The following is a 52,571-nucleotide window of genomic DNA, read 5'->3' on the forward strand; positions in this document are numbered from 1 at the left end:
TGACGACTCCATCCTCTGTGACATGAGGGTGCGTGCACTTGTACGCGTGTCTGTATACATGTTTGTGTGTGTGTGTGCGTGGGGGGGATTCTGTGTTTTTAAAGGAGAGATCCGACCTTTGACCTCCTCTCTAAAAAAAAGAAAAGCGCCAACTTATCTCGTCTGAGATCTCACAACAAATTGAATGAAAAACACGAGCAGAACTTCAGTTCAGCTGTTGATGTTCTTTTAGCTTCGTTTGGTGTTTTATAGTTTATCTAAATCATTAGGCTAAACTTCTTTCCCGTTTTTACTGTGGGGACTATTAACGTTGAGTTTTAAAAGATCCCTTCCTGTCCTCTTCATCGCTGGCTTTACTCTTTACGCCGGGTTCGCCAGGAACAAAAGTTTTCACGGCAGAAAATAAAACTAAAGTAAATTTTCCCTAAATAATATTAATTATCATTTTCTGTAAAATTTTTGTGAGTGTTAACAGACTCGTCTTTCTTTTTTTATTTTTTTTATTCTAAGTTTATAAAAGTTAACAGAATGCATCGCTCGTCTAAAACTTGGCGAAGAGCACAAACATCCGGACTGAAAACAATTACAATGCAAGGATGTTTGACTGAAACACAATAATCAACGTGACACACTTTCATTGAATAATTAACTTTTTCGCTTGTATTTACAGGCGAGACGTTTCAATTATTTAGCATAGACATGTAGGGGAGACGCCCATGGTGTGATTCTGTGGGGAGTTTGCATGTTCGCTCCAAAAACATGCAGCAACAACCTGTATGGACGGACGGAGGGATGGATGATGAAATCATACAAATAAACATACTAGGGTAAAAACTATTTTGTTAAACACAAACTTCTAGTAGTCTGAAAACTCATCAATCAGAGCCTGATATTTGTACTGCAATAAGATTTTGTCTTTTGGCAAAACAATGTTTGACTGCAAAATGACACGTAACAACGAAACACCGATTCCGTGACGGCCGTTTGTCTCTCAGTATACAATGGAGCCATGTTCTGTTGCTTCTGGTGAAGACAGCCGCCTTTGTTGCACCTGAACATTTAGAACAGAAGAGATCGTCCTGACTGTGCAGAAACAACAGACCACTGTCTATCTGTTGTGAGCAGAGTGTAATAGCAGCCGGCATGGTGTGATGAGGATTTATGCACAGTGAGTTCTGAAAGTCCGACACGATTACAAATCCAACAATATGTGGAGTGTTTTCTGGAGGGAGTTCCAAAACGACTGTGAGTCACTGTTTTAACATCAGACTTTAACTTAAGGTTAATTTGGGACGTCATGTTAAGATCTTATTTTGTTATTAAGTCCAGTACATGTGGCGGCTGTATTTTCTGGACTACACGTCACACTTTCTTTTAGATTGTGCGGCAGGTCAGGCAGCTTATATCAATAGCCATCCATCCGGTATAGTGTTTAATCCTGCGCTGGAGCCAATCCCAGCTTACTATGGGTCAGGGCAGGATACACCTGGACAGGTCGTCTGTCCATCGCAGAGCAAACACACACACACACACACACACACACTCACATTCACATTTTCAGGATCACAGATTAACCTCACATGCGTGTTTTCGGACTGTTGGAGGATCCAGAGGGAACATGCATACTCCGGCTGGTATTTTTAACCCGCGGCCACTTATGTGTTAAAATGTGGTCGTACATACCACCTGGTGTTTGTACTGCACCAGCGAAAAAACCTCCACTGCTCCCATATTGACTGACGAGCTGCCGGCCAAGGATTATCGACGGCGCCGCCACGACTGGGCAGAGTGAGATAAATGCAACTTCTACAACAGAGTGACTTACAGGCCAGAAAACACGGTGGTTAAAAAGTAATTTATGCGCGGGCACAAGACGGCGGTCTGTCCGATGCTCCTGTTTGTTGTACCCGTTGGGATTCTGGTCCCTGTTACCAGCCTTGAATTCTGCCCAGAATATTAAGTGGGAACACCTGTGTGGCAGAGCAGGACCTTTAAGTTTGAGTCCAACATAATGACTCAAACGCAGCGTCCTCTGTGGTTCGTCTCTCCACGCGTGTTGCATCAGCGGCTAATTAAGAGTCTGACTCTTCCTCCCGTGAGACTCTCAGATCCCCCCATCCCCTGCATTTACAAATCTAAAACAGCATAAATAAGAGCAGAGAAGCCGAGTCCATGTTTACTTTAGTGATTCAGAAGAGCGTCCTGGTGTTTTTTCGGCTGACGAGGCGCCGCGGTCAGGTTGATTAAAGTCAAACACTGTGTGGGCGTGTCACCCATCGTTGTGAGTTCGATTGTTGTGTCGTTATAGTAGTAATCGTCTTATTAGGAAGAGTGATGCTGAATCCATTTCATACCTTATATGTTAATATTATGATGTGGCCAGCTAAATTTCTAAATAGCTATTTTACACTTATAAAAGAGTGGCGATACGAACCCTCAAAATATTTAATAATTGCATTTAAATACGAGTTATGTGTATTTTTGAACGAGTGTGAGTACGGCCCCGATAATGAATAAATACACTTTTGTTATGGAAATCTTGTTTTTTTGTCCCGTAAAGAACGACGTGCAGGTTCACGGGCTGTTTCAAGGATGACCTGCGTCAACACTTTTAGAACCTCCGTGCCACTTTTTGTAACCTTCAGTGTCTGGAGTGCAGGAAGCACGTGGATCTACTCAAAAACAACTCGGCCTTTACGAGGGCGTCTCTCCGACTTTACCGTTAGACGAACTCCTGGACACACGCTAAAGGTTGAACCGTGACATTGTACGAATGATGTAGTAAAATTCTCTTGAACTTTTTAAATACTCTCAGTGGGATTCCTGTGTACTCTTGAGGTTTTACTAGGAAATTCTCCTGACGACTTTTCTTTCATGATTAAAATTCTGTCATTTTCGTCACCATAATTCACAGCTCAGACGATCTTTTGCCAAAAGCATATTCGTGGTATATTGTGCAGCCTTAGCCAAAATATAAAATACATTTTGATAAAAGGTGTACAATTCCTGCAATCAATCAGTTTTATAATTATTTATAAACAAGATAAATGTCATATTGGAGAGTTGCACTGGACTCTATATTTACTATTTGATCACCTGATCTGTGTTTACTGCTGACTTCTCATTGTCAACATGAACAACAAAACTACCAAATGAAAACACTTACCTCAAAAAGAAAGAATAAAGCGCCACATTAAATTACAGAAGAGTTTTTCACCCTGCTTTGGTACCTTTAGGATTTGTTTTTAATTTCCGTGTTGATGCTCACCTGCTGTTCAGCTCTGACAGATTGTGGCGTCATTAATCCAAAGGCCGTACGGGGCTGGAGCGTAAAATTGTTTACACACATTCAGACACGTTTCCCATTTCAAATTAATGTTTAAGTTGTGTTTTATTGAAAATCTGAGCTTTTTAACATCTTTTTTTTTTAATGTGGATTTGTCATGTTTGTATCCTTTTTTATATAATCGTGTTCATTTCACCGTGCACATTCTTTTTCAGTTTCTATATTAAATACCCTATAAAGGAGCATAGAAAACATGTTGTAAATGTCCACATGCCTCAGAGTTGTGATCAAGATAAGAGCGGTCACACTGGTAATGCACACGGGTTCAGCTGACATGTTATTTTCAATCTTTCCATTAAAGCTGAGGCTGGACAGATTCTCTGAATCGCTGGTGATCACTTAGTTCAAAATGAAAATTTTAATAAAACAGATTTATATGAGCACAATAAAAGGTGAACCGTCTAAATGTCCAAAGTTCACAGAGACGAGATGAGAGGATAAAATGTATTAGAGCGTATTAAAACCTAAACAATGTAAATATAGAAGCGGCATTAAATATTAATTCTCACGTTAACTCAAATGTGTGTGTATGTCCGTGGTTTCGTTGCTCTCCTGTGCAACCATCAAATGCAACTTCAGGCAATACCCTACAAACACACACACACGCGCACGCATGCACGCGCACACACACACACACACACACACACATACACACACACACTCACACACACGCACACACACACACTCACCCATCCGCCTCCGACTGAAACAAACAAAACAAACAAACACACACTCCCTCCATCACCATCCGGCTGCTTTCTGCCGTAACGAGGTGCAATCAACACGCAACGCTGACCAACACACACACACACACACACACACACACACACACACACACACACACACACACACACACACACACACACACACACACACACACACACACACACACACACACAGGCTGGTTGAAGGATGAAGTCAGCCTCTGATTGCAGAAGAGTTACAGAGTGTTGACTTGTGTGTGTGTGTGTGTGCGTGTGCGTGTGCGTGTGTGTGTGTGTGTGTGTGTGTGTGTGTGTGTGTGTGTGTGTGTGTGTGTGTGTGTGTGTGTGTGTGTGTGTGTGTGTGTGTTGACCTCATACTGCCATGATGTCACATCTATTACAGTTGCATTAACAGCAGCAGCAGCAGCAGCAGCAGCAGGCTTCACTTTTCCACACTGCAAACTTTAAAAACATTTATACAAAAAAAAAGAACTGAACAGTAATCAAAGACTTTCCTTCGCAGTATTTTTGATCTTTTTTTCCTCCTATTTTAACAAAATATCCTGTTCAATACCAAATAATGTCACTTTGTAAAGGCTTACATAGACGTGATGCCGACTGTGAACGAGCTGGAAACACCGAGGAAAGCATTCACGTTGGACTTCTGAAAGCACAAAACAAATTAGGGGTACAACGACGACAAACCCATTAATCAATAACCCCCTCAAAACTACCACACACCCCCAGAGTGCTATCTGAGGATATTTCAGTACCTTACATCTCAAAGAACTCTACTTTTTGTTTGTTTGTTATTGAAGCATTTGCTTTGCTTTTCCTTTCATTTATGTTTTATGTTTTCAAACTGGATTTCTCTAAAATCTCAATGCTGTTGTCCTGTTAACTTGCAATAGTACTACCATTAATACGTCTTGTTAAAAGTGTTTTTAAAACATTTTTTGTGTCTGAATGCCTCTGCAGGTTTTTCCGTTTATTTACAGAGTTTGTAAGGGCGATGAATCATCCTGGTGGATTAATTGCAAGGAAATGACGCTGAGCAGCCAGGCTGGCAAGATAAACCAGCAGCAGCAAGAACTATTAGAGTGAAGGGAATAGAAAGAAATGCAGAAGTCACATAACATGGACACTTTCCTATATAAAAGGGGAAACATTATGAGCTCCGTTGGCAGGTTTTTTATAACACGAATCCTAATCACTTCATTGTGTGGATAAAGAGACATTACTGCTGTCAACTTTTAATGAAAATCTGAATATTCAGTTAAATGAACAAAAGAGAAAATAATTTTAAGTACAGTTTTATGTGTATGGTGAACATATTTAACATTGCAAAACTGACTGAAGCATCTGCAGGATTTTTCCACTCGACGCAGATGACGGTGATCTTTACAGTATTTTGGTATCGTCTAATTTTGACTTTTCGCTTTGGATTGCATTTTGAAAATCACCATAAACTCGAATATCTGTAGATTACTTTTAACTTTAGTTGAATGATCTTGCTGTTCTGATTTGAGGCGATATAATACCTACAATGCTTTTTTGTTAAGGAGAATATATACAGCAGAAAAACAAAACTCACGTGGATTAATATGTTCAGTCGTGAATTTAATCCAGTGCATGTGTTGATCCATATGCATGATAACAGCATTGCTTTGTATTTATGTTGACTGTTTATTTGCTGGTATTTAAAAGCTCCAAACGCAAATGAAGCACTTCCCAAGTTGGACTGCAATAATTTCATTTACTTACACCGTTATAGTAAAATAAATTATTAAAACAAAGTAAAGTCTGTGTCCTTTGCTAACATCCGTGCATTTTAGAGCAACTTGAGTACTGAAGTAATTCTGAGAAAAATCATTTCAACTAAGAATGTTATTTTTTTTTTTTATATATACTTTTTTTTTTTTTTTAACTAAACCTGTTTGATGGTTTTAATTCAGTGAGACTTGGACAACAAATTTATTTTTTTTTTTAATGCACACATGTGTCAAAGTGTAATGGAGACATATGGAAATAAAATCTGTATTGATGAGGGTTCATCCTCCCAAACTTTGAGAACCCATGATTTAACTTTTGGTTGAAACACTGAAAAGGTTGTCTTAATACATATATTTCATATAGCAGATTAGAAAAGTGAAAGTCAGCTGACGTCTACGTACACTTGTGAGTTTGAGGATATTTTTAACAGCTAAACCTTTTATTGTCAGGTACGATCAAGTAACGGGTCTCATCTTTGTAATTTACAAGCTCTTCTGACTCACCCTGTCGTGCTACTGCAGGTTAAACTCATTCTCCCCTTCTGTGCTTCATCCCCTGCCTTCTCCTATCACTTCCAGCCACTGGAGGTCACCACAAATCAAACCCTCTGGCTTTAGTAGTTCAGTTCGGGCCTTGTCGTCGACATCTAAATCTGCCTCTCCCGCTGCGGGACATATAAATACCGACATTTAAATTCAACCGTCAACATTTGAATATGCCGTGTAGTTTCTGTCACGCTGAGCAACGGGAGGGGGGGGGGATGTTGAGACAGAGCAAACTGAGGACAAAAGCTGCAATTTGATTGGCTGTTGCAGTGAATATGTTCCAAACCCGGCTGCGTGTCGGAGCCGATTGTTCACATAAACACACTGAATGTTTCAAAGAGATGTTTCTGTAACAAAAGCAGCCAGGTTGTGTGTGTGTGTGTGTGTGTGTGTGTGTGTGTGTGTGTGTGTGTGTGTGTGTGTGTGTGTGTGTGTGTGTGTGTGTGTGTGTGTGTGTGTGTGTGTGTGTGTGTGTCACTGAGATCTGTGAAGAATGTCAGTATGATGCAAGGCACACACAATCGCCAAAGTGGTGATGGATCAGTGGAGGATTCCTGATTCTGACACTCAGACAGTGAAGAGCCTCAGTCAGATCACACAGACTGTTAACTGAGTCAAAACACTGCTTCTCAGAGTCCGCCGTGTTGTCAGGCTCCAGCTGCTTTATTTTTCATCAACTCTGATCCGCTGTTCAGAACAGGGAAGGCAACTGTGTGATTATTTGTTCATAGTCACTGTTTGTTTCGGTCACCAGATGTGGAGCACAACAGCTTTTGTGCCACAAGAGGGCGACAAACTCCGCCAGCTTACCTGGACTGTGTCCTCTCTCACAGGTATGTTTGTGGACCCATTTTTTTTAATATCACGATCTGAATACGTATCAAAAGATTACCGGCATGGCCAGAAAACATATTGGCCTTCGTGAAAATGAAGCTATTTGCTTCGTCACTGCTCTGAAGTCAACGTTAGAAACTTTCCAAACTTGTGATCGTCACAAGTGCTAAAAAATCTTTTTTTCATGTTTTGTGCCAAAAAAGCTGCAGGGATGAATGTGTGAGATTTATTTATAGTGATCATGCGAATTGTTGGATGAAGTTTTTTTTTTAGCGCTTATTTGTTTTAATGATTAACCTCACATGAGTCCACTGTGATGTAAAGGTTATGTAGATGTAGAGCTGGTTTATATTGTTTGCAGATTTGGCCTCTGTAATGTGTCATATTTGTAGTATGACAAACTGATTCCTGCACTACCTGGTTTTGAGAAGAACTAAAAAATAAATAATTAATTAATAGGAACCTGGAAAGTGTTTTAAAGTTCAAATGTAACACTAGAGTGAAATTACTTTATTTTTATCACTGTAAAAATATGAACACAACCAAATTACACTCAATTATGCTCATTAAACATTAAAAGAAAACTTCTCAGAGCTTCACATTTAAACATAAAACAGGAAAATTATTCTGACAAAGCAACAAAAAATTAAAATTTCCACGTTGATGGTTGAATGAAGCAGACGGAGAGAAGTGTGGAGTTTGTATGTTCTCTGTGTGTGTGTGTGTGTGTGTGTGTGTGTGTGTGTGTGTGTGTGTGTGTGTGTGTGTGTGTGTGTGTGTGTGTGTGTGTGTGTGTGTGTGTGTGTGTGTGTGTGTGTGTGTGTGAGTCTGTGACCAGACCTCCTGTCACATCGTAAAGCAGCATCTTCCTGATTAGTGCTGGTTGTCCACACACACACACACACACACACACACACACACACACACACACACACACACACACACACACACACACACACACACACACACACACACACACACACACACACAGAGCACTGAGGGTCAGTATTGAAAACTTTACGCTACAAACTGGAAAGACAAATCTACTTTGAGATCTTCAAAAATCAAGTCTCTGATATTCTGTTAGAAATGACTAAAAGAGAAAACACAACACACCGTGTCTCTGAAAGTAGCTGCTTTTAGTGAAGGTCCAAGATGTCCTCTGGCAGAATACTGATTATTTGATTGACGGTATTAACCACAGGATCTTGAGACTGTCTAAATTATAGAATTCAGATCAGAGATTCAGTCAACTACTTTTATCGAGACACCCTGAAGATAACGAAGTCACAGGGAGTGGAAATAAAACTGAACAGAGAATGTGAGTCAGCTTCTAGTCAATCTATTGTTTTTACACACCAACGTCAATGTGCGAGGAATCTGTCCTACTTACCCAGAAACAGAAAGAAACGGCACATCGATCACGGTGTCTGGAAATATCAACAGAGGTCCACGGGGATTCAAATGCATTTTTTTTTCTAAATTTGTGAATAACTAAGTCCTCAGATTGAAGTTGGGAAATAAAACAAATCTCCCTTTTGACTGTTACTTCCATAATAAATAAATAAATAAACCTAGAATTAATCTATAATGATTCATGAGCACACTGCAGGTTTTTTTTCTTCACGCTCAAGATAAAGAAAAAGAATGTCGGCATGCAACATTATGCTTTAACATGTATGTAAAACTGCCACGCAGGCACGGGAAGAACATGCAAACTGCACCCAGAAAAGGCCCGGCTTGTATTTGAACTGTTGCGAGCAGGTGAGAGCACCAACCACTGCTCCGCCCAGCACCGAAACGTTTCAGAATCAATCATTCCTCGCGACATTTTAAGAGAAAATTCAGCCTCCTGTCGGTTAAACACCGACCGCTGAAGCAGCAAAAACAAAATACTCTGCAGTGACCGCTCGTACGTCACATACGTCCAAGAATTCCAGATATCTCAATGACATGTTAATGGAGCGGGTCACATTTTTCACATTTTGGCAGCGGTGGAGGAATGCAGTAATGCTGCGCATTCAGCCGAGCATTAAACACACGGACACAGAGAAGAAAACCCTCAGTGGAACCTGGAGGTACATTCAACACCGGGACTATTAAAACACACATTTATCGGTTTAATCCTGTCAAAACCGTGAGTTTGGCTGGAAACAACGAGTGCTTCCGAATAGTCCCAAATAGATATTGTTTAGTGCGCATGTGTGTGTGTGTGGTTTCATCGCAGCAACAAACAACAACACCAACCGACAACAGCACCCACTAGTGGCCCTGAGGGAAAACTACATCACTTTCAGCGATTCTCAGAACGTTGTTGTGTAAACAGGGCCGAGAACTTCTCAAACCTTCAGCAATCATGGATTGGAGTTTTATATTAGTTACACGATTATCTGTTTAGACACAGTTACCCAAATATATTTTATGTCGGAGATATTGACGATCATTTTGCAGGTTCAGGCGACTCACAGCCGTAATGTTCACTCTGCTCAGTTCCAGCAACATTCATACATGAGACATCCAGGATTTTTATGAAGAATATGCATTCAAAGATTCCAATACAACTCTTCATTTGAGAAGTTGTGCTTTTAATCCCAACCTTCCACGGGACTTTCTCTCTTTGTCGGAATTTTCTAGTTCTCGCTTGATGACCTTTCATGAGAAACGTGAGTCTGACATGACCTTAGCTTGTCTTCCTCTTTGGCTGCGAGTCTCTAACCACCAGCTGTTCTTCTTTCATTACTCGGTAACTAGTTTCCACATGGTTCTCGTTAGGTAACACACGCACACACGCACACACGCACACACACACACACACACACACACACACACACACACACACACACACACACGCACACACACACACACACACACACACACACACACACACACACACACACACACGCACACGTGCCAAGCGAAATGGCAGGAGACTGAATAAAGCAGAAAAGCTCAAATAAAAAATTCTTTTTTTATTGTCAATCAAAGGATTTTTGTTTTTCTCATATATTTTTTTCGTCTATATTTTTTTTTAATTTGTAAGAAATTGAAAAGTATTCTGGTGGAAGTTGCCGGTTTGATGAGTCGAAAGGTTTCTGTAAACACGCACAAACAACAAACACAAGAGCCGTTGAGGAAACCCTTCAGCTTCGCCCGTCGTCGGTTCACAAGTTCGGTCGGGTCCCAGTCGGTTTTAGGTCCTGATCAATCAAACCCACATGAGGCTCATTTGTAGCAGCTGACCAGCAGCAGAGGAACATGTGAGGTATCTTAGCGATCATGAGACTGAACCGGGAGTTTTAATTAAAACTGTACTGACCAGCGAAGTGCCGCTTGTTAAACTTCAACGTCTCGGAGTCTGGTTTAAGTTCACATATTTGATAAGTCGCTAGAGAAGCCTTGTCTAGTTAAGTATTTCTCACATCGTGTGCTTAATGTGAAGACCGTTAACTATTTACGAGTCATTTTATCGTATGTACGGCTACTAACTAGTAGTCTGGTGCATAACCTCTATTCATACCCTGCAAATCAACTTTTTTTTTATTAAAGCTTAAATTTTCGCACCGCTTTATCAAACAAGTAGCAGCATGTTGGTGAAACACAAAATCTAATTAATCAAAACAAGATTTCTAACAGGATTTCACATCTTATTATTCAAACTTTGTTCAACAGCTGCAGCTTTACTGAAATTAAACAAGTAGTCTTTTTTTCAAAACGCAAATCTTCTAAAGCGGTTTGGGGAATCTGTTTACACATTTTCTCCTGACTTGGTACTTTTATAGTTGAGAGTCACAGTAATGACAATCTGTCCGTGTGAATATCCGTTCATGTTTATAGCGTTTTGTTCTCTGACAACATGTGTGTGTGTGGTTTAATTACAAAAGCAAACAACGGCACCCACTAGTGGCCTGACATGTTAACTACATAGTTTTTTTAGCGTTTCTGCCCTCTCCGTGTAGCCGGACATAGTTTACAAATGGTTGGTTGGTGGATTATATCGGTATCGGCAATCGGCAAAATGTTTAAAAAAAATATCGGCATATTGGATATTGGCGCATATTCAATTTTGTACATTCCGAGAATATAATTTGTACCACAGCATCCATCCCTTATACTGTACATACATGTGAGGTCTGACTGTGGCAGTGTGAGTCTGAGCATCACAACAGGTCATTTGTGTCTAAAGCCTCAGGAATTAACACTCAAGTAAAATCATGTTACTTGGAATCAGCGGGGGCATGTTTCAAAATCTGCTCTTCTTACACAACCTCCACCACCACCACCACCACCCAAAAAAAAAAAAAAAGAGAATAATAATAATCTATCAGAATCCGCACACACAAATACACACATGCACATTTTTACATCACTGTGGCGCCATTGGCTGCTGCTGATGAATGGGTGAGTTGTTGACCAATCAGAAGCATGTGACCTGTAAATATGTAGCCTGATCAGCATCAGCCAGCAGCATTCTCACCGTCTTCTGCTTCATCACACACACACACACTCTCACACACCTACACACACACATTTTCACACACCCTCACAAAGAAGCATCATTCTGCTCATATTCACCAGTCATCCATCCATCATGCACAGCAAAGAGCAGATCAGGTAAGAAAACATCTTCGCTGTACTTTCTATTCTTCTAACAAAATTGTATTGTTAATGTTACACTTTATTTTGGAATTATAGCGGGCACTGATGTCTTTCCTTCACTAAATTACTCTTAAAAAAAAATGTGATTACTAAACATATTCAAACGGTGGCTCATTGTTTTATATTTCTGCTGATTAATCCTGAAGCTGATTTTTTTCTTGTGTAGATGTATTAAGTAATTCAAACAACAATAAAGAATTATATTTTTCTATCCTGTTCACTTCCTGAAACATTGCAATGCTGAAATTGAATGTATTTGAAATAAATCCCTAAACTTTAAGGTTAATTCATGGTTTAACTCCAATAACTTATTTAAAGCATTAAAAGGTCCCTCAAAGTTGTTGTAGTTGAAAAAATATATACTATATGAGGAATTAAAAAGAAGCCCGAGGTAGTATTTAAGAGGAGATACAAAGCAAATGCGGCACCATATTCAGTGACAAGTTATTTTCTTGAGTTAGTTCACATCATCTGAAACAGAAATCGTTAATTAAGAAATAAAATATGGTAAAATCTTTCATATTTAAAGCAATAATCAGCCGATTAAAAATAAATATAGAGACGACAAATCATCACAGGTGTTATAGCTCAGATATAAGACATTTGAAGTAATTACATACGACATAAAGAACATAGAACAACATAGAAAAGTGTGACTAAAGTTCCCGCAAGATCAATGAAAATCCCAATTTCATTGCTGGTTCAGGGAAATAAATGATTCTGCATATTACAGCTAAAAATAAAATAACCATGATGCCACAGATTCTACTGAAACAAGCTTGTATGTATCGAGCCGTCGACATGACAAACTAGAATGATTGGTTATATCTTTGTGTCATGACAACGTTACAACTTAATATGCAATGTCCCTTCAGAATAAAGGTCCGTGAAGAAGATATTTGAAGAACATCATTGTGTTTTTCATATTCCCGTGTCGACACACTTTCAAACCTGCGTTACGTCTGTTTCCTCAACTTTGATAGAAACACAGAAACGCTGCAGCTGTTGCAGGGGCTGTCGGTGGGGGTCAGACATGCTGGAACAGAATTCACAGTTTAACCAGATTATCCAAACCAAAGTGAATGTTCAGGTTATTCTCAGTGTTCAACACTTGTCCTATTCATTGTGAATTATGGGAGCATAGGTACAGTTCTGATGATGTTGTTGCCAAACTCCTGCCCAAGTCGTTTTTTTTTTATGTCTTGGACTGAAAGTTAAACCAACATTCACTCTCTATTCTCTCTTTTTTTTTTTTTTTTTGAGTCTCAACCAACCCCTGAAGTCATTGGTGTTATAATGTGCCACAGTTTTCACCAGCTCCTCACGAGCTTGGTCTGCTGGTTTGTGCCGGAAATGTAATGCACAATGAGGTTTTGAGAAACACCGCTCCAGACAGGGGGGGGGGGGGGGGGGGGGTATAAATCTGTGAGCCGGGCAGCCAAATAATAATGAGCAGAATCTCACAATAATGGGCTTTAAAGCCCAGCAAGAGTTGCAGAGCTGGGAAATATTTGCCGGTGCATTCAGCTTTGTTTTGACCCATGACACATATCGTCTGTGCAAACCGTGAAAAAACGAACTGACTAAAGCTAAAATAAACGATAGGCTGAGATGAGACAGTGAGAAGTAATTTAAAGACTGATGATGATGATGAGGAGGATGATGATGATGACGATGCCACCGTAGCATCTCCTTCCATAAGCCTTCCGCCTTAAATCACAAGGTGTTCTTTGGATAAATGACTGACGACTCCCCCTCCTTTTTTCTTTTTTTTTTTGTTTTCTCTTCCTGTAGTCATGACGAATATCAGAAAACAGCCGATTGGTTGATGTCCCAGACGAAGCATCGCCCTCAGGTGGCGATCATCTGCGGGTCCGGACTGGGCATGCTCGCAGACACCCTCAAATGTCAAGACTCTTTCCTCTATTCTGACATACCAGGCTTCCCCCAGAGCACAGGTAATCCCAAGATACGTCACTTCAACATCAAAATGACTTGGTCGTTTCAAAACTGACCGACTTTTGCATTTACATTACTAGTAGAATAAGGATTATTTTTTAAATATTTCAGTTCTGATCTTTCGGCCTCTTCCAAGGAAGGTCGACGAAGCTCGTGGGACACAAAGAACAATCGTTTCTCATTAATGAAAAAAGTCAATAACATCAGTAAAGAATCATGTTTCAATTTAGCTTTTCAAAAGTAATCAAATACTTTTTGAACAAGAAGGTGTGATACCTTTGTAAAATGAATTATTTACTGATTTACATTTACATTTGAATGTTCCCGCTGACCCCAATACTTATTAATAGATTTAATAGAATTCACTGAAAGGTGAAACTGAGTATAAACTGAATATTCATTGCGTTTGTGTTGCCGTGTTGCAGTGCAGGGCCACGCAGGCCGGCTGGTGTTCGGCGAGCTGAAGGGGAAAACGTGTGTGTGCATGCAGGGCCGCTTCCATATGTATGAGGGACACTCGCTCTGCAAGGTACGCAACAAACATTCGTCCTGCACCCGAGGATGGTTACCAATCAAAGTAAATCTAGTTTCCCCGCAAGTCTGAATTTGTACAGTCTGGTGACAAAATAAGAACCAAAGAAAAAAAAACCCTGCAGAATTTAATGTTTCTAGATGTTTTACTGTAATTCTCACTGTTGAAAGGATATATTCATACGCCAGCATCTGATAAAGGAAATGACATTCTTCTAGGCTGCTCAGGAAGGCAGCGTTCAGCTTTTACCGAAGACAATTAAAAACATTTTAGGAACATAAGAAATAGAATCAAAGACACACTGCAGAGGTTCACTCACACACAAACTCCTGCTTGGAAGAATAAACAAACTCAGTCACGCAACCTTTGGTACAACTATTACATATGACTGTAATCGGCAGCATGAGACTGAACCTGCAGGAAAGTGTGTGTGTGTGTGTGTGTGTGTGTGTGTGTGTGTGTGTGTGTGTGTGCGTGCGTGCGTGCGTGCGTGCGTGCGTGCGTGCGTGCGTGCGTGCGTGCGTGCGTGCGTGCGTGCGTGTGTGTGTGTGTGTGTGTGTGTGAGACCAGCCAGCTCAAGTCATGCATGCAATTGGTCACATGCTGCCTTTTAGCAGCCTGTTCAATGCAACTATTGTTTCTCTCAATATAACACACACACACACACACACACACACACACACACACACACACACACACACACACACACACACACACACACACACACACACACACACACACACACACAGCAGGGACAAGGTAAGAGATCAATTTTCAGGATCTAGAAATGGCCTACCTGATGAAACTGTTTCAATAACGACTATTGCTGTTGGTTTATGAAAGTGTGTGTGTGTGTGTGTGTGTGTGTGTGTGTGTGTGTGTGTGTGTGTGTGTGTGTGTGTGTGTGTGTGTGTGTGTGTGTGTGTGTGTGTGTGTAAAACGGTGTTGAAAACATCTGTCTGTCGCTCCATCAGACAACGTTTCCCGTTCGAGTCTTCAAGCTGATGGGGGTGGAGACTCTGATCGTGACCAATGCCGCCGGCTCATTGGCCGACGGCCTCCAGCCCGGTGACATCATGATCATCAAGGACCACGTTAACTTCCCCGGGATGGTTGGGCTGAACCCGCTCTGTGGACCCAACGACGACAAGTACTTCTGATATTTGTAACTCTGCGTCATCGGCGTGACGTATTGATGGAACGTGACCGACTCGGTCATGTTGCCGCCGCGTCGGTCGTTTATTTGTTATTCGCTCATTATTTTTGTGTTTACAGGTTCGGACCTCGCTTTCCCGCCATGTCCGGTTGCTATGACAAAGCCCTGCGTTGCTCAGCGATGGAAATTGCCAAACAGCTGGGTGTGGCCAGCCTCATGCAGGAGGGCGTGTACGCCATGGTGGGCGGTCCCAACTTTGAGACCATCGCTGAGGCCAGACTGCTGCATCGACTCGGGGTAGACGCTGTTGGTGAGACACGTTTAAAAAAAACAACTTTTCCCAGAGTCCCCGATTTTAAGACCTGTTAGTGTCTTCAAGAGACTTTTTGCAGGCATTTCATCTTTGGGTTGAACGAAGTGGTCGATTCACAGGTTGAAGGTTTTTTCCCACTAAAGGATAGATCATGAGGTTATTGTATAAATTATAAAAAGGTCTTATTATACAATTTTCAAAACTTTTACATGGATCCCGTTGGTCCAAAAACTATTGTATTCTTAGTTTATTGCCCTGAATCCAGCTTTTCCTTGATTTCCCTCCATTTGAATCTTGGATCATAGGAGCTGCATTCAGAATCTGCTGTGTCTGTGTGAGCTGGACTGGCTCCGCCCACACATGCCCATCTTGGGAAGAGGAGGAAGTACTTCCTCTCGTGGTGCCATGTGCCGGAGCAGAGCTGCCTAATTGTGGGAGGAGTCAAAGGGAGGAGCCTACCTTGATTGTGATTGGCTAAACCCCCGATGACACTATATAGGGTTTGATTTCTGATTGGCTGGTTGGAGCAACACACTTTTTAAAAACTGAAACAAGCCAGGGAGAGAGAGGACAGACTGTCTTCACTTCTGGGACGTCGTTCCAGGTATTGGGACGATTATTACTGTTGGAAAACTGTCATAAAGTGAATTTTCCCTTTAATCATTAACCTTTAACTCGGAGGTTAACAGTTGTCACATGTGACAAAATTCCAGTTCATCGGGGCTTTAAATACACTATAAATACGTTTGAAGTTATTTTGGATGCAGGAGGACTAAACGTTTTCCCGTGGTGATCTGCCAGTCATGTCGGCCATTACTCCGTTTTTCAGGTATGAGCACAGCTCCTGAGGTCGTCGTGGCAACCCACTGTGGCCTGAGAGTCTTCGGTCTCTCTCTGATCACCAACAAGGTAAACTCCAAACACTGATTACAGATGAATGGGTGATGGACTGATGCAAGTCCTTCACAATCAAAGGTACCTCATCAATTAAAAGACTCCTTCCTTCCTGCGTTTCCTCGAGGTGGTGAAGAGCTACGAGGACACGGACAGCGTAAACCACGAGGGCGTTCTGGAGGTGGGCCGGCTGCGCTCTCACACCGTGCAGCAGCTGGTCACTGAGCTGGTCAGCAGGATGGAAATCAACAACAACACTAATAATGCTGTTTAAACACACACACACACACCCACACAAGCACATAGTGTACATATTTGGTGGAATTTTTATATCTCCATGGTGCCTAAAAACCGTCCATCAGGGTAAATCGGATTGTAAGTATTCCTTTATTACGTCTGACCTTCAACTTTAAAAAAGAAATAATATAATAAGAAATAATATAATTCCTAACTGCTGTGTTTGATGATGTTTTAATATAATGTGAGTCGAATATTTTTCAATTGTTCTATTGTACATTGTTTCTGCAAAATGACTGAATGTTGTTTTATAAAGTACTTTACTGGTTACCAGATTACTCTGATTAAAACATGCTGCCCCAAATACTCATGCTTATCTTTATTTTTTTTAAAGTATTTCTCAAGTCTGTTCGCCATTGTTTAAAGGAGGCCTTTTTCACAAATGTTTTTTTTTCTGTTATAAAACTGGTGTGTTACATTTAGTTTGCCAAATACTTAAGATATTTTAGAGAATTAATGAAATGGGATCAGGTTTAAGCTGTACCGTGGAGGAGTGGCTACTTTTCTCACCTCAAAGCTATTTTGTAATATATTTAGTAGTTTTACACTCATACCCATGTACACAGAGTTTAATTCTGTGGGACAGCTTTCAGCAGTTATGACATATTTGAACGTGAATTTATGAGTCGAATATCTAAAACTTCTTTATTTTTTTTCCAATTTTTTTTTATCAGAATCACTGATGAAAATAAGAAGATCTCTCAGAAATAAACGTAACCAAAACCAAGAATATAAATTTTTTTTACACATTGGTGTAAGTGTACAACTGTCAATCGTCTTTTCTATCATGACCCGTTACTTCTCAGTTCTCTCCTCTGACCACGTGGTGGCAGCAGAACGCAATAATTTCATGCACGTATGCCCCCACATCATCTGCACTGAATCGATGTACATTCATTCCTTTTTTTTTTCTTTTTTTTTTTGTTAAAATGAATATTTTCCCAAACCAGAATTAATTTAGCCATAAACAACTCTCAAATATAAATATTTTGCAAATTAAAACAGGGATATATTATGTGTTGTGATCTGTCTCCACTGTAGGAATAGACGGTCTTGCTACTGATTGTTGGAACGAATGAAAGTTTATTATTAATTTTTTTAATATAATGTTTCAGTGCAAGTGAGGTAATTAACATAAAAAAAAAAAGCCTAAACCAAGTTACAACCTGTAATAACTGAATCAAAATAATCAGTTCAATGAATAATTTCGATGAGCAAATATGTGAGTGAATAAATGAATGAATGAATGACGTTACACTGAGAGAGCCATCAGCACTAAATGGACAGTGACTGATAAAGATAACGATCACCAGGTTTGCTTTGCTTCTTCAGAGACTGTATTCTAGACCAGCAGGATGTAGACATAAATGCAACCTTTTTGAACTGAGGGGGTGGTGAAACATCTAAACGTCTTTGAAGAGCTGACACGCTCACACTGACACAGCAAATAATGCAAGATCCTCTATCATCAGATTTTCCATCTTGGCTTATGTGCAAGAAGTTAAAAATAATCAACCAAAAAAAAAAGATTTGTGACGAGTCCAAATGAGAGGATGTTTGAAAAAGACTCGAAATCCAGGAATTAGATGAACAGTTAAATCTACATTTAATATATCAACCTACGTCGGTATATGTGATCATCTTCATATTTCATCGTGCTTCTTTTCCAAACAGAGTTACATTCAAACTGCTTAATTAACTTTTTGGGAGAGTTTACAAACTATAGCTATATAAATATGCTGCAATAGTCTAAGCTAGGCTTGTTTTTCTCATAGAAGAGATTATTTCTTTTTCCAGTCATATATGCTGAGATATATAAGTTTAAAAAAATACTAGTTTAATAAATACAAACAAATCATTCTAGGTGTTCTGTTAAGTGGCTTTTGAATTACTTCTAATTGTAAATTTCAGCTCTATTTGTAAACTTAGGAGTAATAACTTGTGGGAAATATTTGCACAATCTTTTATTTACTCAGGAGTGTAACTATCACTATCTATCACTCTAGCGTGCAAATAGTAATTAAACTACAGTGTAATTAAACTACACTTCGACCTCAGGAAGTAAATTGTGTTTTCATTTAAATATTCTGTCTCATGTGTGTCACATTAGCTGAGCTGTCAGCTCTGTGGGGATCGATCAATCAGATGATTGATCCACTCAATAAGTTCAGCTGAGGCTACATCAGCTAGTCTGAAGTGAAGTAGTTCTGTTGGAGTCAGTCATTATAAAGTCAACAGTACGCGCTTCCCCGCACCGCCACAAGGGGGCGACGTTTCGTGCAGTGCCGCAAAAAATGACCATCAGTTGTTCAAACAAACAAACAAACAAAAAAAAACCTGATGAAGTCATAATAGTGATAAGAAGCAAGATGTGAAGCAGCAACATGTAGAGAGCAGTGAACAGCTTCTGGAAAGGTAAGTTCATGTTAAATTAAAACACAAAAACACTTAGATAATTTTAATAATTTGTCTCATTTGTTTAGCCTGTTGCAGCTAATTGTATTGCCATTACATACCACTTTATTCACAAGACTGTTTCCTTCCATCACATGGCTTGTCAGTGAGCATGGATCAAAGTTACACAATGTCAAGTGTTAAATGGAATTGAACTATTTTTGCACTGTTACACTACTTAAAATTGTGAACTGAAATTCTAACTTGGCATTTAAAACAATGCTGCACATATTAATACTGTTTTTTTGTTTTTTTAATGTACTAACTAGTTTCTCAGAACACATTTTCCAGAGTAATGTAGTCAAGTATTTGATCGCTTCATCAAGAGAGTCAACAATAATGTTTAGCAGCAGATTTTAAATTACTGGTTGAAAGCGTTTAAGTGACTTTAAGAGTAAGTAAATGTTTCTTTAGGACAGTGTCATTTCATTATCAAATGACTGATGCTGTTTCTTTTCATTAAATAATTAAAGTGCTTTTTTATTTTTTATTTTTAGTAATTTTTTTTTGTTGAATATAAACCACATGAAAAAAGGAGTCACGCAGCCAGAGCTGATTCATTTAGACAAACTGTCTTTTAGGTCAAACAGGAAGTGACCAAAATGTTTGCTAAGCCAGCTCAGCCTCCACACAGATAACACACACACACACACACACACACACACACACACACACACACACACACACACACACACACACACACACACACACACACACACACACCCTCCCCACATATCTGTTTCTCCTCTGCTGTCACACACACACACACACACACACACACACACACACACACACACACACACACACACACACACACACACACACACACAAGCAGAGGGAGGTAGATAACTGTGATTCCACTGCTGAATTTTTAACGCTGTTGTGGAACTTTTTTTTTTCCAGGCGGGTTACTGTGGCACCAGGGTTCAGTTACACTGCCAGAGACACAGACATGGTTCAGTTCAGTTCTGTTGTTTCACGAGGCTGGACAGAAACACACTGCATGGAGTGTAAGGTAAGTCTATCTATCTATCTATCTATCTATCTATCTGTCTATCTGTCTATCTATCTATCTATCTATCTATCTATCTATCTATCTATCTATCTATCTATCTATCTATCTATCTATCTATCTATCTATCTATCTAACTCACTTGTTCACCAGCACGACAGTGTTCTCGTATTTCACGGGAGAAATTTCACATGTGAAGTGTCATTTTTAAAGTGTTTGACTTTCAAATTCAAGCCATGGAGCTCGTCGCTTCCTCTTCGTCGTTCACCAGAGCGTCGCCTACATTCCGCACGGCGTTTTTGCATGTAAAACCAGCGACCGCTGACCTTTCACATCAGCCCGGTGCTGGATCTGGTAATCCCTGAAGGTTTTGCACTACCATTGTTTTTTAAACGGTGGCAGTGAGCTCTCACGTGGTCTGACTGGCATTGCTGACTGTTGTTCTTGGCACCTTCACATATCTGAATTATTAATTGCAGAAGGTTTTCACTATCTGTAGTCGAGGTTTTCAATTGTGCTATTCTTTCCAAGTAACCGTGATCCCTCTTGGGCGTCTAGTTTTACCCTTTCCGAATCATTCAGTGGCTGGAGAATCAGTCCGTCTATGTTTATTGGTGATTACATTTTTACTGAAAGCAGGTGAATCGGGTACAAAATGTGACTGTCGCTGGATAAACGACTCAGCCGCTGCCTGTCAGCAGAGGTACCGCATCATGTCGATTAACTTGTTTTTAATCAGGAGGTACTACAGTATATTGTATACTGTGATCAAACTCTGGGCTCATCTCGTAAAAGCTGCAGGTTCAAATCCGTCAATAAAACTGTGGAGTTTGGAGAATTCAGTTCAGTTTGATGACTTTGTTCAAGATTAAGTTGTCTATACTTTTTTTTTATATATCTGAACTCACAACAAGATCAGAGAGTGGAGTTACAGAGACTCTGGGATTTAAGACGTGAGCGGAATAAAACAAAATAAAAAAAAGCTTCCTCACACAGTGAAACTTCCTCAGCTGCCCTCTGGGTGAACTCTGTAGAGGTCGGTGCTGAAGAAATTAAGATTTTCTGGTTTTGATAAGTGACACAAATTCAACTTAACTCTTAAGATTTTTGTCCAGATGTTGTTTTTTTATGTTTCTGGTTGTTTTTTCAATCCATTAAACAAAGATCTCACATTTTCAAAATACGAAAAGATTGAAAACCTCAATTAAATTTTTTCTGCACCAGCTTGTAAAGGAACAGATTTCTGAAGATATGTGGGATTATGTTCTTCCAGCAGTTTATATGTTCTTTAGGAGTCATGAAGTCTAATTTGACAGCAGCAACAAATCCATTAAGAGTTTTTGCAAAATAATTGGAGCACAAAAAATAAGGAAAGTGAAACATTTGTATTAATTTAGTGCTATTTCACATTTTATTATCACAGTTATTTTTTGATCGTGAGTGTATATGTATATGTATATATATAAATTTAAAAAACAAATTCTGCACCAGCTTGTAAAGGAACAGATATCTGAATATATGTGGGATTATCTTCAGTATATATATATATATATTTCTCTTTTTGGAAAATACAAGAGTCTTTCTCCCCAAATTGCTATAAACAGCCATTTTTCAGCCCAAAAAATGTTTGTTAAGCAAACTGGAGCAGGAAATTTTAATGAGTGGCGACAATAAAGAGATTATTATGAATGGAGTGAACAGATTATGAAAAAACAAATTCAGAATAGGAACCTGCAGCCAGTACTTGGCTTATTCTTAGAAATAACAGTGCTCTTTCTCTTGCCCCTAATTCACACCAGCTGTGATCGGGTGCTTGGTGTTTTTTTTTCCGCATGTTTGTTTGGCCTCACCTCACATGTACCCAGTGAGCAGTCTTTTGTGAGAAGTACGTATATATTGTGATATAATGTGAAGCTAAGAAAAGGTAGATCCTTCAATCAGCTCGATCAAATCACTTTTCTGGAAATGTTGAGAATAAGATTTTCACCCTGCTTCCATCGCTCCGTCCGTCCAGATGCCGTTGTTGTAGCGACATGACCCTGAACACTCAGAGAGAGAAGGAGCCTCTGCGGAGGCGAGGCAGCACGCCCGTCCCTCCCCTCTGCCACCACCCGTCCTGGACCCGGGAACCCCGGCTGTCCGGCGGCACCGGGCCGGACCAGGAGCAGCCCCGTCCCCAGCGCAGCCACCCGCCTCTGGGACAGTCCGCGTCCTACCACCCCGGGGACAAGTCCCTCCACTACCGCGCCCACTGGAGCTCCGACTCGGACGACGACTCGCAGAGCGACTCGGACTGCGTTTACAGGGTGGTGCTGCTCGGCGACCACGCCGTCGGCAAGACGAGTCTGGCGGGGATCTTTGGCGGGGTCACGGAGAAAGACGAACAACCTGCAGGTGAGACGTTGAGTGTTGCTGGATTCATTGTCATCGATCCACGGCTTCCTCCACCATTTTATCCTTATAGCTGATTATTATTTTACCGGTTCCCATCAGTTGTGACAATCTTAGTTTGATGTTGTGATGATTAAACACTTTTGGGGTCGTTGGTCGGCGTAGCGGTTAACAACCCTCGCCTCTCAGAAAATAGGTAGTTGGTTAGAGTTTTAGTCAGAACTTTTTGTTCTGAATTTGCATATTCTCTCTCTGTGTCCCAAAGCAAGTGTTTGCTCTGTGATGGACCAGTGATCTGTGCCTTTATCCTGCCTTCATCCAGAGTCAGCTGGGACTGGGTGAAACGTCCTCTGGGGTTTTTTCTGTCCTTTTTAGAGAAAATGAGATATGCACAGGTTTCAATTTGGTTTGTGTTCATTCACCTCTTACCTGGATGCCAAACTAGTTCTTCATTCAGGTGTGAAGTGACTATCGAGGCTCAGAATCACAGTCAACATGTAATTAAACATGCAGAGATTTCTATCCTTGAACTTCGCTTATTACTCAACGTCCACTTAAGTTTTTCTCTTCAGACTTCTTGTTGGTTACGAACCTCAAACGGCACATAAATGTTATGTTATTATTACTGACATCGCTGAGTGCCTTTTCGTGTTGACTTTCATGCACCCAATAGCTGATACGAGTGCCTGCCTCCAGTCACGTGTACTGAATGTCAACAATTGTAAACATGGTGTTGAGAGGTCCGAGTGGGGAAAGTTCATAACTGCTGGAGATGTTTTCTCTTCAGAGGTCTGACACTGGGTCAAACTGGTAGTCAACTAAATAGAAGTAATAGTAGTTTATGGTGAAATAAACGTATTAATATAGACATGGGAACAGAAGTTAGACAGTTCACAAACGAACTACTATTTTTTAAGATAATGTTTTTTATTCTATTTATCAGAAATTTAAAAAAAAAAAGAAATGATCACTTCACATATCATATCACGACACAATAAATCAAGGTTTTGTTGCCTCAGAGTGATAATGCCATAGTTCTGTGTGGAGTTTTCATTTTCTCCTGGCATGTGTGTTTTCAGTCTGATTGGAAACCAGCGTGAGCTGGGATCCACTCCAGTGTCCTGGGACCCTGAACTGGTTTTAACTTATCGGTAAAAAATTGTTTGTGAATTTTACTTTCTTTGAGTGAATTTTTTTTTATACATTTTTTTATGTTGTCCGAGAATGTTACTTACTCACACTTGATCACCATTCGTAACCATGTCAAACTGACACTCATAGTCCTTTTCCTTATATGTGATGTAATTTAAAAAAGAATACAACATCAGTTTTCTTCTTTGCCTTGTTCATGTTAAAGAGGTAAAAATGCAGATGTTGTGGTGTCTGCTTCACACTATAGGGACTGAGTAGAAGTAGAATCATGCTGCATGCTCTTACATTGCCAACTTGTTACCTCTTCATCTATCTGACTCATTTTAAATTTTAAATTTCCAGTCGTAACTACGTTTGGCTTGATACGAAAAGGTTAAATGTTCCTGCTCACTTTAACTGGCACATCACACTACTTTTATTTTGGAGGGATTGGAAGCGGATATGTTTAAAAAGGGCTCAGAATGTCGAATGAAATACGGCAGAAGATGCTCTATCACGTCTAAATATGATGTAATTACCGCTCTCAGCATGCTGCCGTACTGTATGTTCAGTCACAGCCTCACTCTGATTTACGCGTGGCTGCCATGAGTGACCTAACGTCATCGATCAGCTCTGGGGTCACGTGTCGCTTGGCCCGAAGCCACGATTGACAACCGGCATTGATCCAGTGGTATTGTGTCATCGTGTGCGGGGCCAAATGTGTGCTTCTAACCCTCTGTCTGGTGTTCCATGTTTTCATCGTTGTTGAGGTTTACTCCACTTCTCACATTGTTGTCAACGGGCTTTTGTTTTGTTTTTTCCTTTCCCAGACACTCATAAATTCGATAATGATAGTGACTTTACTAAATGTTAAATTGCTTGTGAACACATTTGGGAATATAAACATCAACGTTTACACAGTTTGCTCAGTTGGTTATCCAAACATCATCGGTCTTAACTTGTCCAACACTTTTTCTTACAGAAGACTCGTATGAACGGACCCTGACGGTGGACGGAGAGGAAACCACTCTCATCGTCATGGATACCTGGGAGAACGACAAAGCGGTACTGTGTCTGTGTGTGTGTGTGTGAGTGCGTGCGTGCGTGCGTGTGTGTGTGTTCCTGTGTTCTCGATTCTTTTTTTTTTTCACAGAGAAATTGAACAGAAACGGTGCACTTTAAGTACACTAAAAGTACAAACCGGTATTTTTTTCTTTGTTGTATGTGATTTCCTCAGTTGTGAGCAGACACACACACACACACACACACACACACACACACACACACACACACACACACACACACACACACACAACACACTGTGTGGACGTCATGTCCCAACATGCCTTGCGGTTTAACACTTGTGCTTCCCATCGTGCGGCATGAGATCCATCGGCGTGAGCAACGTTTGTCTTTAGACAATAATTTCATCTGCATTAAGCCGCCGTCTCTTTTTCAGGAGGGGGACGCCGGCTCCGCTCGCGACGACTGTCTGAAGGTGGGGAGCGCCTACGTCATCGTCTACTCCGTCACAGACCGCTCCAGCTTCGACTCTGCTGCTGAGCTCCGCATCACGCTGCGTCGCATCCGCCAGGCCGAAAACCTTCCCATCATCCTTGTGGGAAACAAGAGCGACTTGGTTCGGTCCAGAGAAGTCGCTGTGGAAGGTGGGGTCACGATCAGAGGGGGCCGCCGAATGTCCGACGCTGCAGAGAAACTTTAACCTGTGTGTATTTCCCCTCCCCAGAGGGCCGGGCGTGTGCGGTGGTGTTCGACTGTAAGTTCATTGAGACGTCGGCGTCCCTGCAGCATAATGTGACTGAGCTGTTCGAGGGCGTCATACGCCAGATACGGCTCCGTCGAGACGGCAGCGAGGCCATCCAGCGGCGGCGCTCCATCTACAAACGCAAGGAGAGCATCACTCAGAAGGCGCGGCGCTTCCTGGACCGCTTGGTGGCCCGCAACAACCAGCGCATGGCGGTCAAAGTACGGTCCAAGAGCTGCCACGACCTGGCCGTCCTCTGAAGGCGGAAGGACCATCGACCAGGAGGCCGTTGAAGTCCTCCGGCTGTCGTATCGAGGACGGCGACGTCGTCTGCAGCGATTTCTGATCTCAGTGAGCCGAAACAATCAGCAGCGAGCCGAGACAACGGACACTTCCATCCTCACCGGGATTCTTTTTCAGCTTGACAGTTTGGAGTCGAAACTTTTCTTACTTTTCTATCAGGTGACCTACTAAATAAGACACCACGCAACTGTAAAGAACTGTCACTGTGGGTCAGAGGTCCAGTGTGTGTGTGTGTGTGTGTGTGTGTGTGTGTGTGTGTGTGTGTGTGTGTGTGTGTGTGTGTGTGTGTGTGTGTGTGTGTGTGTGTGTGTGTGTGTGCGTGCGTACATTCGGACCGTCAGGTATTTATTACTTTTGTGGCCTAAATCTGTTTACACTCCAATATCTTGCAGGGACATTTTTTTTTAATTCTTTCTTTCTGCAGACTAAGATGAGGATTAGAGAAAGTGTGAGGCTGAGGAACGTACCGGTAACGATTGACGTTACAGTAAGTCAATGCAACGGTCCTGTGACGTTCATGAATGTACAAGACGTGCGCGTGGACGGGTCTTGTTGCAGCTGTTGGAAACTAAAATCAGTTTACACGCTCACCGTATTGGTAACTGCTCCTCGCTGTAGAAGAAGGGAGAGATCACAACACCTTCAGGTGAGTGCATGTTTTTAAAGATTAGAGTCAGGAAAGTAGTAATTCTGACCGATCTTTGTGTGCGAGGCGCGTGCGTGGTACGGGTGGTTTCTCTTCCAGGAGAACGTTTCCTGTGTTTGTCCGCTGTGCTGACGCCCTGACCTCTCTACTGTTTCTGGTTGAACACTGTGCGGAATAAAGTCTTAACTAAACCCAAACGTTATATTTCACACATGAACGCCACCGAGGCGGAGACGTGTCATTTCAAAGCAGGTGGTAAAGATGTACAGACATTTTTATGAATGATTTGAAGCATATTTGTTTGGATTTTCAGTGTTAAATTGCAAATCGAGTCCAGTTCTAGGAGACACCAGTCGGGGTTTTATTTAGTCCACCTCATTAGCAACAACGTGCATGAAAATGATCAGCGAACTGATAAAAAACTAAATGAGGAATTAATTTAGTATGGCTTTTTTTTTATAAATTTTTGGTTAATATTATGTCAGTTCAATGTTTAGTGAACATTGTTTGCAAAATGGTAAACGGATCAATAGTTAACTACATGTAGAATATCACACTTTAACGTTGAGCTCGTCAGGAATGTAACTGAGGCAAAAAGAATTCTTTGAACTTGATCAAGTTTTTTCACGAAACACGTGGGAAATATTGGCACATTTTAAAAAGGTTATTCATTAATCACATGATGCCTGTGTTTCCCGTTCAGAGTTTCCAAATCCAGTTCATAAAGGGCTTCAACCATTATATTTAATTCTGAATATTTCCAACCCTTGCCTCTGTCTGCAGACACACCAACGCGCTTCATGAATGTTTACTGTTGCCACGGTGACTGGTGGTTGGTTTGAAGTGGAGGTTGTTTACCAAGCGGTCTCCATGACGACACAGTCGTTTGCCGCTGACAGAACGCAGGCCGAGTGTTCGGAGCGGCACCTTTTAATGGGGCCTTGTTGTCTTTGCAGACAAACTCCCGATCCCAACACGTGGAACCCGTACCCGTGATGCGTTGGAGCAACACGTAAACATTAGTGCGAGTCAATATAGCCAACGTCCGAATCACTTGGCAGAAATATAAAGGTGTGGTGCTCTTCCAGCACACGTGTAATTCCTCTAATGTCTCGTGTAGAGTTGTAGGGTGTTGAACTCTTCGTCCTCACTGTCGGATTTTTAGAGGAAGCCAACGGGAGCGACGCTGCGACGTGACCTTAAACTGCTTCAGATCAGCTGCCATTTATCTGGGAGCCACGGCCAACAGACGCGTCGCCCCAGTTTTCAGTGATCAAATATCCTATCTGTTTATCGATCGGGCCGCTGGGTGACACACATTCACACATTCTGTAGCTGCAGAGGGGCAATACATGGAGGAGGAGGAAGAGGAGGAGGAGGAAGAGGAGGAGGAGTGTTGAACATTGATTTGATGAGGGAAATGGAAAGAATGCTTGACTCTGCTCAACCCGGATGACACACACACACACACACACACACACACACACACACACACACACACACACACACACACACACACACACACACACACACACACACACACACACACACACACACACACACACACGCACACACGTGTAAACATCCTCTCAGTGGAGGAGGACCAGAGACTTGTGAGTTCAACTCCCTCCTGAATGTGACATGAATAGAAACAAATTGAAAAATCCTTCCTATACCTTCACTCTATGTGGTTTGAGCAAACTTCATTCTTTAACAGACGATTCTGCTGCTCGGGCTCGGTGGTTATCATTGCGCATGCATTTGGTATTACAATATTTAACTACAATGTTTAAGGTAATTATTTTCAGTGCTGGCGAGATAAGAAATCTCACTGCCGTGATTTTATTTATTCATTTAACATTTTCTGTCTGTTAATAACTGTTGTGTGTCCATTCGTGGTCATTTGCCTCATTTTTTTCAGCCTGTTACATGTTTTTATAGCTGTTTTGAGTCTCTATGTGGTCATTTTGTGACTCGGTATACTTCCTGTCACTTTGGGGCCCTCTGACCCTGTGAGGGGCCCCAGAGCGACCAGAACGTGTGTGTGTGTGTGTGCGTGCGTGCGTGCGTGCGTGCGTGCGTGCGTGCGTGCGTGCGTGAGGATGATGTTGACAGAAAACTGATGCGTTTTTCCATTTGAGTTTTAAAGTTTTTAATCGGTATACAGTCTGTCATGATGACATTCTCCTGAAGTACAGTCAGAATAAGCATCGTCTCAAACTTTGTGGGTTTTTAAAAAAAAAATCATCATTAAAAAAAACCAACATTTCCTTCTGAATGAATGGTGTTGATTGATAAACTCTCACGTTTGGACTCCAGGGTTCAACTGGAGCCAGAGAAGGTAAGAGTCCCCTCAAGAAGGAATATCTACATCTACTATTTCAACAGTGGTCAGACTGTGTGCAGGTTCCAGCATATAGTCGAATGGCTTCGCACGTCTTCTTTCCTGGTCATCGATCGGGCTCAAACTAGGAATTGCAGAGTCGTCGTTCGTTACCCGTTACACTTCATGTGCGGACTCGCCAGGCAGTAGTGAAAGTGACGGTTGAAGCTTTTCCCGGGGACAGAGATGGCATTTGGAATTACAGTATCATGCGCCGTTTGATCCGGACTCACCCTGTCCTCATCTCACAAATGATGAGTATGCAAAAACCTCCTTGAAAACCTTGAAGGTAAACATGGAGATCCTATATGTTTTTAATATCCTCTGAAGAATTACGGCCCCACTCTCTCCTCTCATGGACTTCGTATCGAGATAAACACGGAGGGAAGCACTCCTGCTTCTGGAGCGTCACTGCTCCGCATGGCTTCACCAGATCCAATAAGTGGCTCGTTATCATGCTGTTCATGTGATAACACATCCTAATAACTCACGTGTGTGTTGGAGCAGAGACACATTAAAAACATGCTGCTATTTGCCAGCATTTGCCGGATGGGAATTAATGGATTCAATCAAAAATTTTAAAAAAAAAACCCATCTTGACTCTTGTTTGTTGTTTTGCAGGATTTGTTGAATAGAGCAAAGAGTGAGTCAGTGTCAGGCCCCAGACTAAACCTTCTCTTTTCAGACCTGGAGATGAATTTCTAGGCTAAATATTTATCATCGTCTGAGACATTTCTTTGTGGTTCAGCCTTTTGAGTTGAGTGAAAGGTGACTTTTCATTTCTACACAACATCGTAAAGAGTCGTACAAAAGCATATAGAGGTTTCGTCTCGAGGTAGAGACGCTATATTCTATGTCTGAAGTGAGCAGTTACCAGTTTGTTAGAGTCAAACTGCAGTGTAAAACGAAGCAGGAGGAGCAGCGATGTCTCCGTCTCTGTTGGCGTCACGATGGCAACAAGTAAGGCAAATGTGTATTTTAACGCCAAATCGTGATCTTTTCTGAAACCTAAACTAAAAGCAGCCATGTCATAACATGACATCACTGTGACCTTTACAAAAACCATCTGGCGCCGCTGCGAATATACAAGTTCATATATGATGATGGCTTCATATGAACGGGAGGTAGTGTGGAGCCACGATGTCCTGGATTAATAAGAACAAACAACTGACATTTATTTGGTCTGATGATAACTTTAAACTATAAATTAAAAAAAAAAAAAGGAAAGTATACTTCTAACAACCCCAGAGGTTTCCGTCTCATGAGCACCAGAAGATACTTTATATGGTAATTTGCTGAACTGAAACCAACAAAAACAAGAAATCTCACCGCAGTGGCTGGAGAGACGCCGTTGGACTCTCTGTGCCTCAGACATCAGTCTTAACGGCATTTCAAACATTTCAAGCGCCTTTGAGGCGCTTTTGATTTAGAGACCCGGAGCAGCGAACACAGAAAATCACACACCCGCCTGTGTTTACTTGAACTGTGCAGTTTCCTCTGTGCCTGTCCCTGCTGTGTCTCTGCTGTTCAGACTTCAGTCCTTTGACTCTGTCTCATTATTCACCCTCTTTACACCAGTGAGACCTGCAGGAATGTAAACCCAAGTGCTGATCTACCCCGAGCGACGCTCTGACTCCATCTGCTGACCGGACGCTGCCTGCTGAAGCTTCCCTCCTGATTTACATTCAGCCTACAGACGAGGCGCTTCGGTGACTTGGATGTTCTTCAATATCATCTTTCTCTTTTCCGTTTTGTTTTTACTTTTCTTTCTTTATCTTTCATTCTTTCCTTTTTTTTTTAAATCTCTTATCTATGTCTTGTTATGTTAACTTCAATTACATTTGTTCAGGATGAACTGTTCTCTTTCTTTTCCTTTCACACATCCTTCTGTTGTTTTTTTTCCTCCAACACTTTCATTCTCTTTGATTAAGTCTCCTGTTCTACCTTTTCTTGCAATTTCCCCCTCTTTCTCCTTTCTTTTTTTACCGGCTCCTTTCCCTTTCTCCAGCTCCCCTTTCAAGGTCCTTGTCTTCTTTCCCTCACCTCTTCATTTCCTTTTCGATCTCCTCTGTTTTTGCCAACTTCAACCGCCTCTCATCCTTTCTACTTTTGCTTTATTCATCTGCCTCTTCCAAGTAACGTCTTCCCCTCAATTCTTTTTTTATTGAGTTACTTTTTCTTCTTTTTCTCTTCAGCCCCTTTCCTTCCCCTCCGTTTCCTTTGCTTTGAACCTGCATGATTTTCTGTGTGTGTGGAGAAATGCAGGAACAAAGGGACCTCCCATACAGACTGATGGGGAGGAGGAGGAGGAGGAGGAGGAGGAGGAGGAGGAGGAGGAGGAGGAGGAGGAGGAGGAGGAGGAAAAAGGGGTTGGGTTACCTCGAATGACAGCACAGGATCCGCAGGGCAGCTGTGTTGTCATTGCATTTGACTTCAGAAAAATGAACCTTGGGGGGACCCAGGCTGTACGAACATGTCTGGCAGCTCCGAGCCTGTGAGGCAGATTACCTCCAGGCTGCTGCAGAGATGCGGCACTCTGGTTTCCATTCAACAAAACCTCCTGCAAATTGGTTCAGCGGGTCATCTGGTGCTCACTTTAGTCTTGTTTTCGTCCATTTTGTCCTCCCCATGTGTGTTTTAATTGACATGCAACTGTAGCAGCTTAACAGATGAGGCGTGGCCCACATTCCTGCAGACACGAGTCGAGTTAGAGACATTTGGGACATTTACAAGCAACGGATGTGGCGTCTCTCTTCAAAAAAAAATAAAAATAAAAGCCAGTGACCAGTGTTTTTCTTGTACATCTGAATTTATGTTTTTCCAGCACAATCAAATCTAAAATCCAATTGAAACACAACTGAAGCCATAGTTACAAAAACTTTTTACACAATCAATAAGCTATCCTGTGTCTCGCAGCGTTCCATGTTCAAATCTGTCGAAATGCCTTTATCAATACTTCCTTAAAGACAATAAAACGATTGTTTGGAGCTACACTTTTTGGTGGTCTGTGCACAAGACGCTTGAACCTTTTCATATGGGTGACTTTGCCTTCACTACTTCGTCCTGGTCTCACAACCTTTTCTGTGATCAATGCTTCGCTTTTTCTCGCCGCAATCTCATGTGACTTCAGTTATTTCTATTGATTTTGATCAAAGTTGACTTTGATTCCAAAGAAAAAAGAAAAGCACAGTGGAGGTCAGTGGTTAGTACTTGCACCTCACCGCAGGAATATCATGGTTTGTTTTCTATGCAGGGTTTGCATGTTGAGTGTGGGGATTTCTCCAACAGTCCAAAACATTAGTTTGAGGTTAACTGGCGACTCTAAAATAAAAAGTTAGTAATGTGTACTCATAAATGGATTTGTCCTCATTTTGTTGCACATGAGCTGAACAAGGGTTCATCGTTGTCCAAGTCTTTAATGATTTTTCAGACATATTTAACCAACATTTTTTCTTTTATTGTGTCCATCACGTATTTTCTTTTAAGATGTCATTTACACTATGTGACGTATAACTAAAATACTTGTATGAAACACAACAGCAGATCCTTATAATCTCTTTTTGTAGGTTGATACGTGTTTTTTTTTCTCTTCTTCCACATTTTATGTCATGACTGAACAAGTCTTCTGTCTGTAGACGCATAGGAAGTCACGCTGCCTTTTATCAATTTTATTTTGAAGGTTTGACGAGGAAGTTGCGGCATCCATCAGGACACCTTGATCCCCTCCTCTCACGAGTGTTGGCGTGCGCTCATAACGGAGACTGTGTGGATGTGAAACCATACTGAGCAGAACTCAGTGCTTTTGATCTGCAGCAGGATGAACAGTGCAGGTAAGAACCAGAACACACTGCCAGCAGCACACGACATTACTCAGGTCACCAAACTGACCATAACACCGGGACCCATCCAGACCAGGGGCTGCAGTGCAGAGCAGACCACCGTCCAGGGGCCTGCACCGAGCGGGGCTTTCTGCGCAACTTTTATTGTATCTGATGCATTAAAAAGCGGTTCTTTTTCCAATATAGCCCTTAGAAAAACACACTACTCAAGTGTTTTGTTGTTGTTTCCCATTAGATTGAAGACCCCATGCAAGTCTTCACTTAATGCACCGTTTATCCGGATTTGAGCACAAACTAATTAAATCTCATTAAAAAAAAAAGCGCATTTAGTCGTCAATCCCGCTAATGGGGCATTTCAATCTCTTCTTTAGTCCCTTCTTTAAATTCCCACAAATAAGTGAGTCATTATTCACACATTAATTTATTTCATTACTTTTATTTGGCGGTTTTCCAGCTTTGCACGTGGAGTTCCATGTTAAGCACATGAGGGCCAACAGGTGAATCACTTTTCTTGACATCCCATGACCGCAGTCACCACACCTTCTGCTTTGCAACTGGGATACCCATCACTGTCTCCACCTTCACTTTTTACTTTCACACTTTCTTGTTCCTCTCTTTCATTCCTCCTTTCCTCATCAGCTCTAAACCCACCTTCTCTACCTGCTCCTCACTTTTTAAACCCTACTATTTAAATATGAGTCCTCCGGGTTGCAGTTAATAATCCATAGAGACTAAAACTGATTTAACTCATTCAGTTAAAACTGACAAATTATTCCCCGAAAACTTATAATCAGTGGAATCATCCTTTAAATTTTTGGATCAGTGAGCATCTTCAGTTGGTGACATATGAGTTAAAGCAATTTGTTTGCCTATTTGTTGCCCGCTACATATTTGGATTGAGATCAATTCTACTCAGTTTAATTGAAAGCCAACCTATTACCACAGTGCTTGCAAGCATCTTTGAGGACTGCTGGCTTTTTATAGACTTTGGATTTTGTTGGATATTGACGTTTCTTAAGAAAATGTATGGTAATTTTTAAGGCATTCGGGTGATATCGTGTCTTGTCTCAGCTCAGCTCATCTCATTGTAGCAACAGTTGGCTTGATATAATAATCCAGGACATTAAAAGAAACAACTCAGTCCAGGTGGAGTTTGAATAATCCCCCTGAAATATCATCACGTGTGCAGCGAATGATTCAGTCAATGAAGGGGACCTAATTCATATCACACCTTTCTTCCTTGTTTGTGTTCAGATTCAGCTTTTAACACAACTGACAAAATTATATGAGGATCATCGTGATATAAAAAAGAAGAAAAAAAACATGTATAAGACAACAATTATGGAGATGTATTAAAAAGTGTAGTTACACCAGTTATTAAAGTCAATTGGAATACAAACTGGTTTATAAATACATTACTGATGACAAAAATAGAAGAGAGTGAAAAATTGATGATAAAGATGAGGTAAACTGGACTCATTTCTCTATTCTGTCCACATGGGCTCTATAAACCGATGCCAACAGGTCTGAATATGCCTCTACATGCCCACAACCTGAACAAATCTGGCAACCATTTTCATTACAGAGTGGGCTTACTGGCAATGAGCCGCTTTCTGGGAACTGTACAGTTCGTTTTTTTCATCCCCGTCTCGCATAATGATTGCTTTTACTTAAAAAGCCTGAGCTTTAAAAATGGACATTGTTTTGTTTGGCAAGATTTAATATTTTACTGTATTTCTGCATCAATTGTCAATATCTTCCTTCTTTTCTTTTTTTTTTATCACCAAACACCAGGTCTTTTTGCACTTTTAGCTCTCAGAATGTGTGATCTGAAAATGTGGGTGTCAGCCATAAACAGAAATGAATCTCACAAAATGGAGATAAAAGGGGAAGTTATGGCAGGAATTTGTGAAACCAAGATGTGAAATTGAAGAAGTGTCCCCAGTTAACTTCTTCACAGAGCTGATTCATTGTGCCATCAGCGCAGCAGCCCTCGCAGTAATCTGGAAATCAAACATTAGAAATTCAGGCTTTAATTCGATCTGCTGATTCTCATTTGGTTCCTATTTTCTTTTAGAAATGTTTAAAATTAATTATAACCTCCAGCATATTTTCCATAAATTCAAAGGTACAATATTTAGTTTAAAGAACTGAAAATAATCCAGAAGTAAGAAATAGTAGGTGGAGACTGAATAATCTCGACATAATCATGAAATCATTGTGCTGCAGGAATAAACTTTATAATTCAATCTTAGGCTTCCACTAATTCTACTTTGTGCTACTAACTTACAATGCAATTTAAATGACCTGCAGACCTTTGAAATCCACCAGTCACACACTGCGACGCTAAAAAGAATTGGACAGATTGGACTCGACAGTGACTCAGTGCTGCCACCCCTGCACAAAGATGGTATTACATATATAATGCATTATTGTATCCTTGAATATCTGTTTTAGAATAATTATTTAATTCCATCATTTGCCTTTTCAAAACAAATCTGCCGCATCTAATCCATGCAATATGTGGTATATTTTTATATTGTGCCAAATTGTAAAACGTCTCCTATTTCTAGCTGGGATGCAATGATTTAACGATTTCCTTTGTCATTTTTAACATTTAACACCATATACTCTAGTTGTTTAAAATATTTTGAGATTCATTAATTAAATCTAAGTCATCAATTATTTATTCATTAACACGTTAAATGGTAAATAAATGTAACAATCATATAGCCTTTGTGAACACTCATCAGGTGGTTAGTGTTCTCACCTCACAGCGAGAAGGTCTGGGTTCACATTTCACCATCTCTCTGTGTGGAGTTCGCATGTTCTACAGTTTGTATTAAATAATAATCCAGTAAATAAATAATCACTATTTTAACTGCAATTTGTGTGTGATTTGTACTCGAGACAGAAAAAGAAGCAAAAAGATTGTTTTGTTGTATTGATACCCATGATTTTACTCGAGAAATTAATGCAGACCAGCATCTAAACCAATGTAAACCTACTTTCAAATCAATTTTAGAAGTTTAAAAAAATATATATATGTTACAGAAATGTGTGCCAAAGATAAATAGAAAAAATAAATAGTGATGGCTTTCACGCCACTTTTCACCTGAACAAAAATCACAATTCATCAATGTAAAGTGTGTTATTTTTATTTAATTTCACTCCATCGGAGACACAATTGCTCCTTTTATTGCAGTCTGGTGAAGATTTTCCACAAAGGATGCATCTGTTTATTTATGGGATTGGAAACATCCTGCACGACGGGTTTCCATTTTTGGGCTGGAAAATTAGAGTAGATTCTAGACACAAGCTCAAATCTGCAGATTTTCTCTGGGTCTGATTTTGATAAAGCCGTCGTAAATCTAATAGGAAGTGACATGACACCAGATAAAGTCAAAGGAAAAGTCAGCAGCTCATTTTGAACCCTCTCATCACAATGAGCAAAACCTGACCTTGAGTTTGCTTCTCCAAAAGCAGAGCAGAGTGAGAGGTCCCTGCGTCTTCCTCAGTAATTCCTCTGGTGTCATGTTGTCCCACCACCATTTAAACGTGACTTACTGGAACAGCTGCAGGGGCGTTTACGAGGAGCTTCACGATTATCGGGAATTTGCCAGCACGCAAGCCGAGTCTGGTTCAGCTGCTCAGAATAGTTTTGCGGTTACTCTTTGTGAGTTTGTGGATGAGCGTGACGCAGCTTCTCATTACTGTTAAAATCGTTTAATTCAGATGGTGAAGACGCACCGTGTGAATTCTCCAGGGACAAAAGAGGCTTCCAAACATAAGTGAAGCCACCAAAGAGACGCAAAAATGAAGTTTCTATCACTTCAGTTGTGAGAATTTCTTTCTTCTTTGTTAATTCTTTATACACGTGCAGCGTATACACACACACACACACACACACACACACACACACACACACACACACACACACACACACACACACACACACACAACACTTTCAGATTCAGCTTTATTATACCAAGAACAAAGTACAGTTCTAGAAATGAACACTTTTGTATGATGTTTCATGCTTTATCCTTTTATTATTTTAAATGTTTTCTCTGGATTTACTCCATCGGTTCCCACAGCTTTGTCTCACCTCATTTGTTTATATAAATCAGTGTCAAACTCACTTTACATCATCGGCCACATGAGTGTTTCTCGATCTGCGGATGTCGACAAAGGCCCGTCGCTTCACAGTCTGTCCCTCGCAGTGGACAGATGAGGACTGGCTGTAGTTTTTATTAAAAGTTTCTCACCTGGAATTTTCTGATTGAAATGCAGGATTTTTATTTTGTCTAATGTCTTTTTTTTTTTTTGGGTTGTTTACTGCAGCTTACCCCCCTCCCTCCGCGCCCCCAGCCAACATGTTTGGAAACGTGCCTGGCTATGAAGGCACTGTGTCAGGGGGAGGTAAGGAATCTTCCAACTCTGCGCGGCCTTTCTGCAGATGTAAGTCACTTAAACATGGTTTATGTGTTGCTGCAGGAGGTTTTCTGCCCCCTCCCATGCCCGCGGAGCCGGTGGCCCCGCCCCAACCCGGCCCCGTACCTGACGACTGGAAGTGAGACCTCAGATCACTGAATCGCCGAATGTCGAGGGCAGAACTTGACATTTAACGTGTGTGTGCATGTTTGTTAAAGAATCCCCACTCTGGCAGAGGACGTGGCTCATGAGGCATTCAAGAGCTTTGCTTCGGCTCAGTGCTGCTACAGCAAAGCTCCGGCCACCGATGGAGTCATCACCAACATGGAGCCGTTCAACACGTACAGGGTGATTACACAGTATTGATCCGTATGGTGGTCGTTTTCGTTGCTGGTCGGTCACGTCAAACATCAGCTGTAAGAACCCTTGTTGCACCTGTAGGTGGCATTATTGTCCCTCTTGTGTCTCGCTGGGTGTCGCGTGGCGTCTCTTGAGAAAACAGGAGCCGCAGTCAGGTGATGCAATGTTGATGGACAGTTCAGACCAATTTTACTACACAGACTGACAGACTGACCTGACGACCTCTGCAGGTTAAATATAACTTTAATGAATCCATTGGTAATAATTCCAGACTTTTAGTATCAAAACCACCTGTTCATTCCTTTCTTTTCTTCTCCTTTGTGTAACTGGTGGTGTTCAAATGTCTAAAACACAATTTAAAGTATCATACTTTCCACAAAGTGTGCTTCACTGTGATAAGTAGAACGTGCACAACAGTTGTCATTATAATAACAGACAAACCCTTGTAGGCTCCAAGAGGGGCAACATGGAAAACAGTTTGGTGGTAGTTTATAAACACTTGACTCTCACATGATGGGCATGAGACCTCAGACACTGCCATGTGACACTGACATGTAAAATAATTCTGGTGGTCAAATTCACTGAGCTCACAAAACATTTGTTTGTCTGGGACTGGAAATCCAATCTGTTGAACATGACTCAAGAAAAAAATGGTTTAAACTACAACAGCGGCGAACATGCAACTGATAAAGGTCGTGAGTGGAGGCATAACACGGAGCACAAAAAGTGCTCTGTGGCCACCGTGTTCTTAAAATATTGATGCAGCATTTCTATTAAAAGTGTTCTTTCTTCTGTAGTATCGTATTGAGACGTTCACCGAGTGCAGGTCAACTGAGTGGGCCCACAAGCCTCACGAGGGTAAACACGCTCATGACCAAATTGATTATTTTAGGAAATCACCATATGATATTAATCATTTCCTCAGATTTTTCTTTATTTAATTTTCTTTGTGGTTGAATCACAGGCGAACCAGCTGACTTCTACATGCAAACTGCCCCCCGGCCCTGGGAGATCCAGGCAGTGCCCCCCAAGCTCTTCAACAGTCATAAGGAGGAGATCCGCGTGCCTTTCACCTCCTCCGTCAAGGTGATTGGACGACAGGCTGTATGGAGCTCAAATTCATGCAAGATTTAAAACCGTCGGCAGACCACCAGTCGGATTACAGGGTTGCTCTTCGTCGTTGATGTCGTCCACGATGATGTCTGTGATAATGAAACAGATATAACAGAATAACACCAGTAATTATTAGCATTCAGCTGGTCCGTGACATCAGTCAACAAATAGAGTTCTCCTGGTATCTCGAACGATCACGCTGTCAACGACATAAACGCTAATTACAGGTAGACAAACAATTCGGGTTGCGATCTGGTTAACCGCTTGTTAAAGTTAAACAACATAATACTAAGTGAACATCTGTGACACAGCAAACATGAAACTTACATCCTGAAGTTGGATCCGCTGGTGTTATCGTGTATTTTTGCCAGTGACGTAAACAAAACATCAGCTGGGACTTCGTCATGAACACTGAATATAAACAGTGTGGTCAGAAGACACACGAGGAGTGAAAATAAACATTACTTCAACAGGAATACAGTTTTCACAACAGTTATTATTTAGGCTCATGAGGCCTTGTGGAGTATATAGCTTCAACTCTGGCTTCGGGTTTGAGGTGTCAGAACTAACTCTGAGTTTTTGACACTCAGTTGACAGCCAATCAGAGAGCAGTATCCAGAGTGTCAAGTTATTTTTAACTCGGGGTGTGTGTGTGTGTGTGTGTGTGTGTGTGTGTGTGTGTGTGTGTGTGTGTGTGTGTGTGTGTGTGTGTGTGTGTGTGTGTGTGTGTAGGAATGCCACACCTGCCACGCCACGGGCTTGATGCAGTGTGACGAGTGCAAAGGAGGAACGGCATGTGTAAGTAAATCTATTCATCCCAAGCAAATTGGAAAAACAATATCTGTCAGGTTTAAGCTACGGACATTTATTAAATCTGCAAGAAAAAGAAGAGGAAGAAGACAAGAAATGAGCTTTGTTTACTCGCGAGGAGAAATGACTAGGAGTGTACCCAAGTACACCTCCTATCCACTCTGGCCCCAGATCATTTCTCCTGCGTTTTTATTCCATTTAACAAAGGGGAGGGTTTACAGGATACACATCATAGAAACAAACATTCTGTGAGTTTTAACAGTTTTATCAACTATGAGTACAATCAAAGGACATCCCCCGCGCATGGGACCTCGAGAAGGCGGCTGTGTGGATAACGCTCATCCTGCTTATCAGCCTCGGTCAGGTTGACCTGCTCAGAACATATGATTAGTGTGCAGCGCGCGCCTCAGCGGCGCTGCTAAGAAAGAACACAAGGAATAAAACTGAACTTGAAGATGAATATAATTAACCACGGATATGGCAACTATATATAAAATTACTCTAACAATATCAAAGTGGACATGAAAGTAAAACCATGAAAGTTTTTGAAACAGTTCCTCACATTGTGTCTCGACAGAAAGCGTGCTGGGTGTGCAACGGCTCGGGAACCAGGCTCGAGGAGAGCTGCACTCAGTGTGACGGCACCGGCAAAGAGAGGTACAGCTGGGATGTCGAGGGGAGAGTCGGTCCAAGTATTAGGATCAGACGTAAACAGGCAGTTGTAGTTTTGTTTCTCCTTTTTACTGCTGAGCTGTAGTTCAATAGAGACTTTCTGGTTCTGTGAACAATGAGACATGTCAGCTGATCAGTACTGGCTGTTTTTGGTAATAGTGAAATCGTGGAACTGAGAACCAACTGTGTTTGGAATAGATTTCAGTTTCTGGTATTCTACTGTATGTGGACTCGGGGAATCTATTTAATGATGTAGGAGTATGAAAGAGAACCTCATTAGGAAATATTATTTCACTTGTAGATGCACAAATGTTCCCTGCGGTGTATCATACATTATCTTCTTGGAGATTTTTGCCAGTATTCATATATATTTACCTACTTGGAACTCATGAGTAATAAAATGTAGAATGTATTTAATTGGCACAGAATATTATGGATGAAGCATTAAAAAAAAAAGGTCTATAAACCTTGTAATATTAATATTTTGTTTTATATGCAAATGTCTCTCTAGTTAGAATATAACATGTATGTAGTGTGTTGAGAACGTCCGTTAAGTATTACAGTATTTACACAAATAACACAGCCTTAAATTGTTTAATACTGAAATAAAAGACAAAACAGTAAGAGAAATATCAACAAAAATAATACATTAATGATGAAATAACTAAACTAGAGATACTTCTTTTGAAATCGATCAAATTGACTCTATTACAAGGGAAGTTCTCTCCTTTAAAAGTCTTGAAGCTTGAAATTAGTTTTCTATTAATCACATTTCAGATACGACGAGGGGTTTGGATATATCTGGTTCTGTGTGGTTCTCGGTTCCTACATTCTCTGCAGGGAAGAAGTAAAATCATTGCGGTCAAGTCTCTAATGTAACAGAGCTCACGACTTCCCCGGATAACTTTCACAGACATTCAAACGAAACAAAGGCAGTTTTTAAAATGTTCGTCAAACTTTCAGGGTGAAAGTCGAGCGAGGAAGAATAACAGTGGCGTGATCCTTTACATCGTGTGTGTGTGTGTGTGTGTGTGTGTGTGTGTGTGTGTAGATGTAAAGAGTGTGACGGTCAGTCATCGATGGAGTGTAAAACCTGCAAAGGAAACAAACAACTGCTGACCTTCATCCAGCTCAAAGTGGAGTGGTGAGTCCCGACGCCACCATCGTTCCCCGACAAGCTTCTGTGAACAATTAGATAAGTTATCGTTACACAGTTACACGTTTCTAAGTGGACTTAAAGCGTTAAAGACATCAGCACAGACTTTGAGGTTCTCGCAGTGGTACTTTTAGAGAGAAACCTCCTTCCACCAGGAGGTTTTGGTAGTTCAGGGTGAGATGTTTCCTAAAGGCCGTCTTTAGTTCATCAGCAATGTCGACTGGCTGTGAAGGTTTCTAGATTTCATTGGGCGGGTTCCAAATGCCCTTGAGCTGGTTTGTTTTTGTTGTTGTTGTTGTTGTTGTTTTTTAGGGTGATCTTGCTTTTATGAACTTAATGAAGGTTTTTTTTTTCATGGATCCTTGTGAGGCTTCATGTTGTCCTAAGAATGAAATGTTCTCCACTGTTTTATCACTCGCTCTAAGTCAAGGAGATTATTTTTCTTTTACTGGCACACAGATGAAAGTACATCGTAGGAATTTGAAAGTGATAACGTGAGCATACTGCGTGTAGTTTCCATTTAAAAACAGATTAATTGTATCTGAACTGGTAGAAAAGGGTCAACATGTCTAATAATAGTTTAAAAGGGTCATATTATGCTCAATTCACTTCCTAAAAGTTTTCAACAGTACTAATCGTCCCCAATACCTGGAACGACGTCCCAGAAGTGAAGACAGTCTGTCCTCTCTCTCATTGGCTTGTTTCAGGTTTTAAAAAGTGTGTTGCTCCAACCAGCCAATCAGAACTCAAACCCTATATAGTGTCATCGGGGGTTTAGCCAATCTCAATCAAGGTAGGCTCCTCCCTTTGACTCCTCCCACAATTAGACAACTCTGCTTTGGCACATGGCACCACGAGACGTGCATGTGTGGGCGGAGCCAGTCCAGCTCACTGCAGCTCCTATGATCCACGATTCAAATAGATGGAAAATCAAGGAAAAGCTTTAGATTTGGGGCAATAAACTTTGAATACATGGGGGGGGCGGGGGGGGGGGGGGGGGGGGGGGGCAAGTGTTGAAGGGTTTGTGTGAAGCATGTGTGTGTTTCGTCCTCAGGACTAATCATGTGGACGACCACGTGGTGGTGCAGCAGAACTCTGGCCTGAAGGTGGATGACCTGCGATCAGTGAGCGGGAAAGAGTTGTACAAGGACAGCCAGTATCTGGTACACACACACACACACACACACACACACACACACACAAACACACACACACACACACACACACACACACACACACACACACACACACACACACACACACTGATTAACCATTGGATTAGTCCAATAACTTGAGGATGGTGGAAAGACTGACACGTGGTAGAGTATTGTTTGTGGGGGTGGTTATGTTTGACCTTTTAGCGTTTTGAATCCCGTAAGAAACACTTCAAATAAAAGCCGTGCCACAGTTCAACCCTCTCATAAAGGACCAGTGCGGCTACATGTTTTGACAAGTGGATTCTGGTTGGTAATTCTTTTAATGCATTGCAATGAAAGCTGATCGTGTTGGTGAATTACCACAGTGGCAATCAAACCAGATAAAGTAACAAACAGCAGCCGCTCTACTTTGTCATCTTCTGGTATTTTGGCACAATCATTTCTTCCACACTAAAAGCACAGTGGATTTTTTGCTGGGTTATGCATTGACCATGTTGTTACTGACAGTATAGACTACTGTTTATATATTGTTTTATCATGTGTTTTTTGGTGTTTAAATGAGACTTTGGTCTCGAGTTAGAAATATAACGTTTCACCATCAGGTGTCTCTGGTTCAGGGGTGGAAGTATTTTACATTTGTTAATTTAAATATATGTATTTATGAGCACCTTTATGACTGATATCACCACGGTTGACACAATTTCACATCTTTTCTTGTGTTTCTGCGGACCAGGATGCATTTTATCGATCAACACAGTACTGTCATATACAGTAAACACATATTTTTATTTTGCATCTGGCTCCAAAACTGTATGCTAGTGTTGTATGTTAGTCTCACTGTTTGTCTCATTTCAGCTCTACCCATTGATCGGGTTCCCAAACCCGGAAATATGTGAGGCCTCGCAGCGTCTGATCCAAGAGCACCAAGCCAAATACCCACAATCCTCCAGGGTCTTACAGCAGGTAAGCGATGGAAAGAAGGTAGAAATTTTTTTTTATTTATTTATTTATTTCATTTATATGAATAAGAAAAAACAATTCTTAGCAATGGAAACGTAAAGCAATAGAGACACTCCATAATATCTCATCGATACTTTCCAGAAAGAATTTATCCATAACAACAGTCTTATAGTCTGTAGTTTTTAGAAAGTAAGTGGTGCTGAGGAGTTATCCAATTTAACTCAACACTATCTGAGTGTTTGACGCCATAAGCCTTATTCTTCTCACTTTCTGGGGCCATTAACAGCTCAATTTGATCTCAATGTGGAGCAGTAAAATGATGAAAAGAACAACCAAGTTTTCCTTCAGTTTTCACACAAAATATTCTCTTTTAATGTGCTTGTTCACAAAATTCAAACAACTTTAATGCATTTTCTTTGCTGCACCTCTTACCTCTCAAATCCAAGTATGGCGCCCTCTGCTGGTCGGCTCTGAGTCTTGCTGAAGAACCTGCGTGAACGCCAGTGGATAATTATTACAGCAGGAAAAATTGCTGCTCATGTTATGTAATCTCTACTCTTTTGTAATTCTTTATGGAGAGCTTGTTCTGGCCCGTGTGCCGCCGGTTCAACATCTTATTTTTAAGGGTGAAGCTATAAACAGTGAAACAGATTTTTGTTTATCTTTTTCTTGAGGAATCAAATGAAATGAGCTTGGATATAGTTTAACAAGATTCTCTCACACTCCCTGTGACTCAGAGGCAGACGGTGGAGTTGATCCCCATCACCAAAGTGAACTACAAGTGGAAGGGCGACACTCACGTCTACTACGTCTACGGCAACGAGAACCAAGTCAGCGCCGACAACTACCCGGCAACTTGCTGCTGCGTCGTCCAGTAGACTCACACACGCGTTGATCCAGATCTGGTATTCTCATTTCTCTCCTTTACTCGTTACTCTAAACCTAACCTCGCTTGTTACACACTCGTGGTCCAGTCTGATAGCAGGTTTGCTACCAGCTCATCATCAGAGGTCAGATTAAACCAACACAGGAACAAATTCAAAATGCTTTCTGCAGAAACATTTTGATTATTATTATTATTATTATAAATTTTTAATGACTTTGCTTTAATTTCTGAGTTTACCTCCGGGTGCAGATGCTGTGATGCTTCTGTGGGGCGTCACCGCGTCAAGTTAATGGAGATAAGCTGCATCTGGACAAGCTGTTGAAGGCCAGTTTTCGGAATTATGATTTTCTGATTTAATCAGCCTACTGTGACGTCCTTTATGGCCTCCCACCTCTACATCACTTACTCAAGGTGTTTATCTCTCACTGAAAACCTGTGCCAGTATGTGCCAGTTAAATACCCATCGGTTTGACAACAAAACCTCATTACATGAAGTAGGGCTGTTTAAAGAGCAAACCTGTGCCTTTGTTCTACACGTGGCATTGGACTTCACCGTCGTCCCATTCCTTGTTGTGAAATATGTCAAACATGACCTGAGTAAAAAAGAAAAAAAAAAATGTAGTGAATGTGAAGGGCCCCGTGCGGTCGTGGGAACAGAAATGCCGTTTGTGGAACGATGACATCGGAATCCAGTAACCCTGGTTTCTTATCTTATCTCACCTGAGCTTCAGTGTCCCATGAAGCTAGAAACACACTTCACCATTGCAACTAAAGCCAAATAGTCATGTACGTTACCAAAACGCCTCATGTCAGTGACATATTTCATGGCTCTGTGGCCCCGTGTCTGCCCTCAGGCCACTCCTGCCTCATCGTCAAAACCTGTGTCAGTTACCTACTCAGCACAGAACATCACTTTAATTCAATTAAGAGCTTGTTTGCTGTCGGCCGCCGTGCCAGCAGCGCCTCTGCTGTGTGTTAACTATGTCTGTGATGTGGAGTGATTTAAAACATCCCTGATTTACAAGCAAGGGCATAAAATAATACTCAGTGGTGGCACTCTTCACCCACTATAGATGTTTTGAATCAATTCTGCCCCGGAATGATATGAATGTAGTAATTAAGACGGATATGTATTGCTTCTTTCGCAATGGTTGACGACATTAATATAATCAGAGAAACCGAGAGAGACAAAAAATCTTTATTCATATATCCTTTTTTTTTTTTCAGCTTTATAAACGGAGAGGAAAAATATTTCAAAACATATAAGATAGATAAGATATAAAATAGATATAAGACATCCCTGAAAGCTTTATGAATGTGAAGCATTTTGTGCTGGAAAAAGACAACATAGACAACACGTGTCTAGAATTTGGGGGCACTGAAATTATTGTTTTTAAATATCGACCAAAATCTTTGTAACACTAAGATTTTGTACAATGAATGTTCTACTATTCTGCATAAAGTTCTTCAGTCAGTTGTTCATGACACACGATATGTTCAATCATTTACCATGAATGTATCACACATATATAGTAAAGGAAATTTGTTATGTTTGTTACAGTTCATCTTTCACTTTTCTGTGTTTCAGTCCAATTTCAACCTTTTACTGTGTTTTTTTTTTTAATTATATTTGATATGCTGGGCTTTTCTTTACTTTTACAATAAACATGACTGATTCATTATTAAATGTTGTTATCAGTTAGATAGATTCTGTAGAATGTTTAGAATATGTGAAATAAATATATATATATATATATATATATAAACTTTATATATATATATATATATATATATATATAAACTTTATATATATATATATATATATATATATATATATATATATATATATATATATATATATATATATATATATATATATATATATATATATATATATATATAAAGTGAATTCACTTCTGCATTGAAATTCTCATAATAACAAAGAAAAGGATGTAGTTTAACAAAGCATGGCGCCTTCCTCCCTGTCTGTGGACCAGAGCATCTGATAAAAGTGAGTCAGTGCACTTAAATCCATTGCATATAAGTACTATTTGTAAAACCTTCTGGTGCTAATGATGAACGTTACTGCAGGGAAAGAAATACTCAGTTCTAGCAAATGTAATTTCATGCAGAAACATTTTAAGCCAAATATTGAAACACGTGCGCAAATAATGGTGCTCATTTTTTACAGATTTTATACAGCCTGAAGGATTTAATCGTAAAACTCAACTAAAGCCCCTATAAATCTTTGAAATCTCTAGATGAATAAAGAAGTAGATTTTTGTTTAGTTTAAAAAGTTTTTTTTTTTTTTTTAAAGAGCTGACTTCAGCAAAAGCATTTTAAAGATTATACTCCTAATAATTAGATTACAGATTTATCAATGTGGTCACTTGACGAGGTTTAAATCCAAAACAACTCGCGTTTAACTGAAAGAGAACAACAAGTAGAGTGATAATCCACAGTACTAAGAAAAAACTGTTCGACAATTACCAGACTTACTGTTCGGATTACAGGATTTCCATAGAAATCTTTAGATTAATATATAATATACCTTTCTCCTCGGCGTATCAGCATCAAAGTCATTCTAATTGTTATATATGTGGTTTAACAAACTAAAAGAGCTTTCACTTCTGTTCACTACTGTTTTCTTTCATTTTAAATTTAGCCGATTTGCTTTCCTGCAGTACAACAGAGCTCCTCTAGAGGGCGACGTGTGCCCCCTGCTGGCTGCCTGGAGTACAGCCCGTTATCTGTAATACTCAGGATTTTGTATGTCTTTTGTTTAATGTTTGTTTTTTAATTATCTGTTTCATTAAAATGAGCAGTTGGTGCCTATAAGTAACCCGTACTAGATAAACTAAGAGTGTTTGTATTCAGTGGACTGTCATTAGTATTGTAAAGGATAAGCCAATATTGAGTTTGGAAGCTTTTTTGTGTACAAGTACCTCAAAACAAAACTTACGAGGCTTACATTTCTGCCACTAACCTGATGGACCTGATGCTGCTCTACAATATCCCACAGTAACAGTAAATATACATATATATATATGTATATATATATATATATATATATTACTTCAAACAAATAAACTGTGAGACTCACCTGCTTCTGTGTCTTCTTTTTGCATTTTTAATAATCAAACATATCACATTTAAAGAGCTTATTACTGCTTTTGACAAAGATTTCACAGTAGAAATGAGTTTTTAACAACTTTGTTTCTTAGATTTTATTTTTTTTCATTCAGCTACTTTATACATTATTAGAAAATATATTTGGAAATAAATGCCAAACTGATTTATTTATTTATGTATTTGTTCGTTTGTGACAGCCACCAAAAGAAAAACCTGAGCTCTTTCTGTTAAATAAGAGCTTTTGGCACAATGGCTGCTTTGAGTTGTAAATGATGTCAACAAAAGATACGATGTGCAGACATGCTTGTGAAAAAAAAGGCGGGGTTGAAGTGTTCATGTGTGGAAAGAATTCGCACATAAAAGTCTGAACTTTCAGTGAAACTACAGGCAGAAGCTCACGTTACACATCAGATTATTTCAGAGACACGGAAAGGAAACGCCCCGTGAGAAGTTTGAAAGAAGTGAAGGAGGAAGTACTCAAAAAGAAAGTTAGGATTTCTACAATAACAGCTATAAGCAGCAACTGGCTGTATTTTGTTTTGTACTTCAGTTGAGACGATCACTTTCAGGTGACTAAGCCTATTTTTTTGTGGTGTGCTCATTTGTAAATAAACTTTTAAAGCGTTCTTGTACACCGAAAACTAATGCTGCATTATTGTTTTTATCTCCCTCTCTTCTTTTTTTCAATGTCATACTTGCAGAGTATGACGATGGTTTGACTCATGCAACAGCTGTTCTGTGGTGTTGTCTACTTTGTGTTGTTAAAAGAGATCCAGCTTACACCTCTGGTTCTTCCACTGCACTGCAACAGCAGCAGCAATGTCCAAACTCTGTATGTATTCAGGTATAGAAGCTATAAGGGCCTCCTCGTCCATCTCCATTTGTGTGTAGATATATGTAAAAAAACGGGCCTCCACTGCACCTCCATTATCGTGTCTCGTTGTGTTTGTCCAGCCCATTTAGAGCATCAGAGGCACCAGGTGCGCTCTCTGTTCCACACGCAAAACAAACGCAGTTCATGGAGGATCCGGATGTTTGGACAAACATTGGGACGCATTTTATACAAATAGTCACGGTGTTGAGAGCTCTCCCATGAAGGTGTCGCCTGAAACGTGGTGCACGAACCCAGTATGTTCCTTATCAGGGCTTGTCAGCGAATAACAAATAACTTCTGTGTAGTTATAGTGTGAAACAGTACAAATAATTCCTCTTTTATTTACCCCTTTTATTTTTCCATTTCTCATTAAACAAATGAGAAAACTCCAGAACGTGTTCTACGTTTTGCACGGCAAGAATTTCAAGTCATCGTCCTTCACTTTGAATTACAAAACCAAGTCCATTAGATCATCTTAGAGCATTTATGATTTGATTAACGTGACACTGACAAAGCAGCAAAGAGGGACTTGTCTTGTTCTCATAGGAAAACAGTTAACGGACAGAATTATAGGGTAGTTTAAAAGATGTATGAAAATAGCAATGAAGTCATCACATGTTTGCCTGATGAAAATAGGTTGTAATTCCAAGGGTTCAATTAAAAAATACAACCTTTGTAAATTGATTTGTTAAATTAGTAAAAAAAAAAGAAAAAAAGATTGATGACGTTGTAATGCATTGTAATACGACATGTCGTTGGTGAATGTTTGACGTAGTAAAATACATGAAAAGATATGATTGACTATTTATAGAACTTTAAAATTGCTCTATGCAGAACACACATCATATATGGACTACATGTGATGAGAGGCTCAGATGTCGCTATATGAATCCAGTAAGATAAACCTGATTGGATTTGAAGAAAATGTATTTATTATATAACGTTAACGTGTGATTCTATAGTTTCTGACCCTTATCGTTGGCATAAAGTGATTTTATATTTCTTATTTTGCCTAACAGAAAGCCAAAATCCCTCCGACAGACCCATTGTTTAAAAAGGCTGTGATGCCTTGGTGAAACCTGAACATGTGTCCGCCGCTTTTATTTTGGAGAACAAAAGCACCGAGCGTGTGGAGCTGAGGCCTGAAAGCTGAGCTGTGTCCCTGTTATCTGTTACTGTCACTTGCATTAATTCATTTAGAGCGAACCCACCAGGCGTGTTTCTCCTTTGGCCGCAACATTGTGCAGACATCACCGACAGATAAACCCTCAGACGGCCTTTTCTGTCTGGAGCCCAAGCACAATGCACAGCAACAACAACAACAACAAGCAGCAGCAAAGCACAACCCTGTGTAATCAGTTTGAAACGTCCTTTCTGTGCTCTAGCCACACGACGCAGTCTTTGTCTGTGTCTTGCTTCCTGTCTCAGATTAAAAAAAAAAGAAAAAAAAAAGACGTGACTCTCCTGTGATCTCTCAGATGTTTTAACATGTTCAGATCTGTCATGATATGACCTCATTTTATTCAGCAGACACTTTACAGGAACACACACACACACACACAAAAACCCCCCATGAAGCAGAGACGTGAGGACTTCTCCACTGATCAATGATGGATTTACTTTACACTTTATCTCAACATTTAAAAAACTCTGGCTGTATCTCAGTGATCGGTTTTGAAAAATCTGTTTCAGCTGTTTTTGAAAATATCAGTTGAGAGGGTCAAACAGGAAGCGTGCACATGCCAGCTCGAGATTTGGGGAAGTAGTGTCGTCGACGTTACTCAAGACAACATTGCATTCGAACAAATCACTTTCTATATTTCCTGGAAGCCTTTTCCTGTCACGATACACACGCTGTCTTTTGTTTTAGTGGAATGTGTAAGTAAGAGATGATGGCAGGTTACACTTTGACCCGTAAAGTCAGCCAACAAAAAAACCCCAAATATACAAACCGAAAAACAAAAGCGAGACGTTAATGAGACAGATTGTGGGGGGTTTTTTCCACCCAAATTATAGTTTTGTGGTTTTTAATTACACGAGTCGCAGATGTGTGCATTTTTTGGATTTTGCGACACAAACACAAACATTCATTCATTAAATCAGAAGACATAACAATGACTTACAATGGTTTCCCGGTGACTGTCCCAAAGAACTCAAACCAAACTCAGTATGCGTCCGACAAAAAGGACGGACGTAACCAAAACTATGTTCTCCAGGCAAAAGCAAGATATGAGGACTTTTGGTCTTTTCCAAAACGTGATCGATGTGTGTGATTTACACCGTTTCTATAAACCTGTGACGCTTCAGGACAGAAAACAAAACAAAACACAAAAGGAGAAATATGGTGCGGGGATTATATTATATTATATTATATTATATTATATTATATTATATTATATTATATTATATTATATTATATTACATTACATTACATTACATTACGCTAGATTAGATTACGTTCGATTAGATTAGATAGAATTGTATTGATCCATTTCACAAAAAACACCCTCAAAGAAATTTGAATTCCAGAAGCAATAAAATACACTGGGACAGCACGCAGAATAAAAAATGAGGAAGTAAACCAGTCAACAAGACATCGAAGTAATGGGTGAAGTTAAATTTCCATCATGTCTGTTATTTTACTGAGGGTCACTCTGTTCTCATGTTTCCACTCCTCCCCTACGCAACAATGGAGTTTTTCAGTTTGTTCATTCTGCGTTTGGGAAGGGCCAATTAGTTTTCATTGAACAAGTTCCTCCCTTCACTTTTAACAGTGTACCGTATTATTATTCACCAAACTGTGCCGTTCTCTCCTGATGTCGACCACGGAGCCTGATCAGCTTGCTGCTGAATCACTGCGCTGCAGACGTCAGGACGGACGGAGTCGGACAGAGTCGGACAGGAACTATGACATTTATTGTCCCGCCTGAGGTTCAAGTCGACGCCAGGCTTTTCTGTGGGGAGTTTGCATGTTCTACATGGGCGCCTGGGTTTTCTCCCTCCCACAGTCTGAAAAGATGGATGGATGGATGGATGGATGGATGGATGGATGGATGGATGGATGGATGGATGGATGGATGGATGGATGGATGGATGGATGGATGGATTTCCCGTCTTACAGATTTTGCTTTAAATTGATTCTGATGTGTTTTTTTAATTAAGGATTTTATTTTATTTTTATCTTCTGTAGCTCTCTGGCTTGTATCCATGTTCTACTTTCTGACTTTTGCGTCAACGTGTCACATTTGGATCCTCATTATCTGTCGTCTGAAAACAAAAAATCATCTAAAGTGATTTAATTTCAAGACAGATTACAAAAACAATACACAAAAGCAGGACAATAAAACAAATAAGAAACTTTTTAATTCTGTTTTTTGATCGCTTACAAATTAGTAGGAAAGTATCTGGTCTCAGATGAGCGTGGAACTAAAAATGGTCCAGAACAATTTGTTCTTTTTCTCTTTAATAGTCAGAAACACAATCCTGTGACCCAAAACGTTTGATGCCTCTGGGAGGCTTTTGTTTCTTATATACGGCAATGCAAATAAAATTATACTTTATGTATAATATTTGTGTTTGCGTTAGAGACTTTTTTTTTTTTTTTCTATTCACACCATTTAACTTGCCTGAAAGGGAATAAAAAAGAAATGTGTCTTATACCAGAGTTTGTGTTTGACTTACTTGTTATGTCTAACAGGAGCATCAGAACAACTTGTTCCTCTTTTCAAAGACAACATGGTAGTTTCAAGTGTAAACCTGTGACCTGAAAACTTGGTTGTCATTGTGGCTCTTTGTGAAACTTTTGTTTTCACCTTTCACACGCTCAGCTCAGCATATAGATATTTCCAATGTCAAAGGTCAAGACTATAGACAGACTGAGAAATTTGTCAATAAATGAATGAAACTGTGCAACCTTTGCTCTGACTGAATAATCAGGTTTTCCCTCACATCTTTCAATTATGATGAGTTTTTTTAGTTTCTTTTTTTTTTATATATAAAAACAAGTTCACTTGTGGAAAAATCATTGTGTTGCTTACATCTTAATTGTATTTATGGCTAATAACTAATATCTGTGTCTGATTT

The 52,571-nt window shown here is 40.4% G+C and overlaps 3 protein-coding genes across 3 annotated transcripts; all 3 read left to right on the forward strand.

The window, feature by feature from the left end:
- Positions 1–11,671: 11,671 nt before the first annotated feature.
- Positions 11,672–17,310, forward strand: pnp4a (purine nucleoside phosphorylase 4a). The gene is made up of 7 exons (XM_080462385.1): positions 11,672–11,813; positions 13,653–13,816; positions 14,243–14,346; positions 15,324–15,499; positions 15,625–15,815; positions 16,648–16,727; positions 16,840–17,310. Exons 1-7 carry the CDS (start codon positions 11,791–11,793, stop codon positions 16,984–16,986), a joined length of 885 nt encoding a protein of 294 aa, XP_080318511.1. The 5' UTR covers positions 11,672–11,790; the 3' UTR covers positions 16,987–17,310.
- Positions 17,311–20,286: 2,976 nt separating this feature from the next.
- On the forward strand, positions 20,287–26,905 carry rem1 (RAS (RAD and GEM)-like GTP-binding 1). The gene is made up of 5 exons (XM_080462354.1): positions 20,287–20,478; positions 22,490–22,869; positions 24,980–25,062; positions 25,457–25,664; positions 25,745–26,905. The coding sequence occupies exons 2-5, from the start codon at positions 22,509–22,511 to the stop codon at positions 26,020–26,022; spliced, it is 930 nt and encodes a 309-aa protein (XP_080318480.1). The 5' UTR covers positions 20,287–20,478; positions 22,490–22,508; the 3' UTR covers positions 26,023–26,905.
- Positions 26,906–32,824: 5,919 nt separating this feature from the next.
- Positions 32,825–46,162, forward strand: LOC308108893 (protein SSUH2 homolog). Its single transcript, XM_080462191.1, has 12 exons — positions 32,825–32,924; positions 37,278–37,355; positions 37,431–37,506; positions 37,586–37,715; positions 38,525–38,585; positions 38,692–38,813; positions 39,573–39,638; positions 40,228–40,307; positions 41,374–41,466; positions 42,533–42,641; positions 43,491–43,598; positions 44,333–46,162. Exons 1-12 carry the CDS (start codon positions 32,912–32,914, stop codon positions 44,471–44,473), a joined length of 1,077 nt encoding a protein of 358 aa, XP_080318317.1. The 5' UTR covers positions 32,825–32,911; the 3' UTR covers positions 44,474–46,162.
- The last annotated feature ends 6,409 nt before the right edge of the window (positions 46,163–52,571 follow it).

This window comes from Lipophrys pholis (genome assembly GCF_963383615.2).
Source record: "Lipophrys pholis genome assembly, chromosome: 4".
NCBI classification, from domain to species: domain Eukaryota; kingdom Metazoa; phylum Chordata; class Actinopteri; order Blenniiformes; family Blenniidae; genus Lipophrys; species Lipophrys pholis.

Excerpts from the sequence above, each read along its gene's own strand:
- LOC308108893 (XM_080462191.1), top strand. Across the intron at positions 39,639-40,227 it reads GCAAAGGAGGAACGGCATGT|AAAGCGTGCTGGGTGTGCAA; the intron begins GTAAGTAAATCT and ends GTGTCTCGACAG. Across the intron at positions 40,308-41,373 it reads GACGGCACCGGCAAAGAGAG|ATGTAAAGAGTGTGACGGTC; the intron begins GTACAGCTGGGA and ends GTGTGTGTGTAG.
- pnp4a (XM_080462385.1), top strand. The coding sequence starts at position 11,791 with ATGCACAGCAAAGAGCAGATCAG. Across the intron at positions 11,814-13,652 it reads CACAGCAAAGAGCAGATCAG|TCATGACGAATATCAGAAAA; the intron begins GTAAGAAAACAT and ends CTCTTCCTGTAG. Across the intron at positions 15,816-16,647 it reads ACTCGGGGTAGACGCTGTTG|GTATGAGCACAGCTCCTGAG; the intron begins GTGAGACACGTT and ends TCCGTTTTTCAG.
- rem1 (XM_080462354.1), top strand. The coding sequence starts at position 22,509 with ATGACCCTGAACACTCAGAGAGAGAAGGAGCCTCTGCGGAGGCGAGGC. Across the intron at positions 22,870-24,979 it reads GAAAGACGAACAACCTGCAG|AAGACTCGTATGAACGGACC; the intron begins GTGAGACGTTGA and ends TTTTTCTTACAG. Across the intron at positions 25,665-25,744 it reads CAGAGAAGTCGCTGTGGAAG|AGGGCCGGGCGTGTGCGGTG; the intron begins GTGGGGTCACGA and ends TCCCCTCCCCAG.